This window comes from Onychostoma macrolepis, chromosome 22 (assembly GCF_012432095.1).
Source record: "Onychostoma macrolepis isolate SWU-2019 chromosome 22, ASM1243209v1, whole genome shotgun sequence".
Classification (NCBI taxonomy): domain Eukaryota; kingdom Metazoa; phylum Chordata; class Actinopteri; order Cypriniformes; family Cyprinidae; genus Onychostoma; species Onychostoma macrolepis.
This window is the reverse complement of record NC_081176.1, coordinates 29,689,659-29,751,209: the sequence shown is the minus strand read 5'-3', so window position 1 is coordinate 29,751,209 and position 61,551 is coordinate 29,689,659. Positions and strand designations below refer to the sequence as shown.

The following is a 61,551-nucleotide window of genomic DNA, read 5'->3' as shown; positions in this document are numbered from 1 at the left end:
AATGGTTTGCTGGTTTGTTTGTTTGTTAGTATAGGGTCTTGTGCATCAGGTATGGGTATCTATGATCTAGCACAGAAAAAAAAAAATAATAATAATAATATTAATACATATTAGTAAATAGTTATTAATAAAATAGTTACTAATATTAGTAAACTTACTAATAGTACAAATAGTTAAACATATATTTTATAAAAAATAGTACTACAAATATTTACAAATATTATTAATATTAAAAATATAAGTAAGTAGTTATTAATATTGTTGTGTCTGAATAATTGTGCTACTTTGAAGGCCTCCCCTAGATGGCACTGTTGAGGTACTTGTTCGAGGGGGAAAGAGTAAGAAGGAGGAGAAGTTAAGTAAACAAAGTGTGGTTCAATACTGCTTGTTTTTCTGCTTCTTTATTATATTGATTCCCAACATAACAATTGGCGACGAGGATGCCAGGATGTCTCTGCTCTCTCTGCAACCCCCAGTAGCGTTTCTGGACTGCCCAGGTGAACCGAAAATTCCCTTTGATACATGGGAAAAGTTATTTCAGAACTACCTGCTTGCTATCGGTGGTGAGGAGTTTTCCGCCGAGAGGAAGAGAGCACTACTAATACACTGTTTGGGAACAGAAGGACAGCGAATTTACAATACACTGCCTCTTACCGCTGATACATATAATGGATCTTTACAAGCTCTGAAACAGTTCTTCTCCCCTAAACTGAATGTTGTTTCTGAGAGGTATCGCTTCAGGCAACGCGCTCAAGCCGTGGGTGAGTCGACAGACCATTACGTTGCAGCGCTTCGTGGACTGGTAAAAACGTGTGCTTTCGGCGATATGGAGCATGAAATGGTCCGCGATCAGATTGTGGAGAAAACGTGCATGCCCAGAATTCGCGAAAGACTGTTATTAGAGCCAGATTTAACCCTCGAAAAGACACTTACTATTGCACGACAAATTGAAGCAGCGGTTGCAGATGCCAAAGTCATTGCTGAAGGGGAATCGAAACACGTATCAGCCATCCAAAAACAAACTAACACGCGGCTGCAGAAAAGTAAACAAAAGAGTAAGCCAAGAGAGGATAGACGCATAAAGGGTCAACAGCAGTGTTACCGCTGTGGTTCTACGTATCACCTTGCAAATGACAAGTCTTGCCCGGCTAAAGACTGCAAATGTAGAATGTGCGGAAAAATCGGACATTTCTCAAAAGTGTGCAAGTCATCAAAGTTAGTTAATGAAGTAAGCTTACCTGAAGTGACGGTCCTCAGTGTAAATGACTGTAATACAGATGATGGAGCCCCAATGGGAACTTTTACTGTAGCTACATCCATACTCCCTGCACAGTCTTGTACCATTAAGATGATGGTGGATACAGGCTCGGGTGCATCAATTCTGCCTCAGAACATTTACAAAGAACACTTCAGTTCATGTGCCTTGTCTCCACCCAAAGTGCAGCTTCTGAACTATTCAAGGGACAGAATACCTGTTTGTGGCTCCTTGACATTGAATGTGACATACTGTGGAAAAACAGTTGTTGGTGAGTTTAACATAGTAAAATCAGGAACACCTCTAATTGGACGTGACATATGTAAAACATTGGACATTGAAATTAAAGGTGGTCGCTTGATTGAACCTATCACTCACTGTGCAATGCTTCAGCTGCCTTGCAGTCTGCCTACATGTACTGATACTCCTACTTCTGCATTAACCTCTAAGGGGTTTGGATGTGCTAAAGACTTCATACACAAAGTGAAGGTCCGCTCAGAAGTTAAGCCTGTACAACAAAAATTACGTCACTTACCACTATCAGTACGAGCAGCAGTCTCAGAGGAACTGAAAACACTAGAGGAGAACGGAATCATAGAGAAAGTAGACGCATCCGAGTGGGTGTCACCCATTGTTGTCACAAAAAGAAAGAATGACACAATTCGCATGTGTGTTGACTTACGGGAGCCCAATAAGGCTGTAGTACCAGATAGTCATCCCATACCATTGATCGAAGATATACTGTCTGCACTACATGGATCAGTAATGTTCTCCTCGCTTGATCTCAAGAATGCATATTACCAGTTAAAACTACATGAGGAGAGCAGAGGACTCACTGCCTTCATCACTCACGAGGGCCTATACCAGTTCTGTAGAGTTCCCTATGGCCTGTGTTCAGCACCATCTGCTTTTCAGCGTATGATGTCAATGATCCTAAAAGGCCTTGAAGGTGTACAGTGTTACTTGGACGATGTAATTGTCCATGGTGCGTCTGAAGCCATTCACAATGCAAACCTCAAAGCTGTTCTGCATAGGATCAGTGAAGCTGGCTTGAAATTAAATCCGGACAAATGCAAGTTGAATCTAACTTCACTAAGCTTTCTCGGATACAGACTCTCAGCTGCTGGCCTGCACCCTGATGACACCCACACCACTGCAATTACAAATGCACCGTGCCCTACAGATGCAGCTACACTACGGTCGTTTTTGGGCCTCACCGCCTGGTACAGCAAGTTTGTACCTGCCTATGCCACTCTGGTCGAACCTATGAGAGCTTTACTGCAAAGACTGTGAATTTCAGTGGACTGTTGCAGCACAGGAAAGCTTTGATCAGGTAAAAAGGATATAGTGAACAGTCCTGCACTTTCCCTCTTCAACCCCAATCTCGGCACAATACTTTCCTGTGATGCTTCAGATTATGGTGTTGGTGCTGTCTTGACTCAGCTTGATGACCAGGGAATAGAGAGAACCATTGCTTTTGCTTCGCTCCTTATCTGATGCAGAACGAAAATATTCCATCGTAGAAAAGGAGGCTCTTGCTTGTGTCTGGTCTGCAGAGAAATGGCGTACATAGCTGTGGGGAAGGAAATTCATGTTACGCACCGACCATCAAGCTCTTACTACTCTACTCAGCAGTAAAGGTAATAGCCATGCGGGTTTGCGTGTTGCCAGATGGTCTGCACGTTTACTGGAGTTTAATTATGACGTCGAGTACAGACCTGGCCATATGAACAGTGTTGCTGATTGTTTGTCAAGAATGCCACTCCCTAACACTGAGCATAACTATGCTGAAACAATTGAATCCGTTGCTTTGATCTCATTTGCTTCTAGTGCAATCTCCAAGGGTGATTTCCAGACTGCATGCAACAACTGCCCAGTGTTGACTAAACTCTCTACGTATCAGCAGACTGGCTGGCCAAAATACAAGAAGGATGTCGACCTGCATGTACAACCCTACTTTCCAATCCGGCATGAGCTTGCTGTAGTGGAGGGATGCGTGGTCAGAGGTACACATCGCCTTTTGGTCCCTGAGTCACTACAGAAAAAACTCATAGACCTTGCGCATGAATCACATCAAGGTATGGTTCGTACCAAGCAGCGGCTTAGGCAACTGTACTGGTGGCCGAAAATGGATAGCCAGGCTGAAGCTCTGATACGGGACTGTTCCACATGCAAACAGAATGATAAATCAGCTGTTACACATGCTGCACCGCTAAAACCTGTTGAGTTGCCATCATTTGCATGGGAGAAAGTTTCTATCGATATTGTAGGACCATTTGAGACTGCACCAGCAAACTGCAGATATGCCATAACGCTGGTTGATTATTTCAGTAAATGGCCGGAGGTTGCTTTCTCAACCAGAGTTGACACAGCTGCTGTCATACAGTTCCTGACTTCAGTCTTTGCCCGCAAAGGAAATCCAAAAGAACTCGTCTCTGACAATGGACCTCAGTTTATTTCTTCTGAGTTTTCTGAGTTTCTCAGGGAGAGAGATATACGCCATTTCAGATCTGCTGTGTATCATCCACGGGCGAATGGAGAGGTTGAGAGGTTTAACAGGGTCCTAAAAGATTGTTTGCAAACTGCTTCAATTCAGGGAGAGCCTTGGAAATCATTCACTCAAACATTCCTTATGAACTACAGGAGTACCCCACATGCTACCACGGGTGTTACACCCTCAGAGTTGCTCCATGGTCGATACATGCAAACAAAACTACAAATCATGGACTATCCGGTAAAATACACAGACAAAACTACGACAACGTGTGAAAAGTAAACAAGACAAAGTCAAACAGTACACTGATGCCAGGAGAAATGCAAAGTCCTCTAGACTCCAACCTGGAGACCTGGTGCGGATTAAGAAACCCTGGAAAGTAAAGAAAGGTGACCAAAAGTTCACACAACCAAGATCTGTTGTGCAGAAGAGAGGTGAGGATTCCTATCTCTTGGATGATGGTAAAATATGGAATGCTTCACGTCTTGCTGGAGTGCCAGAAACGAGTGGTGCCGACACTTACAAAAAGCAACAATCTGCATCACAAATGGTTAACCCTCCGAGTGTGCCATTCAGGTGTACTAGAATAAGGCAGAAACCTATCTGGACTAAGGACTATGTTTTACATGAGTAAGGAAATGAAGAGTGATTGAACTGTTAAAATAATTGAGTCAAGAAGATAGAAAGTTAAAAATATTTTCTTCATTTAATTGTGATTCCCAGTACCTGTTTATTATAGGCTTATACATGTTTCTGTTGTTTAAAGCCTGCTACATTCTTTCTGAAAAGGGGAAGATGTTGTGTCTGAATAATTGTGCTACTTTGAAGGCCTCCCCTAGATGGCACTGTTGAGGTACTTGTTCGAGGGGGAAAGAGTAAGAAGGAGGAGAAGTTAAGTAAACAAAGTGTGGTTCAATACTGCTTGTTTTTCTGCTTCTTTATTATATTGATTCCCAACATAACAATTGGCGACGAGGATGCCAGGATGTCTCTGCTCTCTCTGCAACCCCCAGTAGCGTTTCTGGACTGCCCAGGTGAACCGAAAATTCCCTTTGATACATGGGAAAAGTTATTTCAGAACTACCTGCTTGCTATCGGTGGTGAGGAGTTTTCCGCCGAGAGGAAGAGAGCACTACTAATACACTGTTTGGGAACAGAAGGACAGCGAATTTACAATACACTGCCTCTTACCGCTGATACATATAATGGATCTTTACAAGCTCTGAAACAGTTCTTCTCCCCTAAACTGAATGTTGTTTCTGAGAGGTATCGCTTCAGGCAACGCGCTCAAGCCGTGGGTGAGTCGACAGACCATTACGTTGCAGCGCTTCGTGGACTGGTAAAACGTGTGCCGCGATATGGAGCATGAAATGGTCCGCGATCAGATTGTGGAGAAAACGTGCATGCCCAGAATTCGCGAAAGACTGTTATTAGAGCCAGATTTAACCCTCAAAAAGACACTTACTATTGCACGACAAATTGAAGCAGCGGTTGCAGATGCCAAAGTCATTGCTGAAGGGGAATCGAAACACGTATCAGCCATCCAAAAACAAACTAACACGCGGCTGCAGAAAAGTAAACAAAAGAGTAAGCCAAGAGAGGATAGACGCATAAAGGGTCAACAGCAGTGTTACCGCTGTGGTTCTACGTATCACCTTGCAAATGACAAGTCTTGCCCGGCTAAAGACTGCAAATGTAGAATGTGCGGAAAAATCGGACATTTCTCAAAAGTGTGCAAGTCATCAAAGTTAGTTAATGAAGTAAGCTTACCTGAAGTGACGGTCCTCAGTGTAAATGACTGTAATACAGATGATGGAGCCCCAATGGGAACTTTTACTGTAGCTACATCCATACTCCCTGCACAGTCTTGTACCATTAAGATGATGGTGGATACAGGCTCGGGTGCATCAATTCTGCCTCAGAACATTTACAAAGAACACTTCAGTTCATGTGCCTTGTCTCCACCCAAAGTGCAGCTTCTGAACTATTCAAGGGACAGAATACCTGTTTGTGGCTCCTTGACATTGAATGTGACATACTGTGGAAAAACAGTTGTTGGTGAGTTTAACATAGTAAAATCAGGAACACCTCTAATTGGACGTGACATATGTAAAACATTGGACATTGAAATTAAAGGTGGTCGCTTGATTGAACCTATCACTCACTGTGCAATGCTTCAGCTGCCTTGCAGTCTGCCTACATGTACTGATACTCCTACTTCTGCATTAACCTCTAAGGGGTTTGGATGTGCTAAAGACTTCATACACAAAGTGAAGGTCCGCTCAGAAGTTAAGCCTGTACAACAAAAAGTACGTCACTTACCACTATCAGTACGAGCAGCAGTCTCAGAGGAACTGAAAACACTAGAGGAGAACGGAATCATAGAGAAAGTAGACGCATCCGAGTGGGTGTCACCCATTGTTGTCACAAAAAGAAAGAATGACACAATTCGCATGTGTGTTGACTTACGGGAGCCCAATAAGGCTGTAGTACCAGATAGTCATCCCATACCATTGATCGAAGATATACTGTCTGCACTACATGGATCAGTAATGTTCTCCTCGCTTGATCTCAAGAATGCATATTACCAGTTAAAACTACATGAGGAGAGCAGAGGACTCACTGCCTTCATCACTCACGAGGGCCTATACCAGTTCTGTAGAGTTCCCTATGGCCTGTGTTCAGCACCATCTGCTTTTCAGCGTATGATGTCAATGATCCTAAAAGGCCTTGAAGGTGTACAGTGTTACTTGGACGATGTAATTGTCCATGGTGCGTCTGAAGCCATTCACAATGCAAACCTCAAAGCTGTTCTGCATAGGATCAGTGAAGCTGGCTTGAAATTAAATCCGGACAAATGCAAGTTGAATCTAACTTCACTAAGCTTTCTCGGATACAGACTCTCAGCTGCTGGCCTGCACCCTGATGACACCCACACCACTGCAATTACAAATGCACCGTGCCCTACAGATGCAGCTACACTACGGTCGTTTTTGGGCCTCACCGCCTGGTACAGCAAGTTTGTACCTGCCTATGCCACTCTGGTCGAACCTATGAGAGCTTTACGCAAAGACTGTGAATTTCAGTGGACTGTTGCAGCACAGGAAAGCTTTGATCAGGTAAAAAAGGATATAGTGAACAGTCCTGCACTTTCCCTCTTCAACCCCAATCTCGGCACAATACTTTCCTGTGATGCTTCAGATTATGGTGTTGGTGCTGTCTTGACTCAGCTTGATGACCAGGGAATAGAGAGAACCATTGCTTTTGCTTCGCTCCTTATCTGATGCAGAACGAAAATATTCCATCGTGAAAAGGAGGCTCTTGCTTGTGTCTGGTCTGCAGAGAAATGGCGTACATGGCTGTGGGGAAGGAAATTCATGTTACGCACCGACCATCAAGCTCTTACTACTCTACTCAGCAGTAAAGGTAATAGCCGTGCGGGTTTGCGTGTTGCCAGATGGTCTGCACGTTTACTGGAGTTTAATTATGACGTCGAGTACAGACCTGGCCATATGAACAGTGTTGCTGATTGTTTGTCAAGAATGCCACTCCCTAACACTGAGCATAACTATGCTGAAACAATTGAATCCGTTGCTTTGATCTCATTTGCTTCTAGTGCAATCTCCAAGGGTGATTTCCAGACTGCATGCAACAACTGCCCAGTGTTGACTAAACTCTCTACGTATCAGCAGACTGGCTGGCCAAAATACAAGAAGGATGTCGACCTGCATGTACAACCCTACTTTCCAATCCGGCATGAGCTTGCTGTAGTGGAGGGATGCGTGGTCAGAGGTACACATCGTCTTTTGGTCCCTGAGTCACTACAGAAAAAACTCATAGACCTTGCGCATGAATCACATCAAGGTATGGTTCGTACCAAGCAGCGGCTTAGGCAACTGTACTGGTGGCGAAAATGGATAGCCAGGCTGAAGCTCTGATACGGGACTGTTCCACATGCAAACAGAATGATAAATCAGCTGTTACACATGCTGCACCGCTCAAACCTGTTGCGTTGCCATCATTTGCATGGGAGAAAGTTTCTATCGATATTGTAGGACCATTTGAGACTGCACCAGCAAACTGCAGATATGCCATAACGCTGGTTGATTATTTCAGTAAATGGCCGGAGGTTGCTTTCTCAACCAGAGTTGACACAGCTGCTGTCATACAGTTCCTGACTTCAGTCTTTGCCCGCGAAGGAAATCCAAAATAACTCGTCTCTGACAATGGACCTCAGTTTATTTCTTCTGAGTTTTCTGAGTTTCTCAGGGAGAGAGATATACGCCATTTCAGATCTGCTGTGTATCATCCACGGGCGAATGGAGAGGTTGAGAGGTTTAACAGGGTCCTAAAAGATTGTTTGCAAACTGCTTCAATTCAGGGAGAGCCTTGGAAATCATTCACTCAAACATTCCTTATGAACTACAGGAGTACCCACATGCTACCACGGGTGTTACACCCTCAGAGTTGCTCCATGGTCGATACATGCGAATAAAACTACAAATCATGGACTATCCGGTAAAATACACAGACAAAAACATACTACGACAACGTGTGAAAAGGAAACAAGACAAAGTCAAACAGTACACTGATGCCAGGAGAAATGCAAAGTCCTCTAGACTCCAACCTGGAGACCTGGTGCGGATTAAGAAACCCCGGAAAGTAAAGAAAGGTGACCAAAAGTTCACACAACCAAGATCTGTTGTGCAGAAGAGAGGTGAGGATTCCTATCTCTTGGATGATGGTAAAATATGGAATGCTTCACGTCTTGCTGGAGTGCCAGAAACGAGTGGTGCCGACACTTACAAAAAGCAACAATCTGCATCACAAATGGTTAACCCTCCGAGTGTGCCATTCAGGTGTACTAGAATAAGGCAGAAACCTATCTGGACTAAGGACTATGTTTTACATGAGTAAGGAAATGAAGAGTGATTGAACTGTTAAAATAATTGAGTCAAGAAGATAGAAAGTTAAAAATATTTTCTTCATTTAATTGTGATTCCCAGTACCTGTTTATTATAGGCTTATACATGTTTCTGTTGTTTAAAGCCTGCTACATTCTTTCTGAAAAGGGGAAGATGTTGTGTCTGAATAATTGTGCTACTTTGAAGGCCTCCCCTAGATGGCACTGTTGAGGTACTTGTTCGAGGGGGAAAGAGTAAGAAGGAGGAGAAGTTAAGTAAACAAAGTGTGGTTCAATACTGCTTGTTTTTCTGCTTCTTTATTATATTGATTCCCAACATAACAAATATTTATAGCATGCATTTTTAATTCACAAATAGTTACGGTTACACTATATTTTAAGGTGTTCTTGCTACAGTGTAATTATATATTCAAGTATTGAGTTATATCATTTAACTACATGTACTTACTATATAGGTAAGGTCAGGATTAGGGTTTGATTTAGGGTTACTTGCATGCAATTATGCATAATTAATTGTTATTATAATAGTAAGTACATGCAACGTGTAACAAGGACACCGTAAAATAAAGTGTTACCATATTTATTTCTAAGCTGCAGAGGTCCTCTCTATGATATAATTTCCTGTCTGGAGAAAAATTAGCATAAAAGTATAAATTGCATTTGACTTTAAGCACATTTTTGTTTTGTTTTGTATGATGAACAGTATAAGGTCCATTGCAATTGATGTAATATTTGGTTTTACATTGAGAAAAAATTGAGAACCGCTGCTTCCAAGTTTAAACAATGCATACTCATTAAATGTCTAACTATATGTACTATGCTATAATTAACAATGTCAGATCATGACAACAGACTGTCTATGTACTGTGTGCAGTTGCTGAAAACCATGTCAAGATTGTTGGAGGATATGAATGCGAGCCTCATTCCCAGCCCTGGATGGCGTTTCTGAAAGCGAGTTTTCACCAATGCGGTGGATTTCTGATCAATCAGAACTGGATCTTGTCAGCCGCCCACTGCTACGACACGTAAGTAACCTCCATGTCTAATAGTAAAACAGTTTAATTAGGCCCAACTGTTAAAGCTGGAATGCGTAATTTCTGCACCACTAGCTATAGCACATCTGTCTATTTCAGCTGCTTGACTCAGCAATGATGAGTTAACTGATTCCATGTGTTGGGGGTGAGGCAGCCACAGCTTGTCTGAATGGGCAAAACTTGTATCCACTTAAATGCTAGAACTCTTTATAAACTGAATCGGTAAATTTAAGTTTTACAGTGTATTCACTGTTAATAAAATATACAATATGCTTCAAATAATTGTTCATATATATTTATATAAATACACTACTTTATTAGTTTTTTTCCACAACTATATCACTTTGTCTTGTCACTAAAGAATAGCACTGACAGCAGCAATGGTTGTCCCCTCCACCATGATTAAAGTTTATGGCCCGCCCAACTTGGAAACTCTGGTATCAAAATTATTTCCATTTCCCAGTAGTAAATACGACTTGAGAGGCGTTTACATCTAATTTCCAATTAGGAAACTTGTCTTTACGATAATTCCGATAGCAAATTAAGGCAGCATTAATCAATATTCAAACACAATAAACATTAAGGTGTGCATTCTAGGCTAACCACCTGTGGATGTAGAGTCTGCCAATCAATATTAGAGATCCACCCTCAGGCTGAAGGACACAAGGACATTAGACCTCTGCATGTGTTCAGTCATTTGATAGTAAAACTATGGCCACTAGCAGTTAATCATAGGTTAGTCATATAGCCTACAATATGACTCAGACACCGCCCCACATAAATTTATGGTCAGGAGTTGTTTCTGGGGTAGTGGCATCTTTTTGTCTGACTCATGCAATACGGGGGATTGTAGGAAAGTATAATGAAATGGTCATTTTTGGTGGCACTAGTAGTGCAGGTAAGTTCCTCACATGAGGGAAAATAACATTCAGGTTTGTGAGTAAATAATGAACTTATTTTTGTTAACATAATATCTCTGTTAGCCGCATAGAGGTCCGTCTGGGTAAACACAACGTTGCCGTGGATGAGAGAAGCGAGCAGTCCATCCTGTCTGAGCGTGCCATCCGTCACCCGCAGTTTAACTATGCCACCCTTGACAATGATATCATGCTGATCAAGTTGAGCAAACCTGCGACTCTCAATGAGTTTGTGAAGCCTGTGGACCTGCCCAGAAGCTGTGCTCCTCCAGACACCATGTGCAGAGTCTCCGGCTGGGGAGTCACCATGAACGATGGTGAGTTCATCCAGAGTATCTTCATATTTACGGCTCAGACAGATGCTTTATAGTTTTCTGGTTATTATAGTGCTTGGTGGTGGTTGCACCACATGGTTTGGAGTTTGACAAACACTTGACAAACGTTTTTCAAATATCCGTGAAGTAGTTTTGTTAAAGTATGTTTTCTGAGAAATAATAAAATAAGACTATTTTAATGGGCCTTTTTTCTTAATTATGACACTTTTGAATTTAAGAACAGACTAAAATGTCATTATTTACTGAAAATGCAACACACTCTCATGATTAAATGGTGACTAATTTGTACGGTCTGCTGAAAATGAAAAAATTGTCAAATTCATGAATTTCTTTATAGCGGTTGATTCTGATAAGCTGCAGTGTCTGAATCTTTCCATCATCTCCGATCGTGACTGTAATAAGTCCTACCCTGGCCTAATCACTGCCTCCATGTTCTGTGCTGGATGTCTGGAGGGAGGAAAGGGCGTTTGCCAGGTAACAGATGATAGACACAGTACTACACCTTTCAATGCATTAAATCAAAGACAGACATTGCATTAGTTATTGGTCTCCAAACATGGTTGCTGTTTTATAAAATATCTTTTTATTTATCCTCATTCTCATCCTGCTCAGGGTGACTCAGGTGGCCCTATGTTATGTGATGGTGACATTCAAGGAATTGTGTCAGCGGGCGGCCACCGTTGTGCTGCGGAAAATCAGCCTGGTATCTTTACCAAGGTACGATAACAACTGTACAGTTTAAAAGCTTTTTCTATCTATCTATCTATCTATCTATCTATCTATCTATCTATCTATCTATCTATCTATCTATCACTAGTAATGCATAGAAAATAGCCTAGGCCTAGGACATGCTAACAGCATGTTAAAAAATCTTCTTCATCTTTTTCTTCTTCTTCTGTGAATTCATCAGAGCAATATGCTAAATCTTGCTAGCAAAACATGTTAGCAATGTACGAAATCAGGGGTAGGCAAGATCAGTCCTGGAATGCTGCTGTCCTGTAGAGTTTAGCTCCAACCCTAATCAAACACACCTGAATAAGCTAATCAAGGTCTTCAGAATTACTAGGGCTACAGGCAGGTGAGTTTTTTTTTATTCAGGGATGGAGCTAAACTCTGCAGGACATCGGCACTCCAGGACCAACGTTGCCTATCCCTGTACTAAATCATGCTTGCATCATGTTAAAACAAGTTATCAAAATGCCAGAATATGCTAACAGTGTGTTAATTGTAGCAACTTGTTAAAACATGCTAACAATGTGCTAAAACATTTTAGTAATATGTTAAATCACGATAGCAACATGCAAGCAAAATGTTGAAACATACTAGCAACTTGTTGAAACATGCTAGCAACATGTCCCTTCAAACAAGCCTGTGCTGGCCCTTTACAGGCCCACTTAGGGCTAGCCTAAGGGCCCCCAGCAGGCTGCCAGCACAAGACCACTGAGACTTTTTTCATTGGTAACATGTTGGCCCCTTAGTGGTGGCCCTGCACGGACAGCCCTCACTTAGCCCCCAGGAAGCCGTGAGGCTCACACTATTAATCTACAACAGGGGGGTAGGCAATGTCGGTCTTGGAGTGCCACTGTCCTGCAGAGTTTAGCTCTAACCCTAATTAAACACACCTGAACAAGCTAATAAAAGTCTTCAGAATTACTAGGGAAACAGGCAGGTGAGGTTTTCATTTTTAGGGTTGGAGTTAAACTCTGCAGGACAGTGGCACTCCAAGACCGACATTGCCTACCCCCCTGTTGTAGATTAATAACAAGATCGCCACTCCTGTCTCTGATCAATCAATCTGGTTCACTATAAATACTTTTCGGTCTTTGGGAAGTCTTTGGGAAAAACTACATCAATATGTACATTAATATACATCTGAAATGGATGCAGTCACCACACAACTAATGTCTGTAATGTCAAAAATGTGCATGTTTGATATTTAGGACTCTTGATCGGGCTGCCTCTGACGTGATACCCATGATAGCCAATGAGAGCGAGCAAGCGTCACCTACCAGATGTTGCGTGCTGCTATAGCTGAAACTTGGCAGCCACAAACATGCCACAAAAGCAGAATACATCACCCATATTCTTTTTTATGCTCTGTTTTTCACTGTGAAACTGAACGTGCGCCAGGAGAGCCAGCTGACATCATTGATTGTCCTCTATTTGTTTTTCTTCTCTAGTCACGTTTGATCTCGCGAGTCTCCGTGAGATCTCGTGTGACTGTGAATTCGTTCCTGCAATCTTCAAGTGTGTGGTCTCGCGGTCTGGTCAAATTGTCTAGTGTGCTCGTTCAGAGGATTATAAGGCTAAAAATCGGTTGAAACTGTCTTGATGTCTGTGGTCTCCCATGGTTTTAATATCGGTTAAGATTTGAAAATCGTCTAGTATGTGGCCAGCTTAACATAGTCTGAGTTTTTCTAGGTCTGTCTGACTTCAAACCTTCAAAAAACTTCAACCTCAAGTTTGTTATCAACTTTTCTCGTCGATCTTATTAAAATGTTGCATTTGGTCTGCACTGTATTCCCGAACAGTATAACCTACTTATTAAAAATAAGTAAACTGCACTCAAAACTGCAAAAAAGTTAATTCAACTTTAAACTTTTAGGTGTGTTCAACGTTTTGGCCGTTTTAACTACCAAAAACTCAAATAAAATAAGTAAAACAGACTTAATCTTATAGCCTCATCTTCGCCTGTTGGTGGCGATAATGAGCTTTATTGCGTTCCAATATTCCAATTAAACAAAGAAGAGTTTCTACTCCGTGCACTTTATTTGCCTATTTTAAAACATACTAGGTTAAATCTCTCCAAAACAGAACGAGTCAACAGGTAGACTATCATGCCATGTCAGTTTATTTAATGTTTTACACAAATGACTTGTAAATTCGTTTTACTCTGTTGTTAATTTTTCATCTGAAAATGAGCGCTCGGATTTGAACTTCGAAGCCTGCGTCAACTGGTGAGTTTTGCGTTTATCTCCAACTGTGAACAATAGACCTCAGATTGGTTATGTCCATAGTAATAATGTCGATAATAATATAATCGTTCTTACTACGTGATGTTCTCGGTGTAAAAACAAAGATAAGTGATTTCATTGTAAACACAAAAGTGCATTTAACAAAGTTTTAAAATACTTGTTGTTTTGCCATCCGAACTCGTCCTACAAAATGGCTGTTAAAAACCACTGTTGCGAGTTATCTGAGCGACTTTATCCGCTTGAACGAGCATTTTAATATCTTTTACTTTTTTTTTTAAACACAAGTTTGCAAAATTCACGAATCTGCGGCCGATTGGACACTGCTGTTACACGCAAAAAGTCACCAGTTAACGTGAAAACCAGAAAACCCGCCAAGTCACGCAGGATTCGTCGCTTCAGTGTGGTTCTGTGGAATCTTTCATCATCTTCATTGCTTCTGTGGTTGCTGCAGGTTTTTTATCAGCTATTATCTGGTAAGTACTTTATAAAATCATTTTAGAAAATATTTCAAGTACTGTGCATCATAATGTGATGGTATATTCATCAAACTGAAACGAGTTACTTGTTGCATATGTAGCTAATAGACCTAATAAAACGATCAGATACGCTTTACACTGCAATGTTATTTGTAGTGTGATTAACTAAATTTAAACAATATAGGGACAGTATTGATATATGCACGAATTAAATCCTAGCAGATGTGTAGAATTAAATTAGCTGTAATTGAAGTCAAATGTTCCCTATTCTGAAATTGTTGTAACGCTATGTCTTTGACGTGTCTCTGCCTCACTATTAATGTTTTTGTTGTCTTTTTCTACACAGTTTAAAGTTTGACACCAGAGCAAATGTGCAAAACTTACATTTTGGAATTTGGGGCTGGAGATACATTTGTAAGACTAACTTTAACTCCAACTGATTTCAGAAGTTGGCATAGCTCAGTGTGTTCTCATTTTCAATGTGTGGTCTTTTTCATGATTTGGATTTGAGTGATGGATTGGAAGTGCAGGTTATGCGATTCCTCCTCACCTACCGAGCAGGGTTACTTAGGCATTATGGTTTGCATCATAGCCATTTTTCAAAGGTTAGCCCTTTACCATGTCTCTCGACTCATGCATTTGCACATTTGTTTCATTTAATGCGCAAAAAATTCATGTGTCACGATTTCATAATGAGAAGGATAAGATACAGTCATGTGAGGAAATCCAATTGGTGTACACATGTCCTTTATGTGGCTTCAAGCTACCTTTTTCAGAGAAAAATCTATTTGGTCATTTAAGAGGACATTTGAGAAGTCATGAAATGGTAACATGTCCGTATAAGAATTGTAGGTATACCACAAATGTCTACACCACTTTTAATTCCCACAAAAACAGGGCCCATGGAGTAGATGTTAATTTAGATTGTTTGGATCTTTTTGAGGATGTAGTTGCTGCAGATGATGGCGGTTCTGCAGTTGTGGAGCCTCAGTATGAGGATCCTGCTCAATCTGAGAGTACAGACATATTGGATGTTGTTGATGATATACAGTGTGACACAGGCCAATTAAAAGCGCAGCTACAACGCAATTTAGCCTCTCTGTTTTTGAAGATGCAGGCTATACTTCATATTTCAGATACAGCTGCGCAGGAAATTGTAGAACATTTGTGTCAGCTGTTTTCTTTGTCGAGACCTCTGCTGAGAGAAGCAGTTAATGATGTATTACAGAGACATTGCAATACTGTGAGTGTAGCTGCTCTTGATGAAATTGTTAGCGTTGTTATGGACAATAATGTTTTTGTCAGTGCAACTGCTAAAGGAGCAGAGTTATCCTCAAAGAAGCGACGAAAAACCTTTATTGAAAGTAACTACCCAGTGGTTATGCCGTATCAGTATGTTGTAGCACCTGGGCGCACAGCTGTTTACGTCCCTATACTTCCAATGATTCAGTTGTTGTTTAAACATACTGATGTACTTGTCAGAATTCAAGAATCACATTCTTCACAATCCAGTCAATACACAAATCATCGAGATGGTTTGTATTTTCGAAAATAAGCTGTTGTCCGCATCTGAGGAGTTTAAATTGCCATTGCTGTTTTACATCGATGAGATAGAAGTTGCAAATCCATTAGGTACTTCAAGGAAAATACACAAAATCTGTTCGGTATACTGGGTACTGGCTGATCTACCTAGCAAATACCGTTCAGCTTTGCATGTAATACAGCTGGCAGTGCTGTGTAAAGTTCCTGATGTCCAGACATGTGGCTATGAAAGTGTGCTTGGCCCTTTAATGCAAGACATATGTACACTAGAACAAGATGGTGTGTTCATTGAGTCTCTTGGTCAATCTGTTAAAGGCACTGTTCTTTTGTTGCAGCAGATAATCTTGCAGCTCACGGATTGGCAGGCTTTGTACAGTCATTTCGTTCTGAGTATGTGTGCAGATTCTGTCTGGCAACTCAAGACCAGTTTAAATCGCAGGAAGTTGCTGAGGGTGAATTCAGTCTGAGAACTAAGGTAAGTCATGATCTGCATGTCCAGAATGTCTCAAGTAGAACTGGGGAAAGTATCTGTGGTGTGAAAGCAGACTGTGTTTTGAAACAAAAGCTGCAATATTTTCATCCCATCACTGGTTTCCCCCCCGATATTCTTCATGACCTCCTTGAGGGTATTGTGCCAGTAGAATTGGCTTTATGCATTCAGGAAATGATTCGTCTGAAACACTTCACACTTGATTATTTGAACAGGAAAATTGAATCGTTCCCATATCAACATACAGATAAGGTTAATAAACCAAAACCAATTTCCAAAACTTATACCACAAAAATGACAATAGGTGGTAATGGGCATGAAAATGCTGCATTGCTTCGGCTGCTTCCATTTATGGTTGGCAATGTAGTACCAGAGGGAGATGGTGCATGGGCAGTGCTATTGGAATTGAAAGACATTGTGGAGTTAGTGCTGTCTCCAACATTTACTGAAGAGATGATTCAGTATCTACAGAGTAAAATTAGGGACCACAGGCAAGGTCTTCTTGAAGTATTTCCAGCTTTTAAGCTTCGGCCGAAGCATCACTATATCGAACATTACCCTGAGTTGATCAGATGTTTTGGACCTCTTGTACATTTATGGACCATACGTTTTGAAGGCAAGCATCGCTTCTTCAAACGGGTTGTGCACGATACACAGAACTTTAAAAATGTGCTGAAGACGCTGGCAAGCAGACACCAGCATATGATGGCTTACCATCTAAGTGCGCCAGGGTTCTTCAAACCACATTTGCAGGCATCAACAGTGACATCTGTTTTAGTTTCAACACTACCTGAAGTGGCAATACAGTATATTAAACAGAAGACTGACAGTAACACTATATACTGTGCATCTACAATCACCATTGATGGGATGAATATTTCTACTGGGGAATTTGTTCCTTCTGGATTTGAAGCAGGGTTACCTCAGTTTTGTAAAATTGAGTCAATCCTCCTTGTGAATGGTCATGTGGCCTTCCTGTGCAGGGAGCACAAGTCCCATTATATTGAACATCTAAGAGCCTTTAATTTGTGTTTGGGTGACTTGTCTGTTAAAACAATAACAGATTTGAGTGACACATACCCCCTTTCTGCCTACAGCATAAAAGGCCAGTTGCTGTTGACACCAAAGCGATTTCTACCATTACAATAAGGTAAAGATTTTTACATGATCTGGAAATCGATGTCCAGCACATCTTGTTTGAAACTATTTGTTTAACTTGTCCTTTACCTTGTTTTGTTCTCCTAGATGGCGGAATCCCAGAAACTTGTACTGAGAGTTTACATTGCTCCTGACATTGCCCACAAGATGACCCTTTCTACACGCCCAAGTACAGTAGAAGAGTTGATTACAGTGATTAAAGAGAAATTCAGACCTCGTCTTGATTTTGATTTCAGCCTCCAATATGAAGACCCAGACTTTGGGGGGGAACTCTGCTTTCTAACAGACATTTCAGAACTGCCGGAGAAAGCTGTATTGAAAGTACACAGATCTGAGACTGAAGCCAGCTCAACTGCAACTTCAGACACCGAAATACTTCCTTATAACCCGGAACGCCGCAAAGTTGGCCTGACGTGTTCCCAGTTCCTCGATTTTCATATGATGTCGAGTACAGGCTAGAAGCTGGAAATGCAATCTATGAAAACAGTGGAAAGTTCTTGAAATTAACAAAAGGCCAAAAACATGACATTCTCGAAAATATGGCCAAGGCAATGCACAGCTTTAAGGCTTACCCCAGCGACAAAGAAGTAGCTAAAGCTGCTGATGCTCTTGTTTCTCAGCACCCCTGCCTCAGAGAACCAGGAAGTCAATGTGGTTGGTATGGCTGGAAGACAAGTTTAAAGTTTAAGATGGGCAACTATCGCTTAAAACTCAGCAGATCTGGTTGTGAAGAGGTGGCTGTGAACTCAGGAAAGAGAAGCCAAAGTAACCAAGAGAGTGAGTGTCCTCACTCAAACATCAAAAAAGCTCGTCGAGCTGAGGTAAACTACCTACCCAATTTTCCAAAAGGAGAGAATGCTGAAAGCTTGGAAAAACAAAGATTGCAAATAATTGAGGAAGTGTCTAAGACCGAAAGAAACCATGGGCTGATAGAGAGACTCATGCAAAGTACCTTTGCTCTGCGTCATAAACAGATAGTGGTTGATAACCCATCACAACCAGTGAAGTCATTTTTGGAAAAGTGGCCTGCTCTTCGTTTGGAATCTCAGGTAATTTTCTCAGTTATTTTTTTTCCATTCCATATTCTTTTTTTTTTGGTGTGTGTGTTACTGTTGTTTTCTTGTTAAACATTAATGTTATGTGTTTGTATGCTTTCTTTCAGATTGCTGCAGAATTCCACAGAATTACTAATATCAGTTTGAAGAACAAGTTCTATGCAGAGCTGGACAAACATACCCTTCAATTGTTGGCTGTTTACAGGCAGAAGGCCCGCACTGGCAAGGCAGCAGAAGCACTGAGAAGAATCTTTAGTGCCTATGATCGTCTGGTAAATTTTATGTTAATTACATTTATAGTATAAAGTTAATTGTTTAATGTGCATAAGTTTTACTTCATGAGCAGACACTGCTATCTGTGAATAGTTTAAACCTGGGTTTGAATTATCTCGTTTTAAATGTCTTTCCCTCTGTCATCGTTCCTTTATCTCTATTTGTTTCCCTTTTCTCTTGCACCACTAACACAGTTCTGTCTTTTTTCAGGAGCCAAACGATATTAACAACAGACGTACAGCTGCACTTCGAGGCCTCCCTGTGTACTTGCGTGAAGATGACTCTTTGTTTTTCAAGATGTGGAATGTAGGTTTTATACATTTTAATTTTAATTTTAATATAATTTATCTGCTTATGCTCATGAAGCTCTCATGCTTTTCAGACTGAAGAGGTGGATGAGCCAGACATTGCAGATTCAGCCGTAGCTCTTGTCAGCATGGTGAATGGCGACTCAAGTTCCACTGTTCAGTTTGACCCTGCTGGGTTTGCCATTGCGCTGGAAGGTGACATTGTTCTGAGGGACATTTGCAGGTTGGCTGATGCTTTTCTTTTGATGTTTGGTTTGATATATGCATTACATCTCGACTATCCAAAAGAGCTGACCCACACCTTCAACTTCATCCAAAAAGTCCTACTAGGCTTGGTAGACTCAAAGCCACTTGCACCCAGGTTGCTGAGTCTAAAAAATGATCTCCTGATTAAGGAGTAGGAGGAATGGATGTATGTGCTCAGTACAATGTATTTTCTGTTCTTTTCCATTTTTTTGACTAATGTCGTTACACAATTTAAACACTGAGCTGAAGGTTTGAAAATTGTCAGTGACGTACAGATTTTTACGTTCATTTCATTATTCATTGGGATTGCATTCCTGGAAAACACTAGCACCCAGATTGCTGTCTAAAAATTGTTTGTTTACTTCAGAGATATTCTGCATCTCTGGATGCAAAAGAGATTTATTATTGATAAATATTTATTGACTTTGATTTCATTTGTTGTGACTAATATTGTCATAGTCTGTTGTAATACTTCTTAAATGTTACAACTTTCCAGAACACAGATTTTGTTCACTTGGTATTTAATGGGATTGCATTACTGAAAGCCACTAGCACATACTAGTTACATTCTACAGAGCTCAGGTTGTAATGCAGAGCTCAGAAAACTGTGCCCTTTGTGCAATGACTCTGATTTCTTTTAAAAGACAACAGTGTAAACACTTCTGAAATTACTTTTTGAAATGTGCTAACTTTTATATGGTATCGTCTACTTTTTATATATTGTTTTATTCTCAAATAGTTAATGTCAGTTATGCATGGATGTTAATGCATCAGGTTTGAATGGTTATTTGTTCTGCAAAATAAAATATATTTTTGCATATGTAGTTTGAAAATTGTCTTCTCTCCAAGTGTTTAAGAAATCAAATTTTGCTAATATTAATGTTGAGGTAATTTTTTTTAAAGGCTTTTTAAATTTATTTTAATTAATGAAAATAATTGTTTGTTACAAAAATGAAGTATTGTGTATTTAAAAAAAAAAAATATATATATATATATATATATATATATTAGTATTTTAATTTCTGATCAATCAAATTTGAGTTTAAAATAAACAGAAAAACATTTATTCAAATAAGTAATTTTGAGTTCATAGGTTATATGTACGTGAGTGTAATAAACTTAAAAAATTTAAGTTTATAAACTTAAAAGTTTTAAGACAATAAGTTTCATCAAATTTTTTGAGTTATCTTAACTTATCGGGGTTTACAGTGTGGATATAAAAATAACAAAACTATGTTGATATATTGAATACACCCAAAATATATTGAATACACCCTTTTATAATGGAAAAGTTTAAAAATTCTGAAATCTTTTTGATATTTCTTCGGTTAAAATGTCAGGGTAGTGTATCTGTCTTGAACTCTCAAAAATCCAATTAAAAGGCATGTGATGTTTTGAAAGCTGCAATATATGTCATAATTCTATCCAAACTATATGTCATAAATATATGTCATATTAGTGCTGGGCGGTATACCGGTTCATACCGGATACCGGTGTTTATTTTTCTTATGATATGAATATGATATGAATTTTTAAAATACCGCAATACCGGTGTTATTTAAATAACGTTCGGAACGCAACACACTGTTTGAGAGGGGTCTCTTTTCACTATTGTATTGTGGCAAGAACACAGCTGTATGTGTTACTAAGCGTGTTCTGAAGCTGTAGAACTAGTAGAACGTGATGATGACACAGAAGAACTCATCCACAATATCCACCGCGCGCCGCCATCAGCTCCCGCGTCTCACACACACGAGCGTGACTTTAGCACTATATTTAGCAACTTTCAGACCCTTTTAGCGGCTTTTTTTCCATAGAATATACAAACTGACAAACCTAGCGAATGTTTTGGATAAACCTTAGCTATGGTTCAGTTGGAAGATGTCGCCAGTGCTGCCCCGCGAGCGCGAGATCTGACTCCCTGCGCAGCGTCGCGTCTCTCTGCGTCTGTTCTGTGCAGCGAGCGGCAGAGAAGCACTGCATTCATTTGGCCATACCGCGACTGTTTGGAATTATAAATATGAGCATAGTTCGTCTGTTAATATTATGCACTTTTTTATTTTATTTTACTCAGACGCAGGCAGTGCGCTGCATGAGACAAAAAAGTAATATAGCCAAAACCACCGCATATAGCCGCTCTTTAGTATAACGTTAGATGCATGTTGATTTTAATCAGACGATGTCGCGATTATAAATGAGAATGACTCCTGGTTAACATGTATTAATGGGTCGTGTTTATAGTCACTATTTAGTGTGGAATTTTTCTACAATATTCGCTCATCATGACAGTAAAATAGGGCATTCTAAGTCAATCTACTGCAGTTTTTCCTCTCTCAATCAGTAGAAAATGTGGTTAACACCCGATCATGCATGAAAAAAATAAATACCGTCATATACCGTGAAACCGGTATAATTTTGAAAAATACCGTGATATACATTTTTGGTCATACCGCCCAGCACTATGTCATATTATATCCAAACTCTAATACTCATTATAATCTCTCTCATTCTCCACTAGGTCTGTCTGTTCAACTCCTGGATTACTGAGACTATAAACACATACCAAAACTGATCCCAGCTTCATACTGCAAATAAGGCCACACAATTTAATATACAGGTGCATCTCAATGAATTAAAATGTCGTGGAAAAATTCATTTATTTCAGTAATTCAACTCAAATTGTGAAACTCGTGTATTAAATAAATTCAATGCACACAGACTGAAGTACTTTAAGTCTTTGGTTCTTTTAATTGTGATGATTTAGGCTCACATTTAACAAAAACCCACCAATTCACTATCTCAACAAATTAGAATACTTCATAAGACCAATGAAAAAAAAAAAAAAAAAAAAAACATTTTTAGTGAATTTTTGGCCTTCTGGAAAGTATGTTCATTTACTGTATATGTACTCAATACACTGTAAAAAAAAAAAAGATTTTTGATCTTGTAAATAATGGAAACATTATTTAAGTATGTTTTACAAACAAATACTATTTTGTCTTTTTACTTAAAAATGGCATGTTTAATTCAGTACATTACTTGCAGTTTCGTGGTCATTTATTGTTCTAAAATACATATGTAAATTTAAATACAATCTCCTATGTAATATTTACTTAGTGTTCGCCATCTAATCAAATCACACCAAAAAATGAACAACTCAAGTAAAATGTACTCAATACAGCAAGATAATTGATGCGCATGCATGATAATTGTGGCGCGCACAGAGGAAAGGAAGGGAGACTTCATTTGAATCACAGTGAATTTTACCACGGTAAGTTATTAATATGCTTATTAATTAATTGAGGTATGTTTGCATAAAAGTGTTATTAAGCTATCTGCAGTCCCAGTGGTTTGTGCCGTTTCTTTTTTATCGAGTTACGGATGCTAACAGTGTTCATGTTAACAATGTTAACAGATTTATGGATAACGTTAAAACGTAATCTTAGTTTTGTTTTGTTAAACACATGGATAACAGAGTTAAATCATTACTAAATGAAGCTATTAATATAGTTGACAGAGTTTGCGATTCGCACCACCATCCGTTATTAGCAAACGGCATCTCTGTCGAAAGCAATTGTCTTAAGTTTTATATATAACGTTAATCTTGTCAGACGATTATTGTAAAAAATGAGTTTTAACATCCGTGCAAACTTTGCTCGAGGCTTTGCCCTGTCGTGTTCGAGCATTCTGTCCCAGAAAAGTTCGAGCTGCCGAAATGTAATAATCACCCTGTTTTTCGCTTATTAATCACACAGGATTAACGTTAGTTTTTAAAATGCACGTGTACAAGGCAAATATTACCTTGAACTTTATTTATATTGTTTACCTATACTATCGGGTATGGTAGCTATATATAGAAATCGATAAGGTGACTGTACTGCACACTTTTGCAATTACACAAGTCTAAATGCTTGTTTAAATAAATCTTAATTACTTAACAATCAACCTTATTTAAGTTGTAAAGCCTGTATTTTATTTCATGATGTTCTTTTACTGACCAACATCCACTTTACACGTGGTTGATATCTACAAGCAGTTTCTAATTTTTCTAATTAGAGATTCTAATTTGTTTCCATATGAGTGTTAGATAATCTAAAAAAACTTAAAAAAGTGTAGTTTAAAATATTATGTTAAATGATTCAAAATACATGCCATGAATGACACCTACAAATCATACATTTTTAATTTACATGACTGCATAACCACAGTCAATGAATTGTAAAGGTAAATTTAGTTGTAAGCGTATTTCATGTCAGTAAGATCAGTAAATTTATTTACAATTGTTAAATTAATTCTGACATGAACGTTTCTTACATTCTTTTACAGATATTGCACTCACTATTCAAGCTAATGCAAGGTAAGTTGGCAATACTTTATTACAGCACACCTCACAGATAGATAGCAATAAGTATGCATTCACATGCACATCGTTTGTTTACTGTAGGTGCCAGAGCATGAGGTGGTTATGTAAAAAATGCAGCTTTCAGTCAAACCGAAGACTACAGCTATTAAAACATTTAAGGCTCAAACATGGAAATGCAGGCCGTCAATCATCAATACCATGTCTTTATGCGGATGGTCCTTGTTCATTTAAAACATTTAATGCCCTTCAGATACACTTATCCCGAAACCACACGGAATCAGACAAACCAAGCGAGGTGCTGTCATTTAGTTGTCTAATATGCAGTTCAACTCCATTCTCTTCGGAGAAGCAATATTTTGAGCACCTTAGAAGCCATATGAGGAGGTACGAGGTAGTGACGTGTGTTCAAAAACTGCAGCTTCAGTACAAACATTTATTCAACCTTTGCGACTCATAAACACAGGAAACACAATACACACTCCATTGAAGATTTTAAAACTGAAGTCTTGATAAAATACCCAAATCCTGCTGCTTTTCAAAATGATCTAGAGGTCTCTGATCATGACACAGAACTTGATGAAACTTTGGTTGATGCAGGAGAGAACCTGCCTGAAGTTGTAAAGAAGTTTGGACAACTTCTTCTAAAGTTGCAAAGTAATTTCAATGTGTCAGGCAAGTGTATTGATCAAATTGTAGATGACCTTCAGTTCCTATCTTCCTCTGCATCTGCTCCAGTTTTGAAAGATGTTGTTGAGTCCACTTTGAAGAAACATAACTGTGAAGTACATTCAGCTGTTATCTCAGATTTGGTGAAAAATCTTTGTGAATCACACCCTTTAAGTTCAGCTCTAGGGAAAGATGGCCCTTTTTCAACATCATTTAAGAGGTCACAATTCATGAAAGCACATGTTTCAGTCGTTGAACCAGTAGAATACATACTACACAATAAAGACAACAGAACATTCCAGTATGTTCCAGTACTTCAATCGTTATTGCAAATCTTGAAGAATGTAGAGGAAAAAGACTTGGTCACTCAAAGAAAATCTGGATGTGCATCACAATACCAGTCCTTCCAAGACAGATCTCACTTCTGTAAAAATGATGAGGACAGATTAAGTCTTATTCTGTATATCGATGACTTCGAAGTGTGCAACCCCTTGGGAACTTCCCGCAAGATCCACAAAGTCACGGCCGTCTATTGGGCGTTAGGAAACTTTCCAGCATATGCACGATCAACACTAGCTTCGGGCAAAACATCCCTCGGCCGCAGTCCATGTTCGGTCACCATAAACTTTATTTACGGCATTTACTCCACAACCACAACACGAATTTACCGCGCTCACCAACAACAACACCTTTCACCGCGTCACTTCCGGTGTGTGGTACATTCCCTTTCCGTGAAGAATCTGTCATTGTAAATTTGTTTCGGGACTGGTAAAAGTGTTTTGCGTCTTGTTAATTTGTTTTCTAAAATGTAAATTAGTTTCGTCCTTGGTAAAAGTGTTTTATGATAGGTAAAAATGTTTTCCAAAATGTAAATTTGTCTCGAGCTTCGTAAAAGTGTTTCACACTTTGCAATGTTGTTTTGCACTTCCCGGCCACCGTAGAATTAGACATTTGCTGGATTCACTCAGCCAGGTAAAATGTAAAAAATGTATACAAATACTCATGTGATGATATGCTGCTTCCTGACTCTGTAAATATGTTGTTATATATAGATGTATACACATTTAATGTTCACTGCATTTTACTTCTGTTTTTAACAGCAAGAAGATAGGCTTGAAAATAGGCGAGACGTTGTGATTCGCTGCCTCCTGTCTTTCCTGGGAGAATCAGCTGAAGAGCTCATTGAAGACCACCAGGTAGTACAGTTCAATTAAATTAAAATTTATTTGTATAGTGCTTTTTACAGTGTACAATGTTACAAGGCAGCTTTACAAAAAAACACAATGTTGAATGATCAATAAATTGAAACAAATCAAAGAAAAAGTAATAATCAATTAATAGTCTAGTGCTGACTTTGTTTGAAGTCCTTGCATGGCCTGGCGTCATCATTGCACAAGTCTTGGGTCATCTAACGTCTTACTGGGAGGCGGGATCCAGGCATGGATATACAATAATTAGTGTAGCAGCTAGCAGTTAGCTAGCTACATACACAGCTACATCCATTTCTATTTTTCCTTGATTTTGGATGTAGACAGTAGTGGTTTGACTGATATACTGTATTTGTGTTATGTGGTAGATGTTCTTTTTATTCCTGAGCCATTAAACCGTCTACAAGGAAATCTTCCACAATCTTTGTTTTTGCAGAATTTTCTGCATATTTGAACCCTGTCAAGCACTGACGATGATGCTGAGATCCAAGTTTTCGTAATGAGGAAAATTGAAAGGCTTATAAACCATTGTTACAAAACTTAAAGAACACCCAGTGATGGTCAAGAAGGCAGCACCATACATTTAAATGTCAGGTGTATGTAAACTTTTGGACAGGATTGCCAGTGTAAATTGCTATTTTGTTTATATTTCTTTATATTTCTTATCTTTCATATATATTGTCTTTAGAAACCATTCAAATGTTTCCCAAAAGACATAACAATTTACACCAATTATAATTTCCAGAGGTTTACACCCTCCTGACTCTAAATGTACGGTGTTATCTTTTAGCATCACTAAATGTTTCTATCTACTGTAATAATTGTGTATGAGTCTCATCTTATTGTGTTCAATGTAAAAGTATAACTTAACATCATACAGTTACTGCTGAAGAAACTGCATATTGGGTTTAAATATGCAGAAAATGCTAAAGATACTGAAGACTAGTGGACAGTTTGTCTCAGAACAGGAACCCATTGAGGAAAATTGAAAAATTGATACTGTACAGTATTTTAACCACTTTGCACTGATTTGTGTATTTCACAGGATATCAGCAGAGACATGATTAAGGATACCTTCTCCAGTCATGTCATGAAAATCATCGTACTGAGCAGATCTGTAGAAGAGGAAGATGCCAGTATATCTGATGTCATCATTGTCATCGAGGGAACTGAGGTGCTGCTGGGATGTAAAAATCTCACAAATGCATGTCTTTCACTCATGGGCTGCGTTTACTCCCTAAACTTAAGCTATCCCCAAAGCTGAGAAACACTTTCGAAGTGTTTCAGAAAATCTTTCTTGGGCTATGCTTTAAAATTTTCTCCAAAGGTTAAATCTTTGCATAGAAAGCTTCTAATGTAATCTGCTAGTTGGGCACTACTTGCACTTATTTACACTAGTACTTATACTGTTTTACTGTTTTTGTTTTTTGCAAGAAATGTTCAACTTCAACTACAGTACTGTTTAACATAACCATTCTTATGCATTTTAAGTAATGCTATTCTGCTGGAGACCATAGATGCAGAGTTTTATTATTATTTTATTTGATGTTTTTGTTCCCTTAGTTTAATCTTATTGAAATTAAAGTTAGCTAATGAAAGGCAGCTACTAGTTTGACATTATTTGCACTTTTGTATTTGATATCTACAACTGAGGTTGTTGTAAAATGTTTATGTTTTATATGTTTATATAAAGGTTTTATGTTTAAATGTTTATGCATTTTAATGCACTATGTGGTTGTTCTAAAAAAGTTTACTGGAGTAAAATGCACTATAGTGCACCATTTACCAGAACCATCAAACAGATGCAGTTTTACTATTTTTTTATTTCATGTTCCCATCTTTAAGGAATCTCATAAAAATAAAAGTATTCAAGTAAAATGTATGTCAGTGTTATTTTATTGAACACCATTTAAATACATAAACAACATCAAATAATGTTAAAATAATATTTAAAGTAAAGGTTACTCAAAATTTTAAATAAAATAACTAGTTTGTATCTGTTGCAGATGTGCACCCCAGCAAAGCTGCGATTAGTTTTTGGAGAGAATGATGTTCGCAAATTTGTTCTGCCCTCAGGCATCGCAGTACTCTCCAGGACCTCAAAAGTATAATCCAAGAAACATTCAATATTCCAGAATGCTTTACTTTGATGTATTCCAAATGTATTTGATGTCAGTTGCTTTTAATTTTTGTCAACTGTTTTTTGATGTAACCCATTTCATCAAACCATAACTCTCAGTGAAGATTCAAGTTGAACTTTCCTGTAAAAAACGCGTTATGAAATTAATTTCAGTTAGATTGCTAATCATGCACACACAGGCTATTGGTGCTTGGACCCTGATGATTGCTAGTTTAGATGTCATAAATTAGTATAGATTAAGGGTGAATCCCATTTCTCTGTTTTACCCCTTCCCTTTCCCCTACCCTTCATCTTACCCCTAGCCCTTGTCCCTCGAAACCGAGTGGTAAGCGCTAGGGGTAAAACATACCCTATGAAATGAGACACCACTTGGTTACGGTTACGTGATAATTTAAAACACGCTCAGCTTAGCCAGCGAAGCCAAGTGAAAAAGAGTTGTGAGTAGATGATCCACTGATCTCATTTCAAGTCCAATTTCTGATTATATAGACATTATACTGTTTTAGTTTTTTTCGTAGCTTCATATCTTGCAGTATTGTAAATATCAGAAAATTTGAATAATTTACAAATCACTTTGTGCACATAAAGTTTTCATCTGTAGCAATACAAAGACCACAGACATCAAGAATCAGTGTATGAATCTCAACAATGGTGACAGTCAAGAAAATATTCAGATGAAACTCTGAACATCACAAAACAAGCTACTAAAAGTCACAACTATAACAGCATACGTAAAATAAAATAGTAAGAATAAAAGAAAATAATCAGACAATTCAGCTGCGTTGTTTATTCATGCTGCAATGCATGCTGGGATACATGGGAGAGTCTTGTACTATGCTGGTACCCAGCATGCATTGCAACATGAAGCATTTTGTTGACTGTCACCATTGTTGAGATTCATACGCTGATTCTTGATGTCTGTGGTCTTTGGATTGCTACAGATGAAAACTTTTTGTGCACAAAGTGATTTGTAAATTATTTAAATTATCTTATTTTACAAGACTACGAGATCTGAAGCTATGTAAACAAATCTAAAGCAGTACTACATCCATACAATCAGATGTTGGACATGAAATGAGGACTATCTTTTGAAATGAGAAACTCATGCTGGCTAAGCTAAGTGCATTTTATATAAACACACAGTTAAAGCAATCGGTGTAATATTAACACCAACATGTCAAGGGTCGAGCCCAGAACCCAACAAAAGGAAACACTGGTCTCTTTGATGGTGATTTCAAAACAATAAAGCATCTAAACCTCTGTTAATTCTCAATAAGAGCTTCTCTAGAAGTCTGACAGAAATAAAGTCAATCTGGTCAGTCTGATGCTGTTTGTGAAGCTGTTTAATCAGATCTTGAGAGATTTAATGTCTTCTTTTATTTCAGTTGATTTCATCTTCGGCTGTGGCTGAAGTCAGTTGTAGTTCTCGTGTTTCTCTTTCCTTCGGTGATTCTTCTTGATAACAGCAGGTGTTCATCATTAATGATCAATCATCACATACTTATCTTCTTAACTCCAGCACTGCTTCAATTCTACTTGAACACTCTGTAGTGTGGAAACACATTAACACTGAGCAGTGTGGAGACTTTACTGTGAATTATTACATAAATCTTACCTGTTTCATTCACTTATGACTGATGGATATGAATCATATTAAGTTTATTGATTTGTTTATGTTAAAACTATGTAATCTAAATGGATGGAAAATTGTAATGCAATTGAATTACATAAAATGTCAATTTAGACCGAATCATTTTTTTGAGTGTAGATGCTTTAAAATTTTCTCCAAAGGTTAAATCTTTGCATAGAAAGCTTCTAATGTAATCTGCTAGTTGAGCACTACTTGCACTTATTTACACTAGTACTTATACTGTTTTACTGTTTTTGTTTTTTGCAAGAAATGTTGTTCAGAAAACAACTACAACTTCAACTACAGTACTGTTTAACATAACCATTCTTATGCATTTTAAGTAATGCTATTCTGCTGGAGACCATAGATGCAGAGTTTTATTATTATTTTATTTGATGTTTTTGTTCCTTAGTTTAATCTTATTGAAATTAAAGTTAGCTAATGAAAGGCAGCTACTAGTTTGACATTATTTGCACTTTTGTATTTGATATCTACAACTGAGGTTGTTGTAAAATGTTTATGTTTTATATGTTTATATAAAGGTTTTATATGTTTAAATGTTTATGCATTTTAATGCACTATGTGGTTGTTCTAAAAAAGTTTACTGGAGTAAAATGCACTATAGTGCACCATTTACCAGAACCATCAAACAGATGCAGTTTTACTATTTTTTTATTTCATGTTCCCATCTTTAAGGAATCTCATAAAAATAAAAGTATTCAAGTAAAATGTATGTCAGTGTTATTTTATTGAACACCATTTAAATACATAAACAACATCAAATAATGTTAAAATAATATTTAAAGTAAAGGTTACTCAAAATTTTAAATAAAATAACTAGTTTGTATCTGTTGCAGATGTGCACCCCAGCAAAGCTGCGATTAGTTTTTGGAGAGAATGATGTTCGCAAATTTGTTCTGCCCTCAGGCATCGCAGTACTCTCCAGGACCTCAAAAGTATAATCCAAGAAACATTCAATATTCCAGAATGCTTTACTTTGATGTATTCCAAATGTATTTGATGTCAGTTGCTTTTAATTTTTGTCAACTGTTTTTTGATGTAACCCATTTCATCAAACCATAACTCTCAGTGAAGATTCAAGTTGAACTTTCCTGTAAAAAACGCGTTATGAAATTAATTTCAGTTAGATTGCTAATCATGCACACACAGGCTATTGGTGCTTGGACCCTGATGATTGCTAGTTTAGATGTCATAAATTAGTATAGATTAAGGGTGAATCCCATTTCTCTGTTTTACCCCTTCCCTTTCCCCTACCCCTTCATCTTACCCCTAGCCCTTGTCCCTCGAAACCGAGTGGTAAGCGCTAGGGGTAAAAACATACCCCTATGAAATGAGACACCACTTGGTTACGGTTACGTCATCATACACCGTCGCTAGCTGGCTGCTACGTCACCAGAGCCGACAAGTGTTGATCACAAACTTTGGATCATTTTACAAACTTGTTAAAACTGTAGACATGCATGGAGTCCATTCAAGGCTATTCTGCGGGACTGTTGTGCAAATCAGCAATGTAACGTTAGCGTCGCAAACTAGTGATTTTTTAAAAACGTTTCAATTAAGAACATGGTTGCAAATATATATGTACAGGACTGTCTAGAGCACAAAACAAGACTGTCGTAATTTTTTAATAAATTATTTAAGCCGAAAATACTTGAATACTTGATGATCTGGCCGCCATTGTTTCCGGTTGCGCAGTGTGTTCTGGGTACCCTTGGTTTCAAGTAAGCTCACGAAAATGCTTGGTTTTAAGGGGTATCTACCACTTCCCCTTAGCCCTACCCCTCGATCAAAACGAGAATTGGGATAGCCCTTACTCTCACGTGAACGCGCAAAACTAAGGGGAAGGGGTAAGACAGAGAAATGGGATTCACCCTAAGTAGGTGATTGAATGTTTGTTTGCTTTGGTGTTGCTACCCCTCACAATCCTCATGCCACCCTAAAAATAATTTTCTGGAAATAATATTTTTTCTTTTGGAAAGATGTGAGCTCATAGTTGAGGTTTGGTTTGTTCTCCTTCACCTCCACCACACTAACCATTGAGGGAGGAGCAGCAGTTGTTCACTTTACTGTCACGTAAATACATCATTATAAACACAGCTAATACCACCATTACAATAAAGAGCCATCAAAATATTGGGTAACACTTTATAATAATGTTCAGTTGTAAGGCATTTAAGTGATTAGCTAATGATGAACTAATCATTTACAAAACATTCATAAGCAATTAATAAGTGATATGCTAACAATTTAATATTATGTTTTGTTAATTCATGTACAAGTCATTTACAAGTGATAAGTTAATGATGAAATAATCCTTTACAAAACATGATTATGCATTCAAATGATGAAGTGATGTTAATTTTTTTTATCTATGTTTTGTAGATTAAGTTATAAATAATTTACAAGTGATTAGATGATGATTAACTAATCATTTACAAAACATGACTATACGTTCACAAATGATTATTAAGTAATATACTAACGATTTACAAATCTTTCGTAAGTTATCTTAAAAAATAGCATCATGAAATAATCCTTAGTAAAAGGTTAATACACTGGAAAAAAATATAAAAATTTTTTAAGGTAAGTGGTTGCAAACAACATATTTTAGTTACATTTAGATATAAAGATTTGCACGTTTATATTAATTTCAACATGTTTATGATCAGTGTTACAGAATTTGTTTTAGTAACACGCAATAAAATAGAATTATTAAAAGATAACAAGGCGGACTGTTTGAGTAACACTCTCGTCCCTGACACTTTTACTGTCAAGTTTTCACAGCTTACAGGCATCCAACTAACCGAGACCTTTAACTCTATCTTAATTATTTAAAAATAAATAATATGTGTAATATAAGCTTCATGCCTGACACCTATGTAACCGACTAAAACTAACATTTAAGCTAAACAAACATTTACAATTATGAAAAATTAAGAGATGTTAAAAATTGCTCCGAATGTTTTCTTAAAGAAGAACAGGTTATTAAGACAAACATGACAACACTCAGTTGCAGTTGTACTGCAGTTTCCTGGATCAGACCTAAAATGGTCAAAATCATCCCACCTCTCGCTTAAATTAACTACTTATCAACGTGGTTTATTTATTGAAGTGTTGTTTAGAGACGAGTACAAAGTAAATAGTGCATCCATCACATCATCCATGCGTCATTTTATAAGTAATAGTTGTAACAGAGACTCGCTTTTCATGTTGAGGCCTTGTGTCTTGCGGCCGCTTCGTAGACAGACCAGAAAGATGCTCTAAAAGTACATCACAGTTTTAGTTTAAACACTCTCATGTAGAAGGAGTTTCATTTAATTCTCTTATACTGTATTTGTTCATGTTTTCCTGCGAACACTCACGGCAAGCTCTGAGAGCAGTCTTCATCTAAAAACTGTACAAAAACAATGAAAAAGGGATACAGCGTCATCAGCTAGTGGAAACAGACCATCAAAATCAACATTAAATACTAAAAATAGTTTAGAAGAGTGTCTCCTTTCTTACTGTCACGGGATGGGAGAGACGAAGACTCAAATGCTGGCAAAAGGAATCTTCTTTATTAACAATTTACAAAATAAACAAAAACACAACTGAAACCACCCCGAAGGGGAAAAAGCCAGAGAAAACACAAGCACTGAAAACAAGACATACACGAGGCACAGGGCAGACATAAATCACAGGCATACCTGGCAAAAGTGAGACAAACGAGCCCAGAACAGAAAACACAGGGAGCTTAAGTAGGGACAGCAATCAGGAACACAGCTGGGGCAAATCAAACAATAATGAGGTGAGTGGAGTTTGGGGAATTGAATCCGGGAGACAGTGACCTCTGGTGGTGAGAGGGAGCATCGTGGACCCGGATTCATGACACTTACGCTGTAAATTATTTCTGTTGTAAATTGTACAAACATATTTCCTGTATAAAAGACTATGTATATATCATTTTCAAGGGCATGTAGTGTCATGTTATGGATCTTAATTGTGATCACATTACAACAAGATGACATAGTCCCTCTAGCAAATCCGCCAAAAGTGTACAAACAGAAAACAATTAGCACTCGGTAGATGCTTATGGTTATGACCGCTGGGGCCTGGGCGATAAAACGGTATCGGTATCGACGGTACTCCTACATCGATAACGATAGAAAAAATGTTCGATATAGCGCACGATAGGCACGTGCTATGAGTGACGCAGACAGCTCAAATACACATGCTGAGTGCTTTGCCTGCCTGTGATGAGGAGATTGAATACAAAATGAATATTAGTCTAATTAAAAAAAATTTATTAAAACATTTTAATGCAAAAACGGTGCAATCGAATGTTAGGAGTGCGTCGGTGAGGGAGCCTCTTCAGAGGGGCACGAGATGCGGTGATGATGATGTAAGTGCACTGTAAAAAATGATTCACTATATTTACTCAATAAAATTGTGTCAACAGATTACAAGCAATATTATTAATTAAATTCAACACAAAACAATTAATTAGAATTAATCAAATGAGATGCTTATAAATTATCCATTCAAAATGAGTAAAATAGCACAAACAAATTAAGTAAAATATAAACAAAAATATTGGTTTCATTGGACAAAAAACACTATGCTAGTGATACTATGTTATGCATGCCAGGCCAGTAGTTGGCGATCAAGAAACACTGCGCAAAAACGTAATATGCATGCACATGACGTCACCTTTTCACAAATTCATGTTTTGTTGTTTACATGGAGATGATACAGGCATCTTGTTCAAAAGCTTGTGTTTCCAGGCCCCCAAAACTGAATTATTGAAGACACCTGATGTTAACACAGAATCACTGAAGGAGAAAATCATGTTTTACCATTGGGTCACCATCACGGTGGTCAATGTTTGCTTTAGTTGGGCTCTTGACCCTTGACTCTTTAACATTAGATTTTGTTTGGCTGCTGTAACTGAGTTAGACAACAGTTAAGACAAGCCAAGAGAAAAGGTGATCGGGTGGTGTTGGTTATGTTTTGACATCATCATCATCATCATCTGACCTGTATCTCTGAGTTGGATTTACCGTATCGGTTTCTGCCATCCTGTGATTGTACAGTGTAATGTCTGAAATTTTCAGCATAAACAGAGATTTAAAAGTTCTTCAAATCAAATAATAAAAAAAAGCTTTCATCTAGACACACAGACATCAAGTATCAGCGTGAGAACCTCAACAATGGTGACCATCAAATGCTGCAGAGCATTCTGGGTGCCACCAATCAAAACTCATCAATAGCTCCCATCATGCATTGCATATTTTTAGTAGTTTGTTTTGTGACGTTCAGAGTTGATCTGTTTATCTGAATATGCTGTTTATCACCATTGTTGAGACTCATACTCTGATTCTTGATGTCAGAGTGTGCCTAAAAAACAATTTTTAAGAAACCCTTTGGGTTATACTGAAACTTCAGATCTTATACTGTAGAATTACAGGACTGCTGCAATCAAAGTAAATCTAATTCAGAGATTCAGGTCAAATGATGATGACAATACATAATCAACACCACCAGACCACCTTTTCTCTTGGCTTGTCTAACTGTTGTTTAACTCTGCAACAGCAGCCAAACAAAATCTAATGTTAAAGAATCAAGGGTCAAGAGCCCAACTAAAGCAAACATTGACCACCGTAATGGTAACCTAAAAATTCAGATTTTCTCCTTCAGTGATTCTGTGTGTTAACATCAGGTGTCTTCAATAACTGTTTTTGGGGGGGCCTGGAAACACAAGCTTTTGAACACAATGCCTGTATCATCTCCATGTGAACAACAAAAACATGAATTTGTGAAAAAGGTGACGTCATGTGCATGTGTATTACATTTTTGCGAGGTGTTTCTTCATCGCCAACTACTGGCCTGGCATGCATACTATTCATTAGCATAGAGTTTTTTTTTGTTTTTTTTTTTGCCAGTGAAATCAATATTTTTGTTTAAATTTTACTTAATTTGTTTGTGCTATTTTACTCATTTTGAATGATTAATTTATAAGCATCTCATTTGATTAATTCTAATTAATTTTTTTGTGTTGAATTTAATTAATAATATTGCTTGTAATCTGTTGACACAATTTTATTGAGTAAATATAGTGAATCATTTTTTACAGTGTGTCTTTGTCGTACTTTACTGTTTTTGTTAGTCTGTTTAGTTGAACCCACAAGACGCGCCAGTGCTGTGTTATTCATTCAAAATATTAAAGAAATATAGAAGCTCAATGCGGAGAAGTCATTGGTTAGGTTAAAACCGAAACCAAGCCATTCACAAAGAATGCATATTAGGCACATTTTTGGGAAAGACAACTATGATTGTTGCACTCGCGTCTCACGCAAGAGATGTATTGACAGCCATGCAAAGTTAAAAAAAACACTCGTTTAATCTTTGTAATCTCCTCAGATGATGTAGAGGTCTGACAAACGTTGTTGTTGTTGTGATCATAGATTGTATGGATGTGATCCCTGCTAAAAAAAGCAATAGAAGCCAATAGAAACCATCACAGAAATTCTAATGGTTTCCATTAAAATACCATTATAAACCATTAGCTTTTTCCAGTAAAACCATTGCAAATTTCCTTGTTGTAGTGTGTTTTGGGCATTTTTCCAATAGGATTTAACATCCCACCAATACAATCCATCACATACCAGTAGACACCATTATAGCTTCCATTAAAGCCAATACAATTCCCATTAAAACCATTACATTTTCTATTGTGTTTTGGGCAGGGTTCTATTGTTTTTTTCAGCAGGGATTACACGCAATACACAGAGCTTTTCCCCCACCATTGTAACGCGCTGCTTTTGCGAGGCTCCGTGAAAACGTTTCAGCTTTTATTTTCCTTTTACGCCCTGAAGAAGATATCACGTTCATCAAGTTCATCGAAATTGTCCATCCTCGATCACTTTTAGTCAGCTTTAAATTTGCTTCAATGCCCATCCCTTGCCTTGATGTGTGAATATTAAACTGTGTTCACAGATACAAATATATCAGTATCAGAGGCCTGATAGAATATAAATAGATGTGAACTCATAGTTGTGGTTTGTTCTGTTTCAGCTTCACCACACGAACCAGTGAAGGAGGAGCAGCAGTTGTTCACTTTATTGTGACGTAAATACATAATTATAAATACAGCTAATAACAGCATTACAATAAAGAACAATACAAATATTGTTCATAACAGCAAATAAATCCTCTTCAATTTAATACTGAATGGGTCACGACAACATTTCTGTAGAAAACTTGCATGTTATTCATTGTGACATTTTGTGAAAACATGTTACAAGATTATCATCATTATCAAAAGATCTTCTGTAACACATGAGGTACATTTGTATGTCTTTATCTGACATACAATGTTTTCTGTCACCATGTTTCTGAAGATCTGACGCAGGTTTCAGGAAGTCTTGAGTCTTCAACACAGTCTGTGTCTTGAACTGTCTGTCATCATTCAGTCAGTATGGAGCTCAGTCAACTTCCTCTTGTGTTCTGTGAGTATTATTTTCTCTAAATGTATTTCAGTGGAATTGCTATTATATTATATAAATGATCAAGTGTTTTAGTGTTTCTAGATTTATGTATTTTCTTACTGCTCTCAGAGTTTCAGACCCAGCTCTAGTCCATGATATCTGAGTGAAGGATGAGTTTGAGAGGAAGTGTGCAGTTAGTGCTGTTTGTGAAAGAGAAATGCACTCTGTTGTGTTGTAGATCAGTGTTTGTTCAGTCAGTCAGTTTTGTGATGTGTAATGCTGTTGAATCAGTTCTGTTGGTTTGTTTTGCAGTTATTGTCGCTGTTGTAATATTCACTAGTACACAGTTAGTAAGAGTTTGTCTTTATTCTTCTGCTCGTGATCAGACTGTTTCCTTCAAGTTCCCAAAACAGTTCTCTGCTGTGACCAAATCTATAAAATACCAGTCAGATGTTTTCATGTTTATCTAGACACATATACAGTCCCCACACAATATCTTAATATTTGTTCATCTTTATAAGTTATGAGTTTTTCTCTTTGTGTTTTAGTGCTGATTTCAAACATCTACTCTCAACATACTGAAGGTGAGTCTCAATTCTACAGTAACTGTAACAAACCAACTGAGGGTTGAGAAATTACTTACATTTTATTATGATTATAAATGCACCCTTTTAACAAGCTGAATTATTCCTGTGACAATTCTGAGGTGTGACAAGAAACACAATCTTGCAATCTTTGTGAAACAGCGTAACAGTGAGAGATCTTCTGTTGGTAAACTTGTTGAAAACTTTCGCAACTCATGTTTCTAAATTCCCAATGATTGTATATTGACAGATCTTTTATAAATGACTATAACAGCTATAGAGAACAACACTTCAGTCTCGTCTGATTTAGCGTGTGTTTTACAGTCAAGTAACTGTGTTCATGCAGTAAAAGCAGCACATTATTTTTATTGTGAATTGTTGTCATTGTACAGAAACACCAAAACCCACAGTGACCATCAAACCTGCTCAACATGTATTCAGAGGAGAGACAGTCACTCTCAGATGTGACATATATGCTGAAGGAGTCACTAGCTGGCAGTACAGCTGGTATAAAGACAGTTCAGGCTATGCTTTCAGTGAACTACAGGAACACACATTCAGTTCTGTAACTGAGTCTGACGCAGGTAAATACTCCTGTTATGGAGCAGAGAGAGAAGTATCACGAACATCACGAACATCACGCCGCAGTGATGTAGTTACACTGACAGTATCAGGTGAGTTTGATCATCTCTTCACATTCACACACAAGTTTATCATGTTATTAATGAGTGATTTCTCAGCTTCAGATCCCAGAGCAGTTTTAAGTGTTTCTCCACAGACGTGGTTGACTGAAGGAGATCCAGTGACTCTGATCTGTGAGGTTAACGGCTCCTCTACAGGCTGGACATTCAGCTGGTTCACTGATACTGGTTCATCAGGTAAGATATAATGTGCTTCATGTAGCAACATCTGAATAAACTGGTTTCATAAAAAATATTATGGAGATTAATAATATTTAATCAATCTGAATACTCTGATTATACCAATAAAGGTCATTTATAAGCCTCGTAAGAATGTCTGCTAATTTCTTGAGGTAACTGCACATTTTCACTCTATATAGACTACAGCAGTTGTTATGAGCTGCTCTCAGACAGCAGCAGAGGAGCTGGAGGAAACTACACTGTCAGTTCTGCTGCTCTAAATCACACAGGAGTTTATGTGTGCAGAGCAGAGAGAGGAGAACCAGCCTATAAAACACAGTACAGCAACACACAGTTAATATGTGTCACTGGTGAGTTCAGACTGAACAGAATGAGTGAAACACTCTGGAAATATCCCTTGATCTTTCTAGAGCTTGATGTGTCTTGAAATTTTGTCCAGTCATAATATACAGCTACTTTTTAATGGTGTGAATGGAGAAAGATGCTTCTGCTGTCAGGTGTAGTTACTGCATCTACTAGCAGGGCCTAAATAGACCGAACTAACCAGCAACACCTTGATTCCTGGTTTAGCTGCAAAAATGTTCAATTCTAATGGATGAAAATTGTCATGAAAAACTAAAATATAACTTAACATAAATGGATTTCAGGGAGAATAATCAAATAGGTGTAATAAAAATGTATAATCTGACCTATTTAATAAATATGTTGTTTGTTGGTTGTCACAGTTGTCTTTGGTTTGATTGCTGATGGCATAATAAATTATAAAATTTAAATTTTAAAGTTAAAGTTAAATTTTAAATAGAAATAATCAGTGATGACTTATGGATTTTCAGATATTAGAACTTGAATATTTTTTCTGAAAATCTGCTTTGAAACAATGTAAGTTGTGTGAAGTGTTATATCAATACAACTGTCTTGATTGATTTCTAAACTGTGGCTGTAATTGTCTTCTCAGGTGTTTCTCCTCCAGTCTCTCTGATCGTCAGACCCAGCAGAACTCAACACTTCACATCTGACTCTCTCTCTCTGAGCTGTGAGGACCAGAGTAACTCTACTGGATGGACAGTGAGAAGATACACAGACAGCCGGCGGCTGGAAGATTGTTCATCATTACGTCGAGGATCACAAACAGGATCTACATGTACAATCAGAGACACCATCACACATGACACTGGAGTGTACTGGTGTGAGTCTGAATCTGGAGAGAACTATCATCCTGTTAATATCACTGTACACCGTGAGTCTGTGTTTCTGTATTTATTCACTTCACAATGTCCTCATTTTATATTTCAGATATAAATAGTCAGATTGCCATCTCAATTCAAGCTCAATTACACAGCTACTTATGTATAAAGATTGTTACATATGTGTTGCAAACTTTATACAATGTAATTATAAATGACATAAGCTACTTAAAATAAAGTGTATCAAGATTGTACTTAAGTGTACTTCATGTGTATCTATACAGTACACCTTCTCCAGCTGCATCCTAGTTTGATTTAACCCACCAGTACACACCTTAAATGCATGTAATACCTTTCTAATTACATTACAATTATAGATTATTACACAGGCATAAGCTACTTAAAACAAAGTTTATCAAGATTGTACTTAAGTGTACAAGTAGCTGTGTACTTGTGGACTCGGTCTGTTACATATGTGTAACAGTAGCTGCCTATTACATCTACATAATTACAAATGGTAATTACAGGCTGTTCCATAACTTAGTTACATGGTAAGTATATTTTGTTGCATGCAAGTCAAGTCACTATTATTTGTTATAGTGCTTTTAACAATGCAAATTTTGTCAAAGCAGCTTTACATCAGCTTGATATAAAGCTGGGTGGCTTTATATCAGCTTTACAGTATTTAGACCGGGGAAATAGTGTGTTGAAATAGTGTCATTCTCCTCTGGCCAGACAAAATCAGCAGTTTAAATCTAGGCTAAAGCAGAGTCAGATTGTGCAGAGGACTCATCTGGTTCCTGTGATCTTGTCCCGATGACCGTCTAGGAGACAAGGTCTTCACTGGGGATCAGTCTCTGGGGCTCATCTAGTTGTCCTGGTCTCTGCTGACGTTCAGGGCTGTAGAGGTCATCTCTAGGTGCTGATCCACCATCTGATCTGGATACAGTCTGGATCGGGTGGCTACGGTGACCTCGGAATAAGAAAGAAAAAGACTAATATTAGTGTAGATGCCATTCTTCTAACAATGTAACAAGTACATCAGGTGTTTTGGGAAGTGTTCCTGGTTCCGGTTGACCTAATTAACACTAGAACCCCCAGAGGTCGCTGTATACCTAAAAGTGCCAGCGGGTAAATTTTACCCGCACACATGGCAACTGTTTTTATATGGCTAAAGAACATATTATTTCACTGTATTTTGCCACTGTCTTCACAAATAAGTGTCTAGAGTCATGAAATGATTATTTCTAGTCGTCAAATATATTTTTACCCTGTTGTTTTATGTTCAAGACTTTTTAATGCAGCCTACACTAATCCATAATGGTCAGTAAGCTAAAAAAAAAAAAAAAACCTGCACTGACAACGAAAATTAGAAGGTAGTAAATATTTGGGTGGTGTAATATTATAATACAATGTCATTAATCAATATATTAGGATAACCCATGTTATTTAAATTACTAAAATAGCCAATAGATGTAGCATTTGGACCAATCAGACACACAATTTTGCATTTGATTTAACAAATCAATTAGTTATTAGATTAACAAATGGTTACAGACCCCTCACCCAATACACATACCTGGTGCCAGTAGGACTGCCAAGGACTTCAGGCCCCTGGTCCCATGGCAACCCATCAGATAACACTAGTTTTATTGCTCAAAGGAATGCAAATGGCCGAGCAACACTCACTTCATATCCCCTTTAGGAAAAAGACATTATGCCATAAAATGGACTCTTCTCTAATTAATTCATAGAAAAATATTTATTTGAATGAGCACACATATCATTAGGTCATTGTGTATATTATTACTGTTCTTGTATATGTTTTTGTGTATTGTATACTGTTTTATGCATGCTTAGGATAGATCACTAGTTAATATCACTTTAACTGTAACATGTTTGGTCTCTATCAATTCGTCTTCGGATGATCTAAGTGAGAGTGAATATTACATGTTGATACCAATGCAACCTATTAATGTCCTAAGAATCTTTAATAGTTTGTATAACAACTTTCAATCCAACCCCTTTGCAAATTACCATGCTCGCAGACAAAGGGTCATAAACCCACCTAGTATTTCCAAACTCCCGCTTGGAAATTCAGCCTTTCTCATTGGTCAAGCCCATCCTGAGAGGCGTGACTCTTCTCAGATTTTAAAGGGCTCACGCACAGTTCCGCCGCGCTCTTCTGCAAAAACTCTACTGCCAAATCTCCGGACTGCTGCCCGTGTGGAGAGCCTGAGCCGGTACCGGTGTGCCCGGTGGGCTCCAACATATCTCAGTTTTGCGGTTGTGTTAGATCCTAGAAGGATGTGAGCTAGAACTCTTCTGAAACTTTAAGTCTTGCGCCAGGCCTTGCGGCCTTGTCTTTCCATTCAACCAAAGCTCCGCAGACCTCAGAACCAGAATGACATCTTTGGAATTCATCACTCTTCAACCCGGAAGAACGTGATCGCGAGTCCAAAACCTTGAAACCATCAAGACTTTTCATCCGAGACTGCATTCCAGACACACGTCAACAGCCGTGGAAGTGCAAGTATGGTACATCTAACTAAACTAAACAGAGATTTAGTATAAGTTATAGACCCCGTTATAAACGGCGCTGATGGTTTTACTCAGGTGGTTAACTGACTCTTTCCATAACTGCATTCTGTTTTCTCTAATGGCTTCATTCATCCACTTTAGGTCCCCTTTTGTATATACACGTGAGTGTATGTATGTTTGTTTGTTTGTTTAGATTAGTTATGTGTGTTAGCGTTTAGTTAATAAAAGTTGTGTGCACAAATTACATGAGTTTCTGGTTCTGCCTTGCAAATTAATGTCCCTTTACGATTTTCGATCCTTATTACATGCTCTCATGCATTAATACTTAAAGTATTTTCTGTGGCCATGAAAATATCCTTTCTTAGAGTTGATATGAACTTACACTGAATGGTCGCTGGACGAACAGATCAGTTGATAGCAATTTAATTCTGCAACAGTTATTACTGTCAGCCGATATAAATAATTGTAATTAATCATAATTAATTGTAATTATTTATAAACAATTCCCTTTTAAGCTAATTTGCAACATAGACAATAATGAGCAATAATAATTATCCACACTGCATAGGATGATGCTATGACAAATTCAAGCGCACAGCTTCACCTAGGCCCAATTATTAATTTGTTTAGTTATATCATTTATAATTTGAATAAGAGAACAACAACAATAAACTTCGGGTAATCAAAAAAAATGTTTTCTTCATTACAACATAGATCGGATTTTTTTTTTTTTTTTCTTCAGGAAACGGCCAGACTAGAGCTGCGCTTACAGGTATAAATGCTCTGTTTTTTGTTCTGGTTTTATCTAAATAATTTTTAACAACATTGGATTGTAAATTACATAATTTTAGTAAAAGTCAGTGACTGGGAGACTTGAATGTTTTGTTGAAAATCTGTTATGTACATTTGAAAAACAGCCACGGGTAAAATTTACCCTGTGGCGGTTCAAGTGTTAATGCAGCCTAACAATCCTTTAACGGATTTGAATTATAGAAATGCGATAGTGTATTATGTGTAAGCCAGGTTAAAGAGATGGGTCTTTAATCTAGATTTAAACTAACAGAGGGTGTCTGCTCCCCAAACAGTGTTAGCTAGATTGTTCCAGAGTTTGGACACTAAATAGGAAAACGATCTCCCACCCGTTGATTTTGATATTCTAGGTATTATCAAATGGCCAGAGTTTTGAGATCGCAGCAGACGTGAATGACTATAATGTGATAAGAGCTCGCTCAAGTACTGAGGAGCTAAACCATTCAGGGCCTTATAGGTAATTAGCAAGATCTTAAAATGTATACGATGTTTAATAGGGAGCCAGTGCAGTGTTGACAAAACCGGGCATTTTGAATGAGCTAGAGCTTGTTTATTAAACGTGCAGAGCAACCACCCAATAAAGCATTACAATAATCTAGCCTCGAGGTCATGAACGCATGAATTAATGTTTCTGCATTTGACATTGAGAGCATAGGTCGTAATTTAGATATATTTTTAAGATGGAAAAATGCAGTTTTACAAATGCAAGAAACATGTTTTTCAAAGGAAAGATTGCTATCAAAAAGTACGCCTAGGTTCCTAGCTGATGACGAAGAATTTACAGAGCAGCCATCAAGTATTAGACAGTGATCTAAGTTATTACATGCAAACGTTTTTGGTCCAATAATTAACACCTGAGTTTTTTCTGAATTTAGCAGTAAGAAATTGCTAGTCATCCAGTTTTTGATATCAACTATACGTTCCGCTAGTTTTGCAAATTGGTAAGTTTCATCAGGTCGTGAAGAAATATAGAGCTGAGTATCATCAGCATAACAGTGAAAGCTAACACCATGTTTCCTAATGATATCTCCCAAGGGTAACATGTAAAGTTTGAAAAGTAAGGGGCCAAGTACTGAGCCTTGAGGTACCCCATACTGCACTTGCGATTGGTATGATACCTCTTCATTTACTGCCACGAATTGATGGCGGTCAGATAAGTACGATTTGAACCATGTGCCAGTGCACTTCCTCTAATGCCAACATCATTTTTTTAGTCTATTTAAAATAATGTTGTGGTCGATTAGTTTCAAACGTGGCGCTAAGATCCAGTAGCACTAATAGACAGATACAACCACGATCAGATGATAAGAGCAGGTCGTTTGTAACTCTAATGAGAGCAGTCTCAGTACTATGATATGGTCTAAAACCTGACTGGAAATCCTCACATATATCATTTTTCTCTAAGAAGGAACATAGTTGTGATGATACTACCTTTTCTAATATCTTTGACAGAAAAGGAAGATTTGAGATTGGTCTGTAATTAATGAATTCTTTGGGGTCAAGTTGTGTTTTTTTTAATGAGAGGCTTAATAACAGCCAGTTTGAAGGTTTTTGGGACATATCCTAATGACAATGGTGAGTTAATAATATTCAGAAGATGATCTATTACTTCTGGAAGCACCTCTTTAAGGAACTTAGATGGAACAGGGTCTAACGTATACAGTATGGTACGGTACGCAATTGTTTCTGTTTCCACTTTCAGAAGTTGTGAATGGTACCAAAATAGCGATCCGTTCCGTACCACTTTTTTGGTACCCTTCCGTTGGGGTACCTAGCACAGCAAAGGGTACCAAAAGGGTGGAGCTAAATTCACTGCAGAACGCTGATTGGTTGACTAGAATCGTCACTTTTGCGTGATACAAAGGGATAAAGCTTCTCCTTCACTCATTCCGCTCTGCTGTCTGTGAATGTTTGACTTATAATTACATCAGAGTGCGCAAACACAAAAAAAATATATAACAGTGTATTTTATAATTTTATATTTTCACACAGACAATTGCCATTTCTCATTATGCGTTCTTGTCTGTTCTTGGTGAAACGTCATTGCCCAAAAACCTGCGTCATTTTCTAAATATACTGTTATTGTGTCATGAAATGTAGTTTTAAGAGTTTTTCAGGCGAGAAAGTAGTTGTTTAAAACTCAAATCTGCAGTTTATTTATAAAGATAGCGCCTATTTTAAAATTTGACATGAGCTCCATGCGATCACCAGGTGCTCAGCACTCATGTATCCGCCTAGAGCAGCCTTAGCTCAGCTAGTCCTTCCGACATGGCTCTGATGTCTCTGTAGTGATTAAACATGAGATACAATTCGTTTTGGGTAGGCTATATTTAACAGGCATTCGTGCTCTGTGGTGGTCTCCGCTTATTCTATGAAGAATCACTCTTGAAGTCTTGGGGTTTTGATGCCAGAAGAGAGACTTTATTATCATCAGAGACAATAAGGCCGAGAAGACACTTCAGTGAATTCTATCGAATCTGTTTCCGTCCAGCCATTTTATACAGTTTTTCTCTAGGCATGTTCAATACATTTCATACATTGCCATTTTACCTTTTTTGTCTGTGTCTCCAGCCTGCCACCCAAAAGCAGACAGGAGACCTTAATATTATGTTCCATGAAGGTAGGGACCCCCTCATATATTTTGTGTAATGTCAAAACAGGACATGCGGCCTCACCATATGTCCGCATGTTCCATTCATGCAGGCCTTTACACAGGCAGATACAAGATTATATTAGTAGAATAACTTGATACATAAATGGCTTATATTTACATTGATTATACTTGATTATTTTATATTTTGATTAATAAAACTCTTCGCCATCCCCCCCTTTGAGACTTACTAAGTCTCACCTATATTTGTCTATACCCAGAGTGCATACCCATAGTTGATCTTCAGCCCAGACACTTTGCGCATTGTAGAGGGCCACCCTTGGGCAGAGGTTAGGCTAGCACTTACACCCAGGGTATGGTTCATCTTTATACTTCTTCTTCGTCCTCAGTTGAGGAACTAGAGTCTCCATCACTTTTCAATGTTTGTGACTTCCAGTTGAGTGCATAAGGCCAGTCCTGGTAATGTACATTTTGGTTACTCTTCAAATTCCATTTCTCCTCATCTTGACATCTTATTATTTCCATTTGCTTAGCTGTGGCTTTGATAACTAGTGACCTCAGTATTGGAAGTACACAGCAAAACAGTAATCCTCCTATCAATACTGCAACACCTAAAAACATTCCTAATTTAGCTAACCATGCTCCCCATGCTCCTAACCTTAGATCAAACCAATCCCACATTGTATTATCTGTCCCAGAGTTACTTTTAAGTTCAATCCTTAGGTTTTTCAATTTGGTCATTACTCCAGTGAATGCTCCTTCTGGAGCAGTATTATTTGGTATAAAAGTACAGCATTGATCCCCAAACATAACACACACTCCCCCTTTTTCAACTAACAAATAATCCAAAGCTATTCTGTTTTTCCATGTCATTCTGCTTGTTGCATCCAATTGCTCTCCTAAAAGTGATAAGGCTTCATCAGTGTAATTAATAAATCTTTGCTGGTTGTAATATATATAATTGATCCATTCTGTATTTTTATTTTGCGTAATCCAAATGAATATTGATTCAAACCCTGATTTAACTTCATCTCTTGCTTTAAAATCATAAGGTATACCTCTTGGTTGACCAATTGAATCTATATAAACTGCAGGGTCTTTTACATAGGCTCTTCTCGATCTGGATTTCTCTTCCTGCTACCTCTACTAGAGAGATGTGACTCATTTTATGTGTCAGCATAACCCTAGTACATAATCCTGACCATTTTTCTGGTAATGTTGTCAAAAGGCCATATTCTAATCCACACATCCACCATATGTCTGCCAATGCAATATCAATGTCATCAAATATAGGTGGTGGGCCTTCTTTTATCACTAAATAGTCATCTTTACATTGTGGTGTTTTTCATATTTTGCTACATTTCCCTTTAAATCATCCTACGTCAACATTTCCCTTCTTTTCATAACATTCAAATTCCTGATCTGCCATTAATTGTATTTTTCCTTGTGGCTTTTGTATTTTTATTTTCTGTACTATTGGCCATTTATTGGTACGTATGCACTGTAATTCAGTTGCTTCTCTGTAGTTTGTTGTAGACTGGAGAACTGGCACCAATATGGGCAAAATGCCATTTTTTAGGTACAGTTTCTAAAGACATTTATCTCTCTGCCTCTTTCTATAAAGCATTTACCTCCCATTCTTACTACATCTAACCCCATTGCATTAGATAGTCCTGGACATTTCTTAAACCATTCATCATGAAATAGTCTGCAACTAAAACTATGTATAGGTGTTGGTACAATATATAAAATTGGTCTTGCTTCAAAGCAAACTATGCAGTTTTCCCATTTCTCTTTTTCTGCTGTGTAATTTACCCATTTATACCAATTATTGTCTTCTGCCTTTTCCCATAATATATCTGAATTGCCCATTTTCTTATAAGTAATGTTATAATTGTCATCTACAATGTGTCTATTGTGTCTAGATATTTTTTTATTCCTCATCTAGTTCTTGTTCATTTTGGATTAAGTTAAAGGCACTGCTAGATTCATTTGAGGGTTGAAAAGTAAATTCTCGGGAAGTCCGGGTGCTGTTTGTTATCGCTTGTGTTTGCCAAATTAGATACATTAGGCATGTGATGATCATCAGATGTGTTGTCAGACTTATTCGTTCTCCTATCCTGTTTGTCTGACAGAAGAATGTTTGCTCATTGTACATCTGTTTTTGAGCTTTCATCAGTTTGTGTCACTGGTCTTTCCTCGTCCCTTTCTCTTGAATTATCGGCTTCTGTCATCCTTCTGTTTCCGTCCGTACTTTGGGAACTCTAGTACAGTGGTTTAGATGATACCAAGTTGTACCTCCCTCCACTTGGACTGCTGTTGGAGTAGCTCTCACAACTTTGTAGGGTCCCTCTATCCTGGGCTCATTCCACTTTCTCAGGAATACCCTAAGGTATACTTGGTAGAAATTAATTTACCATTGCATGTAAATAAGGAGACCAATATCCATGCTGTTTAATTTTCCTTATCACTTCCCCCCTTGCGCAATTGTCAAAACCATACGCATCTGAAATGAGAATATTCAAAAGTGAAGTTGGGGCAACAATTTGTCCTTCATGTGTACGCCAAATATGTTGTGTGTCTTTTTTGGCTCCCCTTTGGTGCCACATCAAGTGTTCATAGGGGCCTGCTGAGGTTGAGGTTCTATAAATACTACAGGTGCTGATACTGCTACCTGACATCCTGAGGCTTTTTTAGCTTCTAAATCTGCTACATTGTTCCCCTTAATGACAAAATAATTTCCTTTTTTATGAGCCTGACACTTGATTATTGCTAGTCTTTTTGGTAGCATCATAGCAGAAATTAATTGACATATTTGTTCAGCATGTTGGATGGGAGTCCCGTCACTCCTTTTGAAACCTCTTTGTTTCCATACTGCTCCAAATAAATGACATAGACCATGAGCATATGCTGAATCAGTGAAAATATTGGCTGTTTGTCCCTTTGCCATTTGACATGCAGCTGTGAGAGCTTTTAATTCTGCTAATTGAGCAGAGCAAGGCTGTACACAATGTTGTGATATCACAGACACAAATTCTTCCTTTTCCTTCTTCACTACTGAATATCCTGTATGATTTTCTTCATGATCTCTAAAGCTAGAACCATCTACGAAGTAAGTTATTTCTGCCTCAGGGATTGGTGTAGACTCAAGATCTGGTCGTAATCTAGTAAATGTTAATGAATCAGTCACACAATCATGGGGTTTTCCTTCAAAAGCTAAAGGAATTAATTCAGCTGGATTGACTGTATGACATCGCTTAATAGTAACATCTGGATATGTAGGTAGTGATGAATAAGCCAGAATTTGGGCTTGAGTCAGAACAAATTTCCCCTGTTCTATTAACTCCACAATTTTGTGATGAGTATAAATAGTTACTTGGTATCCCATGGTTATTGTGGATGCTTTTTCATATGCATAATATACTGCTGCAAGGCCTTGTTGGTAACATGGTGGGTAACCCTGAGCTACATTGTCCTACTTTGTACTGTAGTAAGCAATAGGCTGTTTTTTCCTACCACTACAAGTTTCTTACAACAATATCAGCTCTATTTGCGACATACAGATGAAATTGTTTAGAGTATTCAGGATTTCCCAAGGCTGGGGCCTTTTGTAGTTCTTGTTTTAAAGTCTTAAATGCTATTAATGCATCTGCATTCCATTTTAATGGGTTACTTATATGTTGCAGACCTGCTTGTTTCATGATTTCTCTCAATGGAGCTGTTTTTATTGCATAGTCTTCTATCCAATCAGCACTAAAGCCAGTCATTCCTAGAAAATTCATAATTTGTCATACTGTTTGAGGCAATGGTGTTTTACTTATGCCTTCCAATTGAGCTGGAACTATAACTTGTGTGCCAAATGCAGTCAATCGTCCTAAGTATTCAACTTGAGGCTGACAATATTGTATTTTGGTTTTTGATACTTTATGACCTCCTTGTGCTAATTTTGTTAGGACTTTGATAGAATCTTTATGCCATTGTTCTAGTGATGCAGCACAAAGAATCAAATCATCGGCATACTGTAACAGAGTACTGTCTATCATAGGATCTTCCAAATCAGCCTTAAGAACTTGATTGAATAAATGTGGTGAATGTTTAAATCCTTGAGGAATTCTGGTGTAAGTATACTGTTTACCAGCATATGTAAATGCAAATAAATATTTACTCTCCTCTGCTAGTGGAACACTGAAGTAGGCTGAACAGAGATCTTAGATTTTATTATACCTACTGTATGTCTGAGTCATGTTGAGACCATAGTTCAGTTGGTACTTGATGCTCTACTTCCTTAAATAGTTCAGTGTCAGTAGTGTTTATCAATTCGGATGTTGTAGTCATCTGTATCTGTTTCTTTTGATTGATAACTACTTCCTGAGGAATTCCCATCAAACTGGTTGCACACAAAATTTTTATATAATTTTTGTCAGCTGAATGAAAAATCAATGGATGTTCTGTTGGTTCCCATTTGCTTCGTTCTGCCTTTTTCATCATTGGTCCTAAATCTTTTGCTTCCAAATTTTTTCCTACATATAAAGACACATGTGGTACAGAATCTGTTACATTGAACCATTTTTTTCACAAATTCACATTCAGGTATATTTAGAGCTGCTCCCTGATTACCTGTTATATAGGCATAATTTGAATTCACACAAGTATAAACATCTCCTGTGTCTACCATCATTGGTGTGGTCTTTCCCTCTATTTCAATTTGAATAATAGGTTCTTGATCAGCTTTAGTTGTTAAAATTGGAAGCTGACTCTCCCCTATAGGACTCTCTGGGCACCCCTAATATCCTTGATTTGGACCTCCCCAAGGGTTTACTGGGCCCTGTGATGGCCCTCTTTGGTCTTACATCTGGTTCTTTTTGTTTTTCTTCTAACTCTACTTGTCCTTCCATTTGCATTTCTCCAGACACTTCTACTATGCCTTTAAGTATTGGGAACTGTCATTCTGAGGGCACATATGGGGGTGGTTTAGAAAACAACTCCTCTTTTTTCTTTGTCTCTTTGTCTGCCTCTTTTAGTATATTTCTTGCCTGTTTTATGCTTTTCAATGAGTCTTCTCCTTCCTTTTTGAATCTGTAATCCTGATCTTGTACTTGGCACAATCAGAGCATGCATCTGTAGCTGGGTGACCTTTTCACTCGTGTTATGTCCAGGAGATGAAGTATGGCCCTGTCCTGGTCAACCATGTTTGGTCTTTCATAAAACTTATTGAAATTCATCATCAGGTCGTCCGGTGACTGCTTCTCGGCCTGACAGAAACGGTCGCACCAGCCTTGTGTTGACATCCCACAGTGGGTATTAACGTGCCACCTGAGTGACGAACCTTCTTTTTTTGTTGTTTTTTGTGATTTTCTTTGTCCAGTCAGCATTTTCTACCCCCAGGTGTAGGTCTCGCTGGCTCATCCAGGCCATCAAAAGTGTTATTAAAGTTTAAAGCACTCATTTTGAAGATTGAGCAGCACAAACAAACGCTTCAAAGCGTCGCCACGTTGGATTGCATCGAACAAATTCTGATTGGTCGAGAGGACATATCACATTTAGGCTAAAAGCAGGTTCGGCGCTTATAGCGGTTTGGAAAGGACCTGCATCTTGCAGTACATTTTAAACAAGGAAATATAGCGATTTGGCATGAAACATTGATGGAGTAGTGAATAGATTCAGTACACAGCAAAATGGTCAAAAGTTCATTATTTTGAACTTTACCGTAGCACAGCGCTGACCTGTAGCATGCGTTTGACTGAATTGTTTGCTTTTGTCTTTATTTCCTCTTATATAAGCCTCTTATACTTTGTACTTATACTTTTATAATGGCTATTATTGTTCATTAAAACTGACATTTAACAAAATAGAGGCAGAGTTGTGCTTATTGTCACGCTTTATCGTCGATCGCTACTTTCCGGCATACACCACGCCTACCAAGTAAGGGTACTATGGGCAGTGTAAACGCAAACCTGATCAGGGTTACCCGTACCGAATCGTACTGTACTGAACTGTACTGTACTGTACCGTACCGCTCAGTGGAAACGAGCCAATACAGGTTGTTGGTTTAGATGATTTAAGAAGTTTATACAATTCTTCATTTCCAATAGAAGATAATGAGTGGAATTGTTCCTCAAGGGATCTATAGTGTACTATCTGATGCGATTCTGTAACCGGGCTGACGAGACGTGAGACGTGCGGATCCATGTGCAAGTTTTATTTAGGCAGAGACGTGGTCGTACAGGCAGGGTCGAAACAATGGCAAACAGGTATGGCAGAGACAAGACAAAGAGTAATCCTAGGGCAAGCAAAGGTCGACGATCGGCAACAGTATCCAGTGGGCAAGGCAGAGAGATAATCCAGGGAACACGGGCTAGAATCAACACGGGAAAACACAAACCAAACAGGCAGGGGAAAACTAGGAAAACAACAGGGGCTCTGTAGAGTAGCTACAGCTATGGGAGCGGTACACGCATACAATACTCGGCAGAGAGGCAGAGAAAGTCCAAGGCTTATAAAGCGTGTGTGATCAGTATGTGCTTGGGATCAGGTGTGCGTGTGATTAGTGCAATGAGTGATTGGTGACAGCTGTGATCAGTGTTGGATGATGGGAAATGAAGTCCAGTGTGGTGTGTGGTGTGAAAGTCCATGTGGTGAGCGAGTGACCTCTGGTGGTGAATGGAAGTGCCGACTGGATTCGTGACAGATACTGTGGCTGACAGCTGCATGGTTACAATTTTATCTCTAATAGTTTCGATCTTGGAAGTAAAGTAGTTCATAAAGTCATTACTACTGTGCTGCTGGGTAATGTCTGCACCTGCTGATGTTATATTTTTTGTTAATTTATCCACTGTATTGAATAAATGCTTGGGGTTGTGTTTGTTTTCTTCTAAAAGAAACGTAAAGTAAGCAGATCTAGCAGTTTTTAAGGCTTTCCTGTAGGAGAGAGTATTTTCCCTCCAAGCAATACGAAATGCCTCTAATTTTTTTTCTCTCCAGCTGTGCTCCATTTTCCGGGCTGCTCTCTTTAGGGCGTGAGTGTGCTCATTATACCACAGTGTTGGACTCTTTTCCTTAATCTTCCTTAAGCGTAAAGGAATCAAAATTGCTAGAGAAGAGAGAGTCCATAGTTTCTGTTACATCATCAAGTTGTTCTGAGCTATTGGATATGCTGAGCAACTGAGATAAGTCAGGAAGATTACTTATAAAGCAGTCTTTTGTGGTAGAAGTGATGGTTCTACTATATTTGTAACAAGGAGTTGGCAACGTAAGTACAACGGCTACTACTAAGTACTTAATTAGGTAATTACTCTGTATTATGACACCTTAAAATAAAGTGTTACCAAAAAATGTATACATTTATTAAAAAATCTAAAATCATTGTGATTCTCAGTTTTTCCAGAATCGTGCCACTTTAGTTGGTCATTTACCAAAATAAAGTGTTACCAAAAAATTTATACATTTATTAAAAAAATCTAAAATCATTGTGATTATCAGTTTTTCCAGAATCGTGCCGCTCTAGTTGGTCATTTACCCACATGACCCCCAAGAAAATGTATTTAATATAATAATAATTATTATTATTATTATTGTTGTTGTTGTTGTTGTCACCACATTGTTGATTCATTCTTACTATAATCTTACTATTTGTCAGTTGATGTTTGCTCTGTTTCTGTAGTTGGTGTGATTCTGGAGAGTCCTGTTCATCCTGTGACTGAAGGAGAAACTCTGACTCTACGCTGTTTAGATCGACACACAACTCCACCAAACCTCAGAGCTGATTTCTATAAAGATGGGTCACTCATCCAGAATCAAACTACAGAGATGATCATCTCTAATGTCTCAAAGGCACACGAGGGTTTCTACTCCTGCAAACACCGAGAGAGAGGAGAGTCACCCAAGAGCTGGATCTCAGTCACAGGTGAGACTAGGAACTATAAACACTTTTTTAAATACTTCTGTATAATATACAGCACTAATATGACTGTAAAATGTATTCATCTCAGCTTCCTTCAGAGGATTAGGATCTGGTGGTCTCGATCCAGTGATAGCTGGAGTGACTGCTGGACTGATCGGCATATTTTTGATCATTGTCTTCTTGGTCCTGCTGTGGCGCAACAGAAACAACAAAGGTTCATCTGCCATATTGAAATTCAATGACACTTTTGCAGACGTTGCTCCTAAACCTGAGATCTGTCCTACAACAGCCTATGCTGGTTATCTGATCTTAGCCGGTCTAAAACTTGTATGTTGACTGATTTTAAAGCGTTTTTGGGTAGTTTTCTGCTGGGAAGGTACTACTCCAAATAACAAATCACTGCAAATTTGCCATTTATGTATGCATAAAGGAGATTAAGGTCAGTTTTTTTTTTTTAGACCCCTTTATTTCCTCAAAATATTTTCATGCACATGTTATGTTTGTCTAGGTGGAGGATCTCAGTCTCTCTCTCGTGTCAGTCAACATCAGAACAGCAGTCAGACATCAGAGCAGAACCAGAGTGAAGCGGGGAATAAAACACTCATGTCTGGTCAGTCTTTACTTATTAACCATACATATTTAATCATAAATCTTTACAAGTTGAGATTGAAGATACTTAGAAATAACTTTCAACTAACAAGACAGATCTCACCCAAAATAATTTCCCCCTCTTCTAATGTGTTAGATATTTGTGTAACTGACATTTATATTTCAGTTAGATGTATTTCAGTTGTATTTCATTATTAAAATATTTCATATGTAATTTAGAATGTTAATGGCATATTACATATTTTACTGAATTTAGCTTTAAGTCAGTGTCAGCATGAAAACAATATTTTTCTGTGGGCTTAAATTCATAAGTTATTACAGGAACTGCTAATATTTATGACCCTGTTGATTCAACAATTAATAAAGACATAAGCACAGGTAACTAATGATGTTACAGAAGGTAATTATATCACGTTGATCATTTACTAAGGCAGTAGTTATTTTCTAAATAATCAAATCCATCTTTGTTTTACATTTCACTGTGATATTTGCAGAACAAATTCAGTTAAAACAAATGTCTCATTCTTTTCTCTGTTATTCACTGTAGACATTGTAAGTGGACTTACTGAAGTCACCTATGCTGAGATTGAACTCAAATCTACAGAGAAACAGAAGAAAAACAAAGAAAACAAAGGTGAACTGAAACAAAAGTTGATGCTCGTATGGTTTTATGATCGTGACACTAGTGTTCAGCACAGCTAAAGACCTCTGGGAGGAAAAGCCCCTTTGATTTTAATTTCTGTGAATGTGAATATGAATGTACATTGGACACACAGTAAGCACTAGTGATATTCTCTTGGCATCTTTTAGGGAAAATCAGTGAAAGTTCTGACACGGTTTACTCTAAACTGAACCTGGAGACTCATCAAGGTGAGAATCAAAGTAAAGATCAATCACACTTTCCAAGGGGCTGCTAAAAACAACTTAATCTACAAGCATTATTGAGCATCTAAGAATAAAATTAAATATTCAGACATAAAAGTGTGCATTTTAGCGTTTTTAATTCATTTACACATTTTCCAGCTGCTGGATCTAGTGATGTGACGTATGCTCAGATTAAATAAATGGCTGGAGGAGAAGCTTTCAATCCCAGGACGCTGATGAGTTTAGGCTGAGAAGTGCTGGAGAATGACCAGATCATCAATTCTTTATCATCTTTGTAATGCTGAACACTTGATAGCAATAGATTTAGCAGTATTTAATGTCTGTGATTTATCTTTTTAGCTTCGTTCTGTATTGTTAAAGGTATGACATATTACATGGGAGAGAAAGATTGCTGACTGTAAAGGCTTTTTTTTTTTTTTTTACTGTTGTGAAAGTTTCGGTTCCTCTTTCGTTCTTCTTGATCTTAAATGTATTTGTAGCAGGGATTTTATGGAAACATCAGTGAATTTTAAAATTGTGATTTCCATGTCTGGAAAAATCATGGAAATGTTCTAGGTTGGAAAAAGTCATGTCATAAATGTATATAGTGAATGTTGAAATATCTAGCTATTTTCAGCTCTAAAATATTTCATTTTACCTCTATGTGAGTCTAATCTTTAGATTTGAAAACTGCTTAAAACTGGTCAAAGGTTTTTGACTGCTGTTGTAGCTTGCTTGTTCTTAGAAATTGGGATAATTGTTCACAATTATAATTATAAACCATAGTTTTGCTGTAATATTTATACCTTTTGTTTATATCTTTATTACAATAAAATAAAATCTAATTACGTGCTACATGACATTCATGTTTATGGTTTAGCAAATATATATAAATATCTCTGAACAGATTGAACAGAACTGAATTTTACGTACATCTAAACGTCTTTGATGTCTCTCCAATAATTTTTATTGTTTCTAAGAGTATTAACTTGTCAATATCCTTAAGCAGTATTTTTTATTTTGAAAACTAGGAGTAGGTCTAGGTGAAATTGGTGAGGAAGGCACTAGTTAGCTTAAAAAGTTTAACTCAGTCCATTCCTACCAGCAGCTCTTCCATTTAATTAAGAAAAAAAAAAAGATAACCACATGTAAATTGGTGACAATTGTTATGGACAGCGGTTCAAAAGATGTATGACCTTCCTGTGGGGCTATCATCACTAACATCTATATCACAGATGAATATATTTTACCCTTGAGAACAGACTCTGGCTTCAGAAAATGGGCTCTGAGAAATTTTACAATACATCCATCAAATACTGTAAGAAGAAACAGTATTCCTTCAAATCCTTCAAACAACTTGTCATTGAATTTGCAGCTAAGACTGAGAAAGACTCCCCAGATATGTAGTTTCCTCTTCAAACATCTAAATTGGAAAAATTGAGCTTATTTTGTTTAATGTGCAGAGTAGATTGGTAAAAAGATCATTACACTGATTAACAGCATATAGTGCTTTAGATGGTATGACTTTGAAGAGAGAAAATACACATCATATCAAGTCAAAATGATAGAAATAAGTCAAGTTTTCCCTCTGACACCCCAAATTGTTGCTACGTTTAATGCCGAGTTCACACTGCATCCCACATAGCAATTGTCATCTGGCCCAGCTCTGGGCCAAACAAGCAGCAAAGAATTACGGCCCTTGTGTGGCCCAGATCTGGACTACAGACATGAGCCATAACTGGCCCAAATCTCAGCCAAATAGTAACTTCTAACCAGCCCTGATCTGGGCCAGAACAAGTTTTAATAGTGCTACCCAATCTCAGCCTTCAGTAAACCACATAGAAACCAGTCTTTAACCAGAAACCCCAAAACTGAGCCATAAAAAAAAAAACTATTCAGCCACGAATCCATCAATAGACAGTAACACACCTTTATTCAAGCAACTGTAATTCAAACATCTTTAGACTGTGAGGGAAAGACTTCCTGGCTCTGCTGGGACTCGAACCAGAGATCTGTGAGGAGGCAGCATTTCCCACTGAGCCACTTATGCTGCACTTAGCCACAGACAATAATACAGACACTTGTGGAACAATAATAAATAGATAAAATTGCAAAAAAAAAAAAAAAAATTATAAAATCATGTATGTATATAAAATGAAAAAAAAAACACACACAAAAAAAACACATTTACAGGTACAAAACTCTGTTTGGATAGATGCTGCAATGTACAACATACACAGCAAAATCCTCAGTGAATACTGCACACAATGTTAAAAGAAACACTAAAATAGTGTTGAAGTTCACAAGACGAATGATAAAATTAAATGATCATATAACTGATGATTGATAAAATCAACTGCAAGTCAAACACTGAAGATCTCAGCAGAGGATGATTAACTCCACAAACAGCATTACCAGCTTCACTCATTACCAACCAAACTGACTTTATTTCTGTCAGACGTCTACAGAAGCTCTTATTGAGAATTAATAGAGGCTTAGATGTTGATATTTATTTAATTTGAAGTCACTGTTGCGGTGGGCAGTGTTTGCTTTAGTTGGGTTCTTGGTCCTTGTACTTATTGTGTTAGATTTCTTTGGCTGCTGTAACTGTGTGTTTGTAAAGCACAGTTGTTGTATCAAATGATTTCTGTTAATCAACTCATTAACAGTTGTTGTGGTAAAGAAAGTCAAGACAGAGTGGGATCAGGTACTACCTCCCTATCTTGTTAGTGATGATGAAATCATAACTAAATGATCATCTAATAACCTTACTGACTTATATACAGTAGAGCCTTCTACTTCTGACAAATGTTCCTGTGCATATTGAGCACTGGGCTTCAAGTGCCTACACATTAAAGACAAAAATGTATGCAGGGTAAATTTTGTAAAATAGGAATTGATAATTAACAATGTTCATTTTAGCTTTTGCCTGTGTACCTCCTGAGGGTGATTGCAACATTGGATGATGTTGCATATGTGACCAGGGAAAAAAGTGTGTGTGATAACACCTCCCTGCCGCTTGGGACGGCCGTGTGTGCTTTGTGCAGTCTCGTAGCGGGAGGAGAAGAAAGCGATGTTTTCCCGAGAGTGTGGCCTTGCTGATCCGTGTTGAGCACGTGCGAGTTGGGAAACGTTATGGGTTACTCATAGCCTATATTCCCAGAGAAAAGCAAATTGTTCCTTATTGTGGTGACGCTAGTAAAGATTGCCAGACAGTTGATGAGTTTATCGAGGAACTCGAACAAGTTATACGGGTAAGGGGACTAAGTGAAGAGGATCAAGTAGATTTTATTTAGTCACACTTGAGGGGATCGGCTCTGGATGAGGTTTAATTGTGTGGTGGGGGAGGAGGATGCATGGCCTCGGGAGCTGTTTGCGTACTTGAGGGACGCATTCCGGGAGAAGTGGACTACCCCTCAGCTGTTACATGCATTCTATGCCCGAAGACAGTTAGAGGGGGAGGATCTTAGGGAGTATTCGCATACCTTGGCGACAATGTTAAATGCAGCTCTCAGACAGGCGCCAAATGCGGTGCCTGATGCACAGCTAGCATTAAGGGATCAGTTTGTGGAAGGGATCAGGGACTCCATACTCTGGCGAGAACTGCGTAAGTTAGTGAGGGACCAGCCTTGTGTGACACTGTTCGAAGTGAGGAAAGAGGCTCTCTTGTGGTGTGCGGAAGAGCGCCCACGTGGGAAGAGTGTCGCTAGAAGTCGTTACCTGCTAGGTTTGGGCAGTGAGGAGGGTGTAGGATCCAAAAGGGAGGGTGCATCATCCCCTTCAGGTGATTTGAATGCTGTTTTGCAAGATGTTGTGAAAGCCGTTGCACAACAGGGAAAAGCGATCAGTGAGTTAACTAATGCAGTCCCTAACCTTACAACCCAAAGAACCAGTGTAGGCTCTGAAAGGCCCCAAAGGGCTGAGGTTAGGCCCAGATACACTCGGGATGGTCAGCCTATCTGCTTGAGGTGTGAGGGTGTGGGACATATTGCCCGCCAGTGCACAACACAGCACAATCCGGAAAGGCCAAGGGTTGGCCACAGCAGAAATAATGGCACCGGGAAACAGGGTCCCTCCATTGCGCAGAGCCGAGCAATGACAGGGGGTGTCCATGGCTCAAGCAGCAGCCCACTGACTAAGGAGCGGTTCTTGGAATGGGCAGTGGGCCAATGCCCTGAGGTTGAGATCAGCATAGGGGGAAAAAGTGTCAAGTGTCTTTTAGACACGGGCAGCAATGTGAGCACATTGGCGGAAAGTTTTTTTTAGAGACCACTTGCGTGGGGAGGATAGGGATATGCACAGTACATCAAAGTGGTTGCGGATTACAGCTGCTAATAAACTGCCACTCCCATATTTGGGATATGTCGAGTTGGATATTAAGGTGATGGGAGTAACGATACCTGGCTGCAGATTCTTCATAGTCCGGGATCAGAAGGATGGAGAACCTGATCATTCACCTCCAGGAATTCTCGGCATGAATATTGCTCAGCGCTGCAAACAGCTGATCTTGGCCGAGTTTGATAGTGCCCTAGCGGGAGCACTGGACTCAGCACTGGATGTTTTTAGTATGGAGCAAACTCGACAGTTCGAATAGCGGGAAGATATAGAACATGTGTGCCTGCGGCCTCAATGGCCACGGTCCAGGCGCGTGCAAGTAAGAAGCTACCCATGAGGGGTGTGATCATACTTGAACCTGGGGCAATGGCACTGCCAGGGGGTCTGGTTCTTGTGCCCATGGTAGTGTCGGCTGATAAATGGGTGTTCCCTCTACGGCTTCTGAATCTGGCACTGGAAGATGTGTGGCTTCCCCCAAAAGCCAGCCTTGGGGTTCTGTCCCGAGGTCATCAGGTGGAAAGTGGGGCCTGTGACGTAGCATTTTGACGGATTTCCAGAGATCATGAGGAAGTCACTGTCAGCGTGAGGTCGATGACGGAGACCAAAGGTGACTGGCAGTGTCCCTTGGACAGGGTACAAATAGGTGGGACTCCCGTTCAGCAGGCAGAATTGCGAGCATTGTTGAGAGAGTATGCGGACGTGTTCGCAGTGCGTGATGAGGATCTTGGGTACACTGATCAGGTGAAACACGAGATCCCCGTGATCGATAACGTGCCTGTGGCTCAAGTGTACAAACGTATACCTCCCAACCAGTTTGAGGAGGTAAGGGAGCATATTACCGGATTGCGGCTGTACGTAGATTACTGGAAACTGAACTCGAAGTTTTGTGTTTTCTCATGTAGATTCTGCTGTCTCCCGTTTTCCTGGGTTCCAGTTTCCTGCCACAGTTTTGGATATTTCGGATATTGCACCACGATGTCTTGACTCTTGTGTTGTTTATTTGTTTGATTGTTCCTAATAAACTGTTTAACTGCACTCGCAAGTGAATATCAAGTTATTTTATGTGATAGTTATATGTATACACATTTCTTTTTTCCCTCACATTCTTTCTTATAGCAATTCCCTCTGTCACACACCTGACTCAATGGCTCATTATAGAGCTCATTATGCAGGCCTTTGTCTTCTCAGGTGTGAGTCAAAGGATAGTTCACGCCTTCTCGCATAGACCCTTTCTACTCAAAAAGTGACTTAGAAAATTTAAATCTATATATTGTTTTCTCTGAATGAGTGAGTTAGATTATTTTCAGATCATTTTGATGCAAATATTCTAGGCTACAAGATCCAGTTCTCAAAAGTCTTGAGAACAAATGTTCTGTATGTGTTTTATGGCCTTATTTCAGTTACTGTAAAATGTTAGTTTTTTTCTAACCATGCATAAACGTCGTTTTCTCAAAAACACAATCACGTACGTACATGCTACTCACATATTATTGTAGTTTGTGCTGAAAACAGTGTTTTTAGAATTTAGCCATTAAAATGTTTATAAGCAACTGAAAAAAGCACAAATGTCAGGGCATGTCAAAACATGTCAAGGGGTTGGGGGTGGCGTAGAAGGGGAAGAGGAGAGTGGAAAGACGAGAGGAGGAAGATTGCATATTACGTTGGTCCAAATAACAAAGGATATTCTACCCGATAATCCTGTATAAAGTGAATCCGTCATCAGTGATTGATATTTTGCCAACAAGTATTAGTGATATTTAGCACCGATTACCCTCTGCACGTTCATCCCATGTGCTCATGTGTTAACTAGCATGAGCCGGATCGACATTCAACCCAGAGAAGGTGAATCAGATAGCACTCCGGGTGACCGGAAAAGCCCTGAGTTCCTCTGTTGCTGGGGAAAAAAGACCCGGTAGCCACTCGCGCGAGCCAAAGCCACGGCGTTCCATCATATGGCAAGACCCGTTGCGTTCGGGAAAACATCAGGCCTGCAACGTAGGGTGGGTGTGTGAGTGAGAGCGTGAATGTGGGCCCCTTTAAGTGAGTTTTGATACTGACGGGAGTGAGTATTTAATTTGGTTTAATCCAAAAATTTAAGATTTTGCTATGGAATTGTAAATTTGTACATTTTCCACTTTAATTTGCTAACTTGTGATTAACACGTGTGGAAATAGACGTTTGGTTTGTTTCATATTGTCACTTCTTTAACAGGATTTGAGTTGACATTTTAAAAGTTTGTTCACACCCGTTTATTTT

The 61,551-nt window shown here is 38.3% G+C and overlaps 2 protein-coding genes and 1 long non-coding RNA gene across 6 annotated transcripts; 2 read left to right on the top strand and 1 right to left on the bottom strand.

Annotated features, from left to right (window-relative positions):
- Positions 1-8,263: 8,263 nt before the first annotated feature.
- Positions 8,264-27,330, top strand: LOC131530482 (trypsin-2-like). 4 transcript variants are annotated; one of them, XM_058760769.1, is made up of 9 exons: positions 8,264-8,662; positions 8,799-8,923; positions 9,548-9,698; positions 10,691-10,941; positions 11,297-11,433; positions 11,572-11,676; positions 16,288-16,427; positions 17,540-17,592; positions 17,688-17,988. In XM_058760769.1, the coding sequence occupies exons 2-7, from the start codon at positions 8,872-8,874 to the stop codon at positions 16,417-16,419; spliced, it is 828 nt and encodes a 275-aa protein (XP_058616752.1). In that variant the 5' UTR covers positions 8,264-8,662; positions 8,799-8,871; the 3' UTR covers positions 16,420-16,427; positions 17,540-17,592; positions 17,688-17,988. The 4 variants fall into 4 exon arrangements, with proteins under 4 accessions (XP_058616752.1, XP_058616755.1, XP_058616754.1 ...); XM_058760772.1 differs by lacking the exons at positions 16,288-16,427; positions 17,540-17,592; positions 17,688-17,988 and adding exons at positions 23,809-23,839; positions 25,612-25,707; positions 26,765-27,330 and having other exon boundaries at positions 8,264-8,923; XM_058760771.1 differs by having other exon boundaries at positions 8,264-8,923; positions 16,291-16,427.
- Positions 27,331-32,654: 5,324 nt separating this feature from the next.
- LOC131530488 (uncharacterized) lies at positions 32,655-33,320 on the bottom strand. The gene is made up of 3 exons (XR_009268405.1): positions 33,015-33,320; positions 32,873-32,904; positions 32,655-32,770 (listed from the first exon to the last, which is right to left on the bottom strand). It is a non-coding gene; the product is annotated as an uncharacterized LOC131530488 (long non-coding RNA).
- A 32-nt stretch (positions 33,321-33,352) lies between these two features.
- On the top strand, positions 33,353-55,807 carry LOC131530485 (immunoglobulin superfamily member 1-like). Its single transcript, XM_058760775.1, has 14 exons — positions 33,353-33,388; positions 36,564-36,617; positions 36,890-36,997; positions 37,525-37,560; positions 37,953-38,234; positions 38,301-38,438; positions 38,621-38,791; positions 39,397-39,678; positions 53,248-53,490; positions 53,576-53,701; positions 53,996-54,097; positions 54,644-54,730; positions 54,907-54,966; positions 55,120-55,807. Exons 3-14 carry the CDS (start codon positions 36,967-36,969, stop codon positions 55,158-55,160), a joined length of 1,599 nt encoding a protein of 532 aa, XP_058616758.1. The 5' UTR covers positions 33,353-33,388; positions 36,564-36,617; positions 36,890-36,966; the 3' UTR covers positions 55,161-55,807.
- The last annotated feature ends 5,744 nt before the right edge of the window (positions 55,808-61,551 follow it).

What these genes read in the sequence shown, in the direction of transcription:
- LOC131530482 (XM_058760769.1), top strand. Translation starts at nt 8,872, where the DNA reads ATGGCACTGTTGAGGTACTTGTTCGAGGGGGAAAGAGTAAGAAGGAGG. An exon ending in GGGAGTCACCATGAACGATG is followed by an intron (nt 10,942 to 11,296) that starts GTGAGTTCATCC and finishes ATTTCTTTATAG; the next exon opens with CGGTTGATTCTGATAAGCTG. An exon ending in AGCCTGGTATCTTTACCAAG is followed by an intron (nt 11,677 to 16,287) that starts GTACGATAACAA and finishes CTTTTGTTGCAG; the next exon opens with CAGATAATCTTGCAGCTCAC.
- LOC131530485 (XM_058760775.1), top strand. Translation starts at nt 36,967, where the DNA reads ATGGAGCTCAGTCAACTTCCTCTTGTGTTCT. An exon ending in TGTTAATATCACTGTACACC is followed by an intron (nt 39,679 to 53,247) that starts GTGAGTCTGTGT and finishes CTGTTTCTGTAG; the next exon opens with TTGGTGTGATTCTGGAGAGT. An exon ending in GAGCTGGATCTCAGTCACAG is followed by an intron (nt 53,491 to 53,575) that starts GTGAGACTAGGA and finishes TATTCATCTCAG; the next exon opens with CTTCCTTCAGAGGATTAGGA.